At 42.3% G+C, this 71492-nt stretch overlaps 7 protein-coding genes and 1 pseudogene across 8 annotated transcripts in view; 7 read left to right on the top strand and 1 right to left on the bottom strand.

Annotated features, from left to right (window-relative positions):
• The window catches only part of LOC9268318 (sister chromatid cohesion protein PDS5 homolog A), a 14159-nt gene extending 9345 nt beyond the window's left edge, over nt 1–4814 (bottom strand). For both annotated transcript variants that reach the window (XM_015788163.3, XM_026026055.2), the window contains exons 1-5: nt 4532–4814; nt 1701–1904; nt 1404–1585; nt 526–652; nt 166–384 (exon numbers count right to left, since the gene is read on the bottom strand). In XM_015788163.3, coding sequence (XP_015643649.1) covers nt 166–384; nt 526–652; nt 1404–1585; nt 1701–1904; nt 4532–4624 — 825 coding nt within the window. In that variant the 5' untranslated portion in view covers nt 4625–4814. The remainder of the gene's footprint in view (nt 1–165; nt 385–525; nt 653–1403; nt 1586–1700; nt 1905–4531) is intronic.
• A 13837-nt stretch (nt 4815–18651) lies between these two features.
• Nucleotides 18652–21325, top strand: LOC9270755 (protein NOI4). Its single transcript, XM_015788423.3, has 3 exons — nt 18652–18795; nt 20683–20874; nt 21010–21325. The coding sequence occupies exons 1-3, from the start codon at nt 18790–18792 to the stop codon at nt 21052–21054; spliced, it is 243 nt and encodes an 80-aa protein (XP_015643909.1). The 5' UTR covers nt 18652–18789; the 3' UTR covers nt 21055–21325.
• A 914-nt stretch (nt 21326–22239) lies between these two features.
• LOC4340777 (putative disease resistance RPP13-like protein 3) lies at nt 22240–24539 on the top strand. The gene is given in 3 exon segments (XM_015788421.3): nt 22240–22437; nt 23628–24364; nt 24367–24539. Coding segments are annotated over 3 exon segments (891 nt in total). The 5' UTR covers nt 22240–22318; the 3' UTR covers nt 24402–24539.
• Nucleotides 24540–28299: 3760 nt separating this feature from the next.
• LOC107281440 (disease resistance protein PIK6-NP-like) lies at nt 28300–40082 on the top strand. The gene is made up of 6 exons (XM_015788327.3): nt 28300–28549; nt 33914–36867; nt 36996–37186; nt 37369–37419; nt 39219–39377; nt 39484–40082. The coding sequence occupies exons 1-2, from the start codon at nt 28434–28436 to the stop codon at nt 34095–34097; spliced, it is 300 nt and encodes a 99-aa protein (XP_015643813.1). The 5' UTR covers nt 28300–28433; the 3' UTR covers nt 34098–36867; nt 36996–37186; nt 37369–37419; nt 39219–39377; nt 39484–40082.
• A 3359-nt stretch (nt 40083–43441) lies between these two features.
• Nucleotides 43442–44191, top strand: LOC136356976 (disease resistance protein Pik-2-like; annotated as a pseudogene).
• A 361-nt stretch (nt 44192–44552) lies between these two features.
• On the top strand, nt 44553–46193 carry LOC112939341 (disease resistance protein RPM1-like). Its single transcript, XM_026026348.2, has 2 exons — nt 44553–45668; nt 45785–46193. The coding sequence occupies exons 1-2, from the start codon at nt 44607–44609 to the stop codon at nt 45884–45886; spliced, it is 1164 nt and encodes a 387-aa protein (XP_025882133.1). The 5' UTR covers nt 44553–44606; the 3' UTR covers nt 45887–46193.
• Nucleotides 46194–56615: 10422 nt separating this feature from the next.
• LOC4340779 (disease resistance protein RPM1-like) lies at nt 56616–59051 on the top strand. Its single transcript, XM_066311229.1, has 4 exons — nt 56616–57268; nt 57398–57578; nt 58424–58560; nt 58654–59051. The coding sequence occupies exons 1-2, from the start codon at nt 56631–56633 to the stop codon at nt 57435–57437; spliced, it is 678 nt and encodes a 225-aa protein (XP_066167326.1). The 5' UTR covers nt 56616–56630; the 3' UTR covers nt 57438–57578; nt 58424–58560; nt 58654–59051.
• An 8419-nt stretch (nt 59052–67470) lies between these two features.
• On the top strand, nt 67471–71428 carry LOC107281202 (disease resistance protein PIK6-NP-like). Its single transcript, XM_015786573.3, is given in 3 exon segments — nt 67471–67686; nt 71126–71252; nt 71254–71428. Coding segments are annotated over 3 exon segments (300 nt in total). The 5' UTR covers nt 67471–67570; the 3' UTR covers nt 71311–71428.
• The last annotated feature ends 64 nt before the right edge of the window (nt 71429–71492 follow it).

The following is a 71492-nucleotide window of genomic DNA, read 5'->3' on the forward strand; positions in this document are numbered from 1 at the left end:
CAATTACAAACTCTAATTAACAAAGACAAACCAAAATTTGGTCACTTAAATTAAGATATATGGATTTTTTTTCCGGAAGATGGAAGATTATTTTCTGTTCCCCAGGCAATAATTATTTCATATTGCACAGTATTGCTTTAAGTATATAAGTAAGGTTCTACATACCAGCAGTTCCCCAGTTATATAAGGTACCACCACTTTAAGAACCTTTGGAGCACACTGGTACAAATCAAATATGACTTCGTGATGGTCAATGCTATTATTGGTAGAAGTACCATCCCCATCCAAGGATGATGTCAGAATCTTCCTTATGTATGGTTCAAGTTTTCCTGCAGAGTGCTCTATAACATGGCGAGCAAGCTTGCGTGCAGGCAAAGAAACACCCTAGAGATTAAAAAAAAAAATTGCACATTAAGACTTATTGAAGGAATAAGTAAAGGAAAAGGACAAAATAATAGAGAAGCAGTTTCTCTAACAAATCACAGAATAGGTCCAAAAAAAGCTTTAAAAATGGAAGGCACTCACAGTTTTTTTCCGGCCTAAAGTTGATAGAAGTACATTGAGAAGGCTTTCCTCTATATCCTCGCTTTCATCTATAATTAGGGCCATTACTGATTGCATTGAATTTACAATATTTGGCTCATGATTGTCACTGCATCAATTCAAAACACAATGAGTAAAATATTTAAGCTATCAACTAGCAGCAATATTGCGTGTATGTCACTTGGTAGCATTAATAGTCTTATAGTCAATAATTTCTGGTTGTGTGCTTCTGATTTAGTACAATAGAATGAAATATTTTACATGTCAAATAACTTGGCTCCATGAAACAGCATACTATAACTACACTCGTGATGGAATGAGGAGAGATGGTTGATGCGGTGTTCTAAGTTGAGGTTGTTAGCATATATGGGCTTCCTAAACTGCAAGAGTTCAAAGAAATCAATGTTTAAAACATATAGAGCAGCACCCCATATATCAAAACTGCATGTTAACCTGCATGAGTGTAAATGTGGGCATCCACTCATTAACTTCTCTTTGGAAATTGAAGGGTCGATAGCTGTATCATGACTTCTCAAAAAATGCCTTAATACTGATCAAATAGGTATGTCATTCAAATGCCAGTAAATATGGTCCTCTAGATTTGAATTTACAAACAAGTCCTTTACGCAGTGCATATATTGAAAATGAGTAAGTACACATCTTAGTCCTCAAACAGAAGTTAAAACAGCACTTCGTGAACTCATACTTGAATTCTATTGAACATTTTTTTAAAAATAATTAGAAACAAGCATGATAAAATAAGTCATGTGCAACAATGAACAAAATGTGGAAACTAGTCCATGTGCGGTGAAGTATATAAAACCAACAACATTACATCCAAATGGATACAGAAGTATTACCTGATAATTTCTAAAAAAGATCGGAACATGTCTGCAATTAGATCATTGCATTCAAGGTCTAACATGACAACACATGCTCGGTATCTCGCAACTGTTTCCAGAATAGCAACTCTCCTGCCAAAGGATTTACCATTAACATCATTGAGTCCACTAAATGTATCCACAATCAGATGAAACATGTCCTGCAAATGAAATTAACAATAATCCTCAAATGTTGAATAAATATAGTAAACCGAGTCAAATATAATTAGTATATTGCTTTCTGGAAGGATGCTTGATGATAAATGATAATAATACCCTTAAGACATCATCACTGTATGGAGCTTCAGGAGCAGTTATTCTTGTAATTTCACAGAAGCATGTTGCCAATAGTACTTTGACATCTTCATCGTGGTGTTTCAAGAATTCATCTCTGGCAACAGCCTTTAGACATGGTTGGATAGTTTCCATCACTGAGGGACCTGGTGACTGCTCTACTCCATGTAGGCATTCTGCAGCTTGCTGCAGTACGATCAGCATTAATAGCATATCCAGAGCTTACTTAAGCAAGGAGGAAGCATTTCAAGCATACAGTTAGTATTGCTACAGATGCAAGCCAGTCAGGCTGTCCAACCAAATGACCATATTAATTCTTTTGTTTGACAAATTAGTATACACAATCAGGCATGTATACAACAAAAATGATATCCTTTAAATGTCAAGTGAACCATCAATGAGTTGGACCAATTAATAGGCAATCAAATATAGTCGGTACTGTACTACTGCTATTACTCCCTGTGACCCGTTCTAGGAACAGTACTACATAGCAGATAACCATATTCTTAAGAATCAACTTTCTTCAGTCATTAATACCAACAAAATTTCAGTGCCCCTTATAAAAAAAAGTGTATTTTTTAGATTTTTAACCAAGCTTAAAGCCTATCTGCTTCAGCTAAACAAACCAAAATGGCTGATTACTAAGGGGGAAGTTTCACATGCAAACTACTTGTTTCTGGAGTACAATAGTTGCAGTCGAATGAATCCAGGTAACAGTGTAACACCTAAGCAAGTTCAAAAGATATGATCCCTCCTAACTATTTCAAATCGGGCGCTAGCTGAAAGGTTCCATACCAAGGCAAAGAGAACAAGGAAAGAACAATGACCTGATTCACTCTAAACAATAGCAGAACCACAGTAAACACAAGAGCAATTCAGATGAACTGGCATTACGGATTCCAAACCTAAAAATAGGTGTGCCTAAACCTACCAAAATGGCCTAGTTAATATATAGGTGTCAATCAAATCACCCAAGTGCATTTCCACAAGTATCATTACTGCCTAAAAATTTCATTTACAGATAAAGTAGCTGATGATCCTTCAATAAAGATAGTGGCTGTCTCTAACTGCAAACTCGATAATCCGATCTACATCACAATATCCAATAGCATAGAGTTATTGGCACCAGCACATACAATACATTGGTCAAAAATTTAAACTAGGGTACAATGTTGGCCAACTGCCATTTTTCCTAGCTGATTAGAACAAAACAGAAGTAATCTAAGAGCATACAGTTAGAAAAGCACTCAATGTTACCCCCACAACAGACAAGTGTCGGGATACAAAGAGTCCACCAGTTTCAGATTTTGGGATCTAAAAAGTAGGATTCGAATGAGAACCTACCAAGTAACTTTATTCTAAGAACATTGCTGAGAAATAATACCATGTGACCATAGAAATCAATGTACTGCTAGCCGACAAAATTGCCATATAAACATTATCATAGGTCTAGAAGTGCTTTTTGCATTTCCGCTTAACTACTGAACACCAATCCACTACAATGTTAAGCTTTAATATACTAAGATCCCAAAACCCTAACGATAAGCGATTAAGCACACAAAACAAGCCAAAAATACACATGGGTCCCACCACTGCACAATTGAGCACCCAAAACCTTAACATAGTTAAAGTTCACTATGTTCTTAGTCCCTATAGAAAATCTAATCAGCCAAAAGAAGCAAAGAAACACCTAGAAGGAAATCACTAATTACAACAGAAACACAGCTTCCGAACCATTAACTCCGAATTACCCAACGCATTTTTTATTTTGGGAAGCCCACAACTATCATTCAAGCTAAACCATCAACTCCAGCAGCAAAACCCTAATTTGAAAAACACCTACCTTCTAAAATCTTGTACCTTAAATTGGCTGAATAAGCAAGATTCATTATATTAACTCAAATGAGCTGGTGTCTGAATAGTTCAGACCATAAAATTTTTTGACAAGATAAACAAATTAAATTTATTCTAAAAAAATTATCTATAAAATTATGAAGACAGAAATGTGGTATCAACAGGACATAAAATACTTATAGATATGAAGGCAAAACTCTAATATGTAATATGTCCTAGGTCTATAAGTTTCCACATGAACATGAAATTAATTTACTTAAAAGTCAGCTCACTGACCAAAAATCAGATTTTTCTCTTCTTCAGTACAAAATGTCAATCCACCACAGAACCAACCTACAAAAGTGAAGAACTTGCAATAGTAAAACCGCAACAGCACGCCACGAAACTAGCGTCTTTCACCACTAAAACCCCATAAACCCTAATCTGGCACGACAAAACTGAACCTCCCTAATCCAGCACGACAAAAAGCTCCAAATCGCAGCATTGCAATTCATCACCCAAAACCTCTAACACGCCAAGCTCCAGCAGAAAATGCCTTGCCTCCCGAGTAGTCCCACCAAACACAGAACGGGAACAATACTACAAGCAAAACGCACCACGTACACCGCCAATTCCAGCAGAAACGCGGCCTCCCAAATCTCACCCAAAAAAACAAACCTTCGTCTCCTAATTACCCGGCACCTGCACATAAACCGTGCCTTGGACACCCTCCCGAGTCCCAAACAGCTAATTTCAAGCTAAAGCAACCAAATTCCATCACCAAAAACCCTAATTCGAACCCAAAACCCCACCACAATCCCCCACCGCCCTAAACCCTAAACCTGCCGAATTCGCCCACAGATCCACCCAAAACCCGCAACCTCACACCCCCCTCCCCTCCTCCACAACGCCAAAGCAAAAGCAACCAACCAACCCAACCCAAGCACCGAACCTCCCAAAGAGCAGTAACAAGTCCTCACCTCGAGCAGCTTGGCGAGGTCGTCGGCCGGGTCCGGCGGCGCCGCCTCCAGCTTCTCCCCGAGCTCCTTCAGCTGCTCCTCCGCTGCCCCCATCCCCGGGCCAGATCGGCCGCCAATTCACGCACCTCCCTCTCTCTCTCTCTCTCTCCCTCTCTCTCTCTCTCTCTCGCTGGGGTTTCTAATCTGAGAGGAGGAGGAGCGCCTTGTCTTTTTGGCTCTCGCTGTTTCGAAAATTGGTGAGGAGGAGAGAGGCGGAGAGCTCGTGAACGGAATGCCCCAGTTCGGGATCGGGTTTGGGTCTCTCTCTCTCTCTCTTCTCTCTCTCCTGCTGCTACCGTTTGGAAGTCATCATGCGTCGGGCACGGCGCCGCGTGTTCCGCGGGTTGTTCTCCGGGGGTTGTGGCTGACGCGTGGGGCCAGGAGGAGGGGCGGGCCCGCGTGTCGGTGGGGGGAACGGTGAGGGGGTTCTCGGGTGGGTTTAGGAGTTTTTTTAGGACAGCGTTTTTTGTTTTTTATTTTGGTTTGGTTTGGGCCTGCGGGGTGGGATACTGGGATGGGAGAGAGATGCGTGCGACGATGGGGCGGTGGATTCGGGGTTAAACTGAAGTGCCGGAGTGCAGTTTGCGTTTAGGGAAATCCGGTGATCTACGGTGTGTGAGTGCTGAGTACAGTACTACTAGTTTTTTCCCTCCACTTTGTATTACGGTGTTCAAAAATAGTTGTTTTTTTTTTGCCAATTATGTCCTTCTTAGAAATGTTAATTCGCGCACGTGTTATTTATCACATGGATTCTAATAAACCTAGGGTTTATCGGGACATGTACGAGCAGCGTCACTGCGGCCCAAGTGGTCGAGCCTCGAAAGGATCGAGGTTCCACAGTGGACGTGGGATAGAGGGGGCAACTAGCGGAAGAGAGAAGTGGGAGTGTGCTTAGAGGGATGGTCTGAGAAGCGCCCGACCGACGATCAATGGTGGTGACGGTGAGGCAGGGGGTGGCGCCCACTAGCCATGGGTTGGGAGAGGGCGGTGGAGTGGGGTCGGCGGTGGGAGAAACAAGTGTCAACCAGTTAGGTTGGGTGCGCGCGGAGGACAGCAGCAAGCAGGTATTACTCTGTCAAAAAAAAAGACAAACTCTAGCTATGAATATGGACACGTATGTGTCTAGATTCGTAATTAGGATTTGACCTTTTTTAACGGAGGAGATAGGCTACAACAATGGTGTGCAAATGCGGGAGATAGGAGTGGCATCTTAGAGGAGATTTAGTGGGAGAGGATAAGGCGGAGAGGGAAATGAGCCGTGGGCCAGCAATGGGGTGGGTCGTGTATGCATATTAGCCTTCCCCTGTCTCATTGGTTAATGTATGAGTTATAAGCCAAGAAAAACAAATGAAGCAAAACGATATTCTATTCTAAAATAATAAAATGTTCTTAGCTGTCCAGAAGCTAAAGCTAAAAACAATAGAAAAACCAACATCAAATCTAAATACCCTCTTGAGCGGTTGTCGGTTTTCACAATAATAGGCTTGAAACAAGGAAAACTTTGGATATTTTTCTGAAAATTAAAAATTATGTTTGAATTTCTTGAATTTGGTGGTATATATGCTAAGCGGTTCCTTAGTTGTTAACTTCCTTGAGATGGCCCATAATTACTATAATCAAATGGTTATGTCGACTTTTGGAACCTTGTTTCACAAAGATTAACATAATTGAATGATTTTTACAAATATGCATGTGCCAGTTGGAGAAACCCGAGACTACTAGTGTGGAAGTGCCTACTGGCATCTTTTTTTAAAAAAAAATTTGAGGTTTCAAGTAAAAAATTTTCTTGGTTCATGTAGAAAGTTAGGATTTTAATTTGAAGTTGTAGAGTTTTGAGTTGAAAGTTAGTGGACCTCCCATAAAACTATCTATATATTTCAATTTAAAGTTTGACTCTAATGTAGAAAGATTCGAGACTTGGGTTGAAAGTTCAAGGCCACAAGTAAAAAAGTTTGAAAATCTGAGTAAGAAGTATGAAATCTAGGTCGAAGTTTATTTCATGAGTTGAAAGTTTCTTTTATTTTTTTTCCAAGGCTATGTGTGGAGACCTCTAAAGAGAAGGGCATGCCATACGGCGCATGGTACCCATATGGGAAAACTTCGAAATACAATAACCACCAACTATTTTGCTTAATATGTGATCGCTCTGATTTATAAATGATTAATCAAATACAAACCAAATGGAGAAGTTGATTAGGAGCTCTTACCCCACATAACTTGCCCAAGTCACATGTTCCAAATTGCAATCCATGCAGAAACCTTTTAAAGCACCACATCACTTGCACTTGTGTTTACTTAGGTAACCAACTATTCGATGTTGATTGTGTATGGAAGTTTTTGTTTTTATAGTATAATGTTTTATGTCTAGAATTTCTGGCACTAGGCAGTTGCCAACCGAATATTATACACCAGTGTTGTGAATATTGTTTAAAAAAGCATATATCATGAAAAGGAGGGTTATCGTACTTGGTTCCTAGTAATATTGAAATTGGTCAGACATCTAGGGTTTTTAAGCTATCAATATAGTAAATTGCACAAGTGATATACGAACTTGTAAGGTTAGTGCAATCTAGTATAAAACTTGCAAAATACTTGTTCATGTGCATGACTTGAGTAGTACATGCAAACAAAGGCAAAAACGTCACACTATGTCTAATCTTGCTGATGTGGATGTTGATTAGGATGCTGCACTCACACGCGACAAGAGCGCTAGGCATGTTATGTTTGGAAGTAGCCGTATATACTGGATTACTTGGTTTCTATTTTGTTTTCCTTTTCTAACCAGCATCCTTCTTTCGTTTATAAACAACGCCTTTCTCAACACAATTAATGTGCCTTTGGGTGGACTAACATGTATAAACCCATGTGGCATCCTAATCAGCATCCAAGTTAGCAAAATTAACGTACTAGGCCTGTAGGCCATTTTGACCTTGGTTCGTAGTAACTACGCAAGTTCGTACACAAGTTAGCTACAAGATTCACACACGTCTCAATTTCATATACTACAAATACAATTTAGTAAGAAAAAAAACTATTGTATCTAGAAAAGTTATGTATTTAAAACACAGCATGGTGTGATTCCTAATTATCGATACATGCATGGAGACTTGTCATATTTAGAATCTTTATCATTACAATAGTAAAATACAGGGACTTCTCAAGATGAACTTATCCACAAAAGACTTCTCTCCATTTATTTATTTCCTACGAAAGAGTTACCAGATTGCTCGTTGCATAATGGCTCATCTGATGCAGAATCCCAGAATGAGGTTGTAAATTAGAACTATTGTCTCTGATTTCAAGTATAGATAATTTTAGAGGTGTGCACAAGAGTTGATGACCTTTATCCTACAGCTATATTATACATTGAAAAATGATGTCTCATTTATATATAGGAGAGATGCCATTTGTGCCGTTTCACACAATCAAATATTTTTCTCTTTATGGCTCCAAAGGAGAAATGCACCACTGCCTTTATATTAGAGATGGCAACAGTTAATTCACCGTCGGGGGTCATCTCCGCGTCCCCGTCACCGTGGTGATAAAATTTCACCGTCCCTGCCCCCGTCAACCACGACGGCGCTATATTTTCAACAGCCCTGATCACCACGCGGTGAACTTTTGCCCCGTGGTTACCCCGTCCCTGGTTAAAGAAACACAAATCAAATCAGCACTTGAGTAGTTAAACACAAATCAGCACTTGAGCAGTTAAACAAAAATCAAATCAGCGCTGGCGGCAAGCTTCGGGCAGCTCCCGGTGGCGCGGCGATGGCTGCAGGCTCCCGGCTGCACGACGACAACTCCCGCACCCGCGTCGACCGCTGCAGGCGCCAGGTAGCGCGACGCTCCTGGCGGCGTGTCGATAGAGGGGGCGGGACAGTAGCGGCGCGCGCGAGAGGAGGCGACGGCGCACAAGGTGGCTGGCGGTGGTGGAGTGGTGGTGGACAGCGGTGCGCCGTGCGCCTGGTGGTGGTGGTTGTGTGGGCGACCGCGTGTGGCTGCAACGGAGAGCTGCTAGAGGAGAGGCGCTCGACTCGATCTGGAGGAGTTTGACCAAAGACTAGGGTTAGCTTTTATATATACCTGTTAATTGGGCATTAGTATTATGGGCCAAAACGTCTAAAAAGTCTAGATTTAGTCATCTATACAATAAAGTCGGGTCACCGCGGGGGGCGGGGACGGTGAATGGTGCACCGTCCCCACCCCCGTCATCCCCAATGGTGCTAACTTTGGAACTATTTTATTCACCATTGTGGATAGATATTAACCATCCCAGTCACCTAAAAGGTGAATTCACCGCGGGAAAACGGTGAACGGGGCCCCATTGCCATCTCTTCTTTATATGTACATGAAAGCTAGGGTTGGAGCATATTGCTCATGCCCAAATCCAAAGATACAAAGCCTATCCAAAATGGCTCCATATTCCTCTGCATTCTCCATCCATCTCTCTAAATTTAGCTCCATATTTTTTTAATGACCCATGACTCTGTTTTCACCTAAATTGGCTAAATACTTGTCTTACTTTTAGTTATTTATGAATACAATATGTTAATTACTCTTAATTATTATTTTTATAAATTAGTTGCTCTTAATGTATATATATCCAACTACTATAAGATAGGGAGTGAGTTTGGATCCCAAGATTTAAAAAGGAAGAGGGGGGGATGGACACAGAGTAGGATAATATAGGGAGTGGGTTAGGGATATGGATAGAGGGGGATTTTTGGGTGTTTCTCTTAAAGAGAAAAGTCTATATTTAGTTATGCAACTATGGCTTTGGTATGTGTCTAAGGCTCTGTTCATTTCTGGAAGTTCCCAACCTCCACCTCCCATTTCCCGCCGCATGCTTTTTAAACTGTTAAACGATGTATTTTTAAAAAATATTCAGGAAAGTTGTTTTAAAAAAATCATATTAATTCATAAGTTTTTTTATCTAATACTTACTTAACAATGCGTTAATTACCGTTTTGTTTTCCGTGCGTGGAGGATTAGTTCCAACCCACCTTGAAGAACATAGCCTAAGGCGGAGTTTGTTTCAGCTTTTAGGCTGAAATTTTGTGATGCTACGTGAAATTTTGACGAGATAAGTCATTAGCACGTGACTAATCGAATCTTAATTATTACAAAATTAAAAATATATATTTATACATAATAATTTTGTTAAATGAAACGTACCGTTTAGCGGTTGGGATGCGTGCTCATAGAGAACCATGAAGTAGCTATTCCAAAACATTGCTTAGAACGCACCCTAAAAAAGACCATGGCTTTGGTCCACTTTTGATTTCTAAATCATAAACTCATTTACTTTTGGTCCATGAACTCTCAAAACCGTTCGCATTTCACCCCATAAGTTCAAACCAGGATTGTTTTCAATGATGTAACGTCAACATGGAGTTGACCAGGGTGATGATGATAAAATAAACAATAGCAAAATAAAGAAAAAAAAATACTGTGACCTACATATGTCAAACTTGCTTCCTTTCCTTCTCTCTCCATAATCCTATATATGTTATTTACTTTAAATTGCTACCTAAAATGACACATGATGCCATGTCCTTAAAAACCCTACCGTGATTATGTCAAGGTTTGAAATATGAGGCGGTTATAAGAGTTGAGGGGCTAACAGTTACAGGGTTTCATAGTTAAGTGAACTTTTTTTCTTCTTAAAAAACATAACAGAGAGTGCAAAACAGAATAGGAAGTGTGATATAGAGGTGGATTGTATTGCCTCTACTAAACGAATCTGGAATTTTACATTGTAGACCTTTTAAAAACTTATGTTACAAATTGATGGCTAGAAAAATTTATTTCTAGAATGAGCCCTTTTTGCGGCACCAACGCCATTATTACTATGGTCCAACATGATGGCACCAATGACATCATTGCCATCTCCCTTGCCCCTTAAATGGAAGCTAAGGGCTAGTTTGGTTCGTGGCCTTAATTGACCTTGCCAATATTTGTCAATTTCAATAGTGTTTAGTGTCTATTTGGTTAGAAGCCAAATTTTGACATGCCTAAAGAAATAGACCATTTCAATAGTGAAATTAGGCTGTTTTGCTTCAATCCAAACACAACTTTATCTTGCCAAGATTAGCCATGCCAAAACTTACCAAAATTTGACATTGACAAAAATTGGTAAGGTCAATTTAGGTCACAAAGCAAACCAGCCCTAAGTCTCGGATGTGAAGGGGTTACGTTCAGAACCTATTTGTAAAAAAATTCCAAAATACTAAAATATAAATTATGTTTCTTACATATAGGTGTTTAATGTTAAATGTAACCGAGGACCTATTTATAATTTTTTTATAAACTATTCATTCTTTTGAATTTCTTTTATAAATAGGTTCTCGACGCAAGTGTTATTACTGTTGACGCCCTTCATATTAGTGATTTAGCTTTTACGGTGAAGAGGTACAAGGACAATTATGCTAGCCCCGCGAAAATGATCCATTTCTAGAATAAGTTTTTTCAAAAATCTATTTGTAAAATAATTTTTCGAAAATAACAAAAGTAAAAACTGCTAAACGAAGAGTTCCTGCATTTCAAACAATAATAAACTATTAGGAAAAACACGTGATCCGGTGACAACACTAGTTTACTCCTCTGTGCACGTGGGTCCAGGCACCGGTTACCGTTTGGTGTTGTCCTGTTCCGGTTCCTCGGTGTCCAGTAGTTCCACTGGGTGGTTGGATGGTCCGCTGAGCGCTTGGGGCCCACGCGTAGCCTTGTTCTCTGGATAAGAAAACTGCACTTCCATTTCTCGTGAAAATGTCTACTGGTAGAACAGAGTATGGGCCGGCCCACTAACTTAGCCTAAGTAACATACCTCAATGGGCTCTCATAGCCCAATACCCCACTGCTGATTTTTTTTCTTAGGGCATGTTTAAAATGCTGGCAAAATAAACCTTTCGAAAAAAAAATTAAGTCCATAACATTGTCAAGTTTTGATAGGGTAAGTTTTTTTTGGGATGTGTTTAATTTGGTGCCCACATATAGGGGTGGAAAAAAAAAGCTCGAAGCTCGTGACTCGAATTGTCTCGTTTCAGGCTCAGCTTGGATCGACTCGAGTTCGGAGTCTTAACGAGTCGAGCCGAGACAGCTGTTTTGCTCGTTAAGCTAACGAGCTGATCCCGAGCCAGCTCGCGAGTCACTTTGTAGGCTTGTTAAACTCTTATAGCCCAAGAATCCTACAGGCCATAGCCCAATCAGGTGGTCGAACCCAGTAAAAACTCCCTCCCCGACTCCCTGTCTTCTCTAAACCCTATCCTATCCGCCGCCTCCACCGAATCGCAGGCTCGCAGGCGGCGACTCGCAACCACCACCAACACCAAGCAGGCTGTTGTCGTCGCCTTCTCCTTGTGCCGTCGGAGCGCGCCCACCGGCTGCTCCTCCCGCAGCCGCAGGGCCACGCTGACGACGCCGCTCCTCCCGCAGCCGTAGCACCACGCCGACCACGCCACTCCTCCCACAGCTGCAAGGCCACTCGCTACCTCCTAGTCCCTAGAGGCTTGAACCCTGCTGGTCTGCTTCATGGATCAGGAGCGCCGGTTGGCAAGCATGGAATCCAAGAACCGTAGCAAGGGGAAGAAATTGTCAGGAGCTTCTCCCTCTAGTTTGACTCCAGCCGGCAGCCACCTCGCCTCTGTTCAGAAGCCACCAAGACAGAGACCTAAAGCAAATCCACCAACCTCACATCAAGCAAGTGTCGCATCAATATTTTTCACAATTTGTAGCAATTTTTTTTCCTAATTTTGTCACTGATTGAACCATTCAACTTGTGATGCACAATCTGTAGTAAGTGTTCTATAGGTTTGTTTTCTTATTCTGTGGTGCACTGATGATGGACATAGTTATATATTGAATTGGATTATACAAGGACCCAATGGAGGGTTCATTCAGTTAACGAGCTAAACAAGCTCAATGAGCCAGCTCGAGCAAGCTCGCTGAGTTGAGTCGAGTTAGCATTTCAGCTCTTTAAGCCTAACGAGCCGAGCCGAGCCGAGATGGCTTTTTAAGGTAGCGAGCCAAACCGAGCGAGTCGAGCTGCCTCGATATCCACCCCTACCCACATATAGGCCATCAAAGTTTGGCAACATTTGGAGGCTATGATATTTTATTGTGACGTTGCTAAATTCCTGTGATCATTACCAACGTTTGTTTACAAACTAAATGTATTAATATATCATTTTTCTAAAAAAAATGTTACGATTTTAAATGTCATCAATATGAATAAAGCCCTTAATCTCTCATCCTACTGGCTGCCGTGGCACCTAATAGCACATGGCATGTCCACGTTGGCAACGAGCGCGCCACGTAAGTATGTGATGCTGCGAAAAGGACAAGGCCAGACAGAGTCACAGAGCTAGCTGCGTCCAGCTAAGCCTCGTGCACGTACCGATTCCAATGCCTTCTCCTGGAGGTAAGTATTTTTGTTCCACTTGATTATATTTCTTTGGTAGATGACGTGGACGCTGCCACCTGGATGCTCTGGAATCCAGCGAAGTCAGCAGTCAAATTAACAGGTATTTTACAATTTTTTTTCTGAATTATTGTGGTCGTGTTGCATCGGTAAGAGTAACACCAAGCTTAACTTTCCTTGATCGATGCTGCTTTTACTCAAACCTGGAAGAGATAGTAATATTTTAATTAATCAGTGAGAAAAGAAAAACTGATGTGAACGGGACAATTTGCACGATGGGGGAATAATAATATTATTTGGGTTGGGTTTTGTTAAATACTCCTACTTGCTTTGTCTTTTTTCTCGACCACATGACCAAATCGAGCTGTCACAACTCGCACGTCCATAAATTAAGAATATTATGCTAATGCAGTTGACATTCGACGGCAACTAGCAAGACGGAGTAGCTCACCAAATACTATTGCTATATATCTAATTCAACCAGCTTGGATAAATGGTGAGCTGAATGCTTGCTCAAACACTCAGACTCACCAACCATATTATCATGTGGCTGTCTATCCAGATTGTCAAGATTTTGGTCATGTGATATATGATATCTCTATAATGCATGCATGCCTTTTTAATGAATAGTTCAATTTCTTACTTTTGCAGGCCAATTTGTTGTTTGTGAGTGGTCAATCTAAAATTAAATCTAAGATAACTTTGATAGGATGGATGAGTAGATTTTTTTTTAACTAAAATGTGAAATTGATGTCAAATTTGCATGATAAGTTGCCGTTCCAACGAATAGCACTAGTAAAACACAATATTTCGTGAATGCATGATGTTTGAAAATGATGAAGGTAAAGATTAAGTTGACGCACGTAAAACAAGAAAGTCATTAGTGTATAATTAATTAAGTTTTAATTATTATAAATTTGATAAATGGATATATATGATATTTTAAAGTAAGTTCTATAATATAAAGTTTTTGCACGGAATGTACATATAGTAGTTTTGATAAGTGCTAATGATAACCGAGCTAAACTCTATAATCCTAATCATAGAACAGTTCGTTTAGTGTGCATGAGTAGAGTAGGAACTCATGTGCTATTCAGCCAGTTTAGTCCTACCACGTTCGTTTGGAGAACAAAGGAGTGAGTTTGTTTCGTTTTCCGCGCGTACGCTTCCCGAGTTATTGAACGGTGCGTTTTTTGCAAAAATTTTCTATAGGAAAATTACTTTAAAAAATCATATTAATCTATTTTTGAAGTTTAAAATAGTTAATACTCAATTAATCATGCGCTAATAGCTCACATCGTTTTACGTATCTTCCCAATCTTCTCCTCACTCACAAATAAAAAACCAAAACATGAAGTTAGTATACCTCAACTAATTAGGTTCCTGATAGTGAAACCCATCCATCCAGATTTAAGTTTTAAAATTAGCACGGGTGCTTGTATTTACGAGTAGTTATTCTACCAACCAAGTTGTAGACTTGATACAGTCGAGTTCTAGACTTCGCATATCTTAAGATATGTCGGATTAGTCTTCGAAAGTACTTATAGAGGTAGGGTGTCTTAGACATATATCCGTCTAGTCTTTGAAAATGTTTATAGGGATGGAGTGCGTATATGTGTACATTCATAAGAGTGATAGTACGCGTGTTTATATCAGCTGCGACTGTACTATATTTTAAAAAAACTAATGCATCCTCATCTAACGAACTAAACCTACCAGAGAGGGGAGGAGGAATGGTAGGAACACTAAAAACCGAAAACTTTTAGTGGAATTAAAAGTTACCTTCGAAGCTGATGGAGATCGGTCTGACCGGCTTGATTGCCCTAGTTTGACCGCGCCTTGTTGCCAATCTAACCGGTGTAGATCGAGGTCTGACCGCCCTTCGCGCCATCGACGCTTGTTGCCGCCATATAACTGCCGGTGTGACCGAGCAGTTGCCTCTGGTCTGATCGCTGGTGATCTGTCGGTGTGATCGCTGCATCTGAGCAAAACACAAATTAAAAGATGTCTTGAAAGTTCGTAGATTGAATTTTATTGCTTATATTCGTGTTACAAAGTACAACAACAACACTTCTCTCACAGAATTCGACTAAACTCGAAACCTTAACTTTTCTCTAAATTAAACTCTCCCAAAATCGATATAAGGATATCTCAACTCCCTCTCTATTTATACCCAAGACAAGCAGCCTAAAGTCACGAATCTAATTTGTACAAGAAGTTCTAATTCACTAGAAAACCTTCCCGTACAAGAAACAAACTTATCTCATCATAATTCGAATTTCAATCCTCCCAAATTTAGACTCCTTCCAAGTTTGACTCCGCTTTTCATACGCACACAATCTCCCATTGAAACGGTCAATTAGGCCTAAGGGGGGGGTGAATGGGCTAATTTAAAAACTTAAGTAAATGCAGAAGCATGGTTTTTCAGAAATTCTGAAAATGCTTTACGAAAATTCTGAAAATCACATAATATGCACAAGTGAAAGTAAATTCTAGATCTAGCTACATACAACAATGAAATACAAGCACAAACAACAACTAGACTTATAACGGTACAAACAAGCAAAGCTAGAGGAGGGAGAGAGGTATATCACCGAGGTTGTTGCAATAAGAGTTGTTCCTGAAGTTTGAATCCTTAAGGGGATTATACTTTCCGTTGAGGAGCTCACAACGAGCCGGGTCTTTGCTAACCCTTTTCTCAAGGGGTTGCCCAAAGCACTCCTCCTTCCACTAGTGGTATCTAGGGGTGAAAACGATCGGAATCGTTAGCATCTCTTCGGAAACGATGCTCGATCGGCCGGTTAGTCCTCACATATACTCAAACGAAAATGTTAGTCCTCTCTAATCATATTGTTATTAATCACTAAAATCATTAGGGGCCTAGATGCACTTTCACCCATTTTATGCGACAAAGAATCATCATAAAACAATGTGCATTGTTCTTTAGACTAAGCATCCCGTACGATATTCTGATTGTCCAGACATCATCTTCTCCCAAGTTGACTCTCGATCCATCACCGACAACGCTCTCCTGAGGCATCAAGACACACTTACACAGGAATCAAAACAAGAAACCATATCCGAGCACAAGTTTTTTCCTAACTTGACTCGACATTAGCAAACAACAATATTACACACATATAGAAATAATCTAGAAGTCATAATTATGAGATAAACATGAGTATCCAAATAAACAACTCAAAACCGACCCTAATCAGGATCCAGCCAGTCTGCCCGCACATACCACACCGGTCTGACCGGCCTTACCGGTACAGTCTGATCGACTTCACACAAAAAAAACACTTCACCAATAATCACCAAATACTAAATTAATTATCTATCATGCCAATTATTCATCACAAATTAATAATAAAAGCACACTTTGATTTCACACAATTAGTTAACTGACAGTCATATCGATATATAGCCAAATATCGGCAATAATTGTACAAGCTCCCTACATCTATTCTCTTAGGTTCTCCTAGATCGATCACACTGGTCTACTCCTTCCATCCCATAAAATACAAACGTTATCCCAAATGTGAGACACCATAATACTGCAAATCTGGAGAGGCGTGATTAATAATTTCTCATCAGCCATAGGGGTAATAATAATCCAAGGCTGTGTTTAGTTCCACGTAAAAATTGAAAGTTTAAAGAAATTGGAACGATGTGACGAAAAAGTTGGAAGTTTGTTTGTGTAAAAAAGTTCAATGTGACGAAAAAGTTAAATGTTTGAAGAAAAAAGTTTGACTAAACAGGGCCAAGTCATGGTGATGGTAAGTCAGCCCCTAAGCTTTCACTTTGACCTATTCTACTCTCACACTGACGTTGACATTGTATCACAGGGCACCACCCATTCCCTCTCCTTAATTTTTGTTTGACTATAGTAACCATATCAATCAAATAGGTGTGAAAGCTAACCTAGATTATTTCTGATCACACTGATCACATTCTCACTAGCTATTCTACACTTTCTACCTTCACATAGGACGACAAGTGTACCAACCTACTGATAAATTTTCAAGCCTCATTTTTCTTATAAGTTATGGCCAAAATTAAAATTTTAAAAATTAGTTTTAAATTATTTTGATGTTGTTTCATCACCTTTTTCTAGCTTTAGCTAAAATGATATAATGATAGAGAAAAATAAAAGTCATAACCTAAAAATAATTTTTAGCTCGTTTTTTATAGCTTATTAGCAGCAGACTATTCAACTCGACCCTCCGTGTTTTCTCATATAAGCCCATACCATGGCTACGTTTGAAACTACAACTCTACAAGTTCTCATATTTTATTTTCTTATTTTTCACAAGTACGTTTTTGAAACTGTAAAACGACGTGTGTTTCTAAAATTTTCTATAGAAAAATTACTTTAAAACATCATATAAATTTATTTTAATTTTTTTAACTAATACTACCTCTGTCCTAGAAAGACTGCAGTTTTGCACTATTCATATCCAACGTTTGACCGTCCGTTTTATTTGAAAGTTTTTTATAATTAGTATTTTTATTGATATTAAATGATAAATTATGAATAATATTTTATGTGTGACTATTTTTTAATTTTTTTAATAAATTTTCAAACAAGACGGACGTGGTTAGTATTTTTATTGTTATTAGATGATAAATTATGAATAATACTTTATGTGTGACTATTTTTTTTAAATTTGTTTTATAAATTTTCAAATAAGACAGACAGACAAACGTTGGACACCAAAATTCATAACTACAGTCAAAATGGGACGGAGGTAGTAATTAATTAACCTTTTTTAAGAAGAAATGAGAAGTTCGAACACAACCCGCACACCCAAACCAAGGGGGTGTTTAGATTGAGGGGTGTAAAGTTTTGGCGTGTCACATCGGATATTATATATGATGTTGTATAGGGTGTTCGGACACTAATAAAAAAAATCGACTTATTAAGCCTAATTAATCCGTCATTAGCATATGTTTACTGTAGCACAACATTATCAAATCATGTAGCAATTAGGCTTAAAAGATTCGTCTCGCAAATTAGTAACAATCTATATAATTAGCTATTTTTTAGCCTATATTTAATATATTATACAGATGTCCAAACGTTCGACACGACGGGATCTAAAATTTTCGGGTGGGCTCATCGAAAGCAAACAAAACGAACCCCCGCACACGAACGGTCACACGCTGATCTTTTCTCCAAACCCAAAAAAGAAAAGAAAATCAGAAAAAGTCCCGCCACTACCTCTACTACTGCCGGCCCTACCCCCACAGATTCCAGGCGCCAGCTAAGCACACACCGACGTGCACCCCTCCCCTCCCGCATGCGTTTCCACTCTGTCTCCGCTCCACACCCGAGCCCGGTCAAACCCAACCCCGCCGCGCCGTCACTCCGCACCCGACTCACTGGCCCCCACCACCGACCACCGCCGCTGCCCTGTGGGCCCCGCCCCCACCCGCCGACGCGTGGGCCCCCACACGCCGCCGGCCGCGGCGGGTCACATGCGCGTCGTCCAAACTCCGAGGCGCGCACGAAAAAGAGAGAGACAAAAAAAAAAGAAAAGAGAAATTCTTTTTAGGCGCTCTAGGTATAAAAATCTACTCCTACTCATCAACTACTTTTCCACTTCGATTCCTCTCCCCTTCCCCCTCCTCTTCCTCCCTCTCCTCTCCTCTCCTCTCCGCCGCTGCCGCTGCTGCTGCGTGCTCCTCTCATCCCCGTCTCTTCCCCCTCCGCGCGCGCCGCCCACTCGCTGGGAGGAGGAGGAAGAGGAGACCTTCCCCGGAATTCGTGCTCGCCGGATCGGGCTCGCCGCAATCCATGTCGGTGAGTGGTGCTGTTGATGTGTTTCTTTTTTCTACTGATTTTAGAGTTGGTGATTGGTTGCGCTGTCTAGATCGAGCTGACCCGCCTGCGTGTTGGATTGTATTGATTAGAGGAAGGGAGGCTGATTAGCACGAGGTGTGGGGAAAAATTAGTTGTAAAAAAAAAATTGGAGGGGTTAATAGATGGGCGTTTGTTAAGTGACGTAAGGCGAAAGTGATGTTATGCTGTTCTGGGTTAGTAAGGTTCTTGGCAATCAGTTTTGGTCAAATCTTACTGGTTCATAGGTGTTTTGGTCGAATTTCAGCTTCAGATGAAGTTTGTCCCTCGTTTCCAGGATTGTTGGCGGTCAGTTCTTCATCGTTAGGCTTTTAATTGGTTGAACAGGAAATTGGGGTCATGATAGAATGCGAAGTTTCTGAAAACATAAGTAGAGAACAAAAGTAGGAGAATTTTGTCAATTAGGTACGATGGAAGGTCACCGTCAGCTTGTTCAACTACTGTTAGGTTCAAACTTTGATCGTGCTTGAGATTTCTTTGCTAAAATAAGGGGATATGTGGCAAAGGGAGAATAAACCATGATATGATTTTTGTTACTGACTATAGTGGCTGTAAATGAGAACTTGTGGAATCACAGAAAGTTCCAAAAAACAATGCAGAAATTGTATCCTTTTTTGTGCTTTGCCTAGTCCATTTTCTGACTTCTGAGATGAGGTCCCCGCATCACATAGAACTGCAATTGCAATTCAATGCATTCATGCAACAAACAGACAGACTACTGTCCTATAACATGAGTTATGACTTACGAGTAGCCTTGCATATTGTACATGCATAAGCCAAAGCTGCTTGTTTATTGTAAACCAGATGCTCTGTACCATAAAAACCATAATCCATTAAGTTTTCTTGTTTACTTTGTTGAACATTATACTAGATACCTATGGTGTTGACTGTTACATAACATTCTGTTCACCATTTGGCAATTTTCCCCCCTTAGTGACATTCATTCTTTTGAGATTTCAGTCATGCCTTCCACATGACAAAATGTTCCATTCAACTATGATGTTTGGAATTGGGAAACGGTACACATACTTAATGTTTCTTTTACTAATTCTGATTGAAAGAATGCAACACATCTTTTAATCCACATGTACATACATCAATCAATGCTTTGGAGAGAGTGCATCATGGATCAATCATATTGATGGTTTATTAGTAAACATTTCACAGCAATTATTTGTGCACATGGCCCTCATACAATTTTTGTTGGGCATTCAACCCTTGTTTTGAGGTGTTAAATAAATTATTTTTTATTATGTTGTCAAATTGCCTGACCTTTGTATTGGTGGTTGGGCATCTAGCTGTGCACTGTCAATAACTCCTGGCGGTGCTCCTCTTTTTCCTGGCTGTTGAACTTCCAATCTGACCATTCATTATGTTCATATCTTGTACACATGTGGTGAGATGTCAATTGCTGTCCATTGTATGTTACTATATTTTACTTAGCATTGTTCAACTGTAATAGACAGTGATATATCATACATGTCAAATGAAACCAACACAGACAAAGCATATGCTGTGTTGTCATCTTCTTATTTCTTGTACTGTTCTGTTCTGTCTTGAAGGTTAGCTGTGTTAGTCATGGCCCACTATGGATTCTCAAAAGGCATCCTTTATGTTCATTAGTTTCATCTTTTTCTATTTTCCAATTTTATTAGATGGCTATACTCGACTTTGTTCACACATAATCTCTAATTATCAATCGTCTGGTCATGCTTGGCAGGCCTCAATCAAATGCCAGCCCACCCACGGGAAATGGGCCAGGATTGAGGCCTGCTGAACAAGGTGTAGAGGTAGATACACCCTTTAATGTGGATCATGGTTCCTTTCTAGGAGGAAGCAGGTCGTCCCTTGCCCAAGTTTGGTGAATGGGATGTCAACGACCCAGCGTCCGCTGATGGATTCACAGTGATATTCAACAAAGCCAGAGATGAGAAAAAGGGTGGGAATGGGCAAGATACTGATTCACCCTGCAAAGAAACTAGGACTGAGAGGGTGGAATCATATGCCCCCAAGACAAACTCGGTATGTCTATTACATTACTCACGCTTATTATAATATCAGAATTTCAATTTCTCCCTGATTAATATAACGATATTCCTTTTCTCTTGAACTACATAACTAGCTAGATGTCATTAATCTCATTGTTTTCATGTGCAGAAGAAATGGTTTTGCTGCGTGACATCCAGTCCTACACAATCTTGATGAAAACGAGTTCCATGGGTTGCAAAATTACTATCCTTTAATTTTGCTATATACATACTATCCATAAGACCTTTTAGAGATGCCCAGACTCTACTGCGGTGCTAGATTGGGCATCTCTTAAAACTTTGAGGTGTGTGTATGTATGTGTGAGGGTTATCAGATGCACATTCGGATAAATGAACTTCTGATTGTAATTCTAGCCTTCCGTCCTGTGACATTCTGTGATGTAGTCGTTATTCAGTGATATAATGAATCTCACCTATTGATATAACTGCACACTGTTTCTCTTGCTTTCCGAGGAAACAAACACTGTTTTACCAAAGTTGGCTGTGCTCCAAAAGAGGATTAAATTCCATATGATTCTCATATTGCAATTGCAATTTTGATTCTCTCACCTACTAATATGCGATTTTGGAATTTTCCTCACGTGCCAAATTTGCATATTGCAATTTTGATAAAGGATACAAGCACAGTATAGCTCAATCTCCTTGGCGATGGAAGTTTTCTTAATATTGTAGGCACCACATTTCTAGCTGATAATGCAACTATCGTGGAGATCATAAAGAGGAGGAATTTTGTGGAAGAAGGACCTGGAGGTTGGGAGTCTTCGGCCTCTACTCAGTCAAATACAAGAAAATATTCCTCAAAACTTAATGCATGTGATGTAGATTCAAAAAGAGGTGAATCAACTAGCTGATAAGTTAGCAAAGGATGTGAGATCGCGACAGCTAAATCCTTCAGGTTTATGATTGTCAAAATATCTTGAGTCTTGCTCATCCTAGAAACCTTTGTTATGTTAGAGATTTGAAGAACCATTTCAGAGCAACGAATTGTATTACAACTTTACAAGTCATGTGCTCTGTTTCTGAAATGGAAATAAAACTGATGAGTTCTAAAAAAAAAAAGATCCATACATTCATGCCTGTACACGGACAGCAAATCTACATGTCAGAGTGGATATCGCCAAATTGGTTTCAGAATTTCATCATTGTGCTCATGCCCAATATTTTTTAATTTTCGGTGAGGAACAGATGAGCATCTTTCGTGCTAGCTGCAGACTCGGGTGCACTAGGAATTTCACTGGTTTATTTCACACGATTTATTTCAGTTCCACTGAAATTTGTTTGGAATTCATTTGGTTCGAGAAGAGGCGTGAGATACGAGACTTTGGGAGAGGGAAAGGGCAGTTCAATACCTGATACTTTTGCTCACTTGGAGCTTGACCGGAGAGAGGGGAGGGAGAGTAGTGAGGGGGGAGCAGTCGATGGCGGCGGAGACGGTGGTGAGCATGGCGATGTCGGTGCTGGGCAGCGCCGTCGGGAAGGCCGCCTCCGCCGCCGCCGACGAGGCCACCCTCCTGCTCGGCATCCAGAAGGAGATCTGGTATGTGTGCGCACGCTTCTGTAACTCCATACCACATCGGTGACTCTCCATGGCCCCTCCGCGGCGGCGTGTCGGCGACCTCGGCTTCCATGGCCGCCGCCGCCGCCGCCTCACAGCCCTTTTTGGTCTTTTGGTGATTCCAACGGATTCAGGATCAAAAATGAAACAATCCGGAGAGCCTATTCACGCTTCGCATTTCACTACCCCAAACTTGTGGATTGTGACCATGCAAACCAAAATTCCTTCAGTTTCATACTTTCATATGCTCAAATTTCCGTTGTTTTCATAGAAACAAGGTTATTTATCCCACTTACATCTTGCAAAAACCAAAGTACAGTTACTCTTATCGATTTTCATCTATACACATGCTAGACGAATGCATTGTAGTCCAATTCAAATTTCTGATATATTAGTTACTAACCAAGATGCTCCCATGCCATGAGCGCAAGTTCCATTGACAAGGAAAAACACTTTTTTATGATTTGAGCAAGTTCCACGCTGGCGTCCTCGTTGGCACACCACGTAAGCTAAAGTGGCAAAAAAAAAAGAATTTTTCTCTCTACAGTGAGTCAGTGACAAAAACTTAAGTGCAAAATTAAAATGGGTATTTGGATAATCGCCAAATCTAAAAGTGGCAAATAGTTAAATTCCCCTTTTATATTTCTCTCTTCAGTGGCAAAAACTTAAGTGCAAAACTATAATGGGTATTTGGATAATCGCCAAATCTAACAGTGGCAAAAAGTTAAATTCCCCTTTTATATTAGTCCTTGAGGAGCTACGGCAATGTTTGCTAGCACCGGACAAGATCATCCAATAAAAACTTAGAGATTATACATAACAGTGTCACTGTTACTAGCAAAATTTTCCATCCTATTGCATGGTTAGTACATTTTTTTTTGTGAGAAATATATGGTCAATGCCATTTGCAATATACCTCCAGGCTCTAGTCAATATAAGACTACATACATATGCGATCTACATTTTGTACTAGGTCTCTACCAAAAGAAGGGGTTTGTACCCTTCTGTTCTCTTAAATTAATGAGACGATTTGTAGGATCTTTCTTTTTCAAGGGATTGTGGGAGTTCTGACTCTCATGGCTAACGAGGCGCTCTGAATACTAGTAGTTTATTTCCATCCATCTATTTATTTATTTTAATAAATTTTATTGCTTTTGAATTTATATTTGTAGGTACATCAAGGACGAGCTGAAAACTATTCAGGCATTCTTAAGAGCTGCTGAAGTAACAAAGAAGAAAGATGACTTGCTAAAGGTATGGGCAGAGCAAGTACGAGATCTGTCATATAACATTGAAGATTGCCTAGACGAATTCAAGGTTCATGTTGAGAGCCAAAGCTTGGCAAAGCAACTAATGAAGCTTGGTGAACGCCATCGAATTGCTGTACAGATTCGCAACTTAAAATCAAGAATTGAAGAAGTGAGCAACAGGAATACACGCTACAGCTTAATCAAGCCCATTTCCTCTATAACCACAGAGGATGAGAGGGATTCCTACCTAGAAGATGCTCGCAATCAATCAGGTAGCAACACTGACGAGTCAGAACTTGTGGGCTTTGCCAAGACTAAAGATGAGTTGCTTAAACTGATAGATGTCAATACTAATGACGGTCCAGCTAAAGTGATATGTGTGGTTGGTATGGGTGGATTAGGCAAGACTACCCTTGCAAGGAAGGCATATGAAAACAAGGAACACATGAAGAACTTCTCGTGTTGTGCTTGGATCACTGTGTCTCAGTCATTTGACAGGAAAGAAATTCTGAAACAAATGATCAGGCAACTTCTGGGTGCTGATTCATTAGACAAACTCTTGAAAGAATTTAGTGAGAAGTTGCTCGTGCAAGTCCAGCATCTCGCTGATCACTTGGTTGAAGGGCTAAAGGAGAAAAGGTACTTTGTTGTCCTTGATGACCTATGGACCATAGATGCATGGAATTGGATTCATGATATTGCTTTTCCGAAGATTAACAACAGAGGTAGTCGCATAATAATAAAAACGCGAGATGCTGGCTTAGCTGGAAGGTGTACCTCTGAATCACTTATTTACCACCTTGAACCGTTACATATAGATGATGCTATACACTTGCTACTAGCAAAGACAAACATAAGACTTGAAGACATGGAAAATGATGAGGACTTGGGCAGCATAGTTACAAAATTGGTAAAAAGGTGTGGTTATTTACCGCTGGCTATACTCACAATAGGAGGCATTCTTGCTACTAAGAAGATAATGGAGTGGGGAAAATTTTACAGAGAACTTCCTTCAGAGCTTGAGAGCAATCCAAGCCTAGAAGCCATGAGGAGGATGGTGACCCTAAGCTACAATCACTTACCATCTCATCTTAAACCATGCTTTCTTTACCTAAGTATTTTCCCTGAAGATTTTGAAATTCAAAGAGGGCGCCTGGTAGATAGATGGATAGCAGAGGGTTTTGTCAGAGCCACAGATGGGGTGAACATTGAGGATGTTGGAAATAGTCACTTTAATGAGCTTATCAACAGAAGTCTGATTCAGCCCTCAAAAGTTAGTACAGATGGAGTTGTTAAGAGATGTCGAATCCATGATATCATGCGTGATATCATAGTTTCAATTTCTAGAGAGGAAAATTTTGTGCTGTTGACTAGGGAGAAGATCACTGTTGTAGCGGAGGAGAGCATCCGCCATCTAGCATTTCATGGGAGCAAATGCTCAAAGATATGCTTGGAGTGGAACCATCTGCGCTCAGTAACTTTGTTTGGCGACAGACCTGTGGGGCGAACACCTGCACTTTGTTCACCACAATTTAGGATGCTGAGAGTGTTGGATCTGGAAGATGCAAAATTCAAATTCACACAAAATGATATCAGGAATATAGGGTTGTTGCGCCACATGAAATATTTGAATTTTGCAAGAGCCTCAACTATTTATACACTTCCAAGGTCCATAGGAAAATTGCAGTGCTTGCAAATTTTGAACATGAGGGAGGCAAATATCTCAGCACTAACAACTGAGGTGACTAAACTCCAGAATCTCCGTAGCCTCCGATGCAGCAGGAGGTCTGGTTCTGGTTACTTTAGCATAATAGATAATCCCAAGGAATGCTTGATGATCACCATGTGCTTACCGATGGTTTTCTTAACTTCAATAAATTTCAGTGACCGTGTGAAGTTAATTCCTGAGATATGCATGTCATGTTCTACCCGTTGGTCTGATACAAAGGGTGTGAGGGTGCCAAGAGGAATTGACAACCTAAAAGAGTTACAGATTCTAGAAGTCGTGGACATCAACAGAACTAGTAGGAAGGCGATTGAAGAGCTGGGGGAGCTAATTCAGTTAAGAAAATTAAGCGTGACAACAAAAGGCGCCACAAATAAGAAGTATCAGATATTTTGTGCAGCGATTGAGAAGCTCTCTTCTCTGCAATCTCTCCGTGTGGATGCTGAGGGATTCTCAGATACTGGAACACTTGAGTGGCTCAATTCGATTGCATGTCCTCCTCCATTCTTGAAGAGACTCAAGTTGAATGGATCTCTTGCAGATACACCAAACTGGTTTGGGAACCTTAAGCAGCTGGTGAAGATGTGCTTATCCAGATGTGGGCTAAAAGATGGTAAAACTATGGAGATACTTGGGGCACTGCCCAACCTTATGGTTCTTCGTCTTTATCGCAACGCATATGCTGACGAGAAAATGACATTCAGAAGGGGAACATTCCCAAATCTCAGGTGTCTTGATATTTACTTGCTGAAGCAACTTAGAGAGATAAGATTTGAGGAGGGCACCTCGCCAACGATGGAAAGTATAGAAATTTATGGTTGCAGGTTGGAATCAGGGATTATTGGTATCAAGCACCTTCCAAGACTTAAGATTATTTCGCTTGAATATGATGGTAAAGTCGCGAAGCTTGATGTGCTGCAAGAGGAAGTGAATACACACCCCAATCATACTGAATTGCAAATGGCAGAGGATCGAAGTCATCATGACCTAGGAGGTATATAAGGATCTAATATAGTATGTGAGCAATGAAAATCGCATATTGAGCTTGCCATTGACAGATCATGGTCCTGACCAGGCCTTGCATCTGATGGCGATGATGCCCATGACAATCCAGCGTTGCGCTATCAAACATCATGTTGACAACAAAGAGTTCAGTCTTGCACTTGAGAACCTACCCAGTTATTATGTAACGACACGTTTATATGCATTGAGATGAAAAATAGACTTAAATAACCATATAATGCAAGACCCAAAGAGAAGAGAAATACAATATAGACTTATTTTCCAGCCATTTGAACACAGCCCACAATGAGGGATGAAAAATATACTTATTCTGTGGAGAAGTACGATGGGCTATCGTGCCTTTGGGTCGGCCCGAGTCGTATTAGCCGTGCCTGGGCCGTGTGTGCAGCATGTTGGTCGGGCCGTGCCGGCCCGACTAACCTTGGCCCAGGTACGATTGGGCTTGGGCCGTGCCATGCCGGGCAGCCCATTTGGCTAACTATACTACACTATATGGTACTCCCTCCGTTTCATATTATAAATCATTTGTCTTTTTTCATAGTCAAACTTATTTAAATTTGATCAAGTTTATAACAAAATATAGTAATATTTTCAACACAAAACAAATATTGTATCAAAATATATTCAATGTTAAATCTAATGAAACTAATTTGGTGTCGTGAATGTTGCTAATTTTTTCTATAAATTTGGTTAAACATAAATAATTTTAACTATAAAAAAGTCAAATGACTTGTAATATAAAATGGAAGGAGTAGTAGCTACTCGTCTGTTAAAAAAAAAGTTTCCTCCTAACATAAGAGCAAATTGGCTCGACACAATTCACCTGCTATTTATCTGTCTTTCGCCTTGTAAGGTAGTGGTGCGGGACTGCAGGTGCAGCATGCGTACACAATTGATCTGTTTTTACTTCTTGCAATGAGATAAGATGGAGAACGTTGTGTCAGTCACTACATCTTAAACTGCCTGATGCTCATCCAAAATGAGAAAGATGTTCCAAATTACACATTGTGCATTCCGATATGAATGATTTCTCACTCTATATATACTCTAGATGTTCAGATTTTTACTAAGAATTGAGTTGGTTAGTTGAATGGAGATATTTTTCTAGTTCGGTGCTTTAGATATGTTTTGCTTTTGCCTAATGACTATTTTTTTTGTTTTATTAATCTATGCTATACTACTTACGGTTATAGATGAATATAGTTCTTGTTTATTATAGCTCTTCTGAAAAGTGCAGTGTACAACTAGTTGTGTTATTGTTAACTGATAAAACATAGAAATGTTGATTTAATGAGCTACATTGATCTCTTCTTCGTTGATATGAGAAGCTTGGTTTGAGTTGTTTTTATATTCTAATAAATATTTGTTACTGGAATCGCTCCATTTTCGTATTTGAAAATATTTGATTATGTTTTTTATGTGGGGTTTCTGATTCCAATTAAAAAAATGAAAATAAAAATGGTATGATGGTTTCCGTTCGTTTTCGAGCCGTTTCATCCCTAATTGCACATGCATGCGCGGAACAATGGATCTCACTAATCAAGTCGCACGCAGTTCTTTATATCTTGTTGATTATGGCTTGTGAAGCATAGATTCACCGAATTAATTGGGATGCTAAATTAGTCACATGCATACCCAAGCTTGCATATGACGTTATGTAGATAGAGATGGCCAATATAATGCGCTGGAAAGTCCAAAGTGAGGATGCAAAACATCTTATAGTGGGTAGTGGAGCCATGCAAGGACCTGGTCTAAAGCGCACCTAAACCGTAATGTGGACTTTAAAGTTAGGGGGAATATGATTCTCTTCATGTGCACCTAAACCGTAATATGCAGTGAAACGAACGCTATGATATGATGATAAGCTTAATTCCTCTCTCTGCTCAGACTGTTCAGTGCAAAAGCTACCAACGAGCTTGTCTCCTTGTGCGGTCGTGAGCTTGCTTGTGCTAAGCTTGAAGGGAGAGTCGAACGAATCCATGGCGGAGACGGTGCTGAGCATGGCGAGGTCGCTGGTGGGCAGTGCCATCAGCAAGGCCGCCTCTGCCGCTGCCAATGAGACGAGCCTCCTGCTCGGCGTCGAGAAGGACATCTGGTACGTACTGCACTGCTCTCGTTTATCCTAGCAAGTTCTTAGGCTCTTAATCTCGAAATTGAGGAACACCATGAAACACTAAAAGAGAGCTCGAAGACTAGGAAAGAAAACTAGAAGACTAAGCTTTGAAAGTCTTCTAAATCCAAGCATCTCGACATTGATCATCCTTGTGCAACATCATCCCTTCCTATTGCTTCACCAGAATCGGTGTCCCTTGTGGAGATCTCTGTCGTAGCGTCAAGGGGAGAATCCGAGAAGCAGAACTAGTCCGCGCTGCCTTCGCTACGCCATCTCCGCCATAGAGGATCTCATCCACGAAACATCCACCATCCAAACGGGAAACTGTTTTAAACACTCGGGTGGATGTTCACCCGTTTCTTGCATATCATCTAAATGGTTATGAAAAATTTTCAAAAAAAAAACATGATAGGTTAATATATAATATATCATCTCACAAATATGCAAGTTCAAATTCAACTTTTATAAGTTGTAAGTATAACAGGACGTTCATCTCACAAATATGCAAGTTTAAATTTAACTTTTACAAGTTGTAAGTGTAACAGTACGTCCATCGGATAGATTAATATCCATCTCCCCATCCAAACCCGTTGTTGCACCATCTGTCGAATCCGGCTGTGGACGCTCGGAGGCAAGAGCTAGCTCACCCGTCCCACACACACACCCAACGACGTCACAAGCGCCTCCGAACAACGCCAACTGATAACTTGGCAGCTCCTACGTGCCGACGTCGCGGTACTTGCCGGCGCTCCTAGCGCACGCACCGTCGAACCACACCGTCACCGACCAACTACCCACCGCCGCCGACTTCTGCCTCATCTGCCATCGTGGCCCTAGCCCAAGTTATCATCGTGGCAATTGCCGAGGCTCCTAAGTGTGCCACGGCCGAGGCAAAGTTCTAACTGAATCAGAGTATCAGACAGCCACCACCGACGCTACTTCTGCTTCATCTGCCATCGCCGTACTAGTTCAAGTTGTCGCTGTGGCAATCATGGGCCCTCCTAGCGTGCCACCCAACCGGACAGCCACGACATCCCCCATCACTGTTGTTATTGCCGCGCCCTGACCCCTATCGTCGTCGCTCTTAGCGCGTCGACGAGCCGACCAGCCACTGTCGTGCAGATGAAAAAAAAAACACATATTGGCCTGAGAGATCTGCTTAGTTCCAGTGCAGGTCCAACATGCTGTGAGATGCGGGCGTGCTAGTCAGTTTGATCTTGCAACTGACAAGATATATAAACAGCAGATAAAACAGCCGATCGACTAACAAGCCGATGGAGTAATTCCAGCCGATAGCCGATATTAGCCGATGCCGATTCTAGCCGATGTCGATAGGGTTTTGAACTATCGGCTATATGTCTAATGTAGGCAATGATATAAAGACAATTGGCTGATGATAATAAAATATAAAAATATAATCCAATAGAAACCAATCGGCTAATAATAAATATTGATCCGATGGTTAAAGCATACATCGGCTAAAAGTCCGATGTCATAAAATCCAATCGATTTAGATAAACAGTGAAACCTTTTTTGCAATCGGCTAAATCCAACTTGTATGTAATCTTCGTAAGCCGATGAACGTCCAGATAACTTATCGGCTAGCACCTCGATAAAACACTAGCATGAACCTATCGGCTTAACAAGATTTATATTATCAACAACAATCTAGTAGGTCGGACCTAACCGATGCAACACGGATTAGATATGATAATCTAATACTCGATGAGCCAATAGATCTGTCTAATGTGATGGATATAACAAATCTATTTATAACAGCATTGCGATTGTAGAGATATATCGGCTAAGACAGAATATCAGACCTAACTAAACCGATGCGTCTCTAAACACAATGCAATTAATTAGAGATATAATTGAGATATCAGCTAGGCAAATATATCAACCAAACTGGAGCGATCCAAGAGATCGGAGCAATGCAGCCTTGAACAACACCAATGTAGCCGATGGATTCACCAGGGCCGACGGAACGTAGGACTTACCCCTTCGCTGAAGATCGGGCTGAACCAATGCAGCCCCGCGTCAGGTGCCAAATTCCGCCGGTTGATAAGTAAAACCTCAGAAAAGAGGATGACGATGCGCCGAGAGTAGTATTGATCGAGAGATAAATTGCAATGACCCTGGATGTACATATTTGTACCCATGGGTAGATATTAGTTCTTGTAGGACAAGAAAGAAACTTTCCTAAAGATAAAATGAAAACATAAAGTCTTTATTGGATACTAAATACACTTTCCTAAAGATAAAAGGAAACTAAACCCTGCCTAATTAATAGATAAACTGCCATGTCGTATCCTCCTTGAACTCGGACTCTTTTAGATAAGCTACCTTTAACTAATCTTTACCCGAATCCATCAAGAATACAAATGTTGGCATTGATAGTTTCCATCGGTCAATTCTAGGACTTTGAAGCCGATACTGACTCTAAGCCGATGATTACTTTGTGCTTACCAAATTTTGTTGTTAACATGTCGCAACCACCATCACCGGCCAGCCACCCTGATCATTGTTGTTGACTCAGCATTCGCCAGGCTGAGCAGTCCACATACATGCCGCCATCTCCATGGCACTGTCGTTGCCGCCCCTTTCTCCTAGAGCCGCCGCAGCGCTCTTCGACACACCTACTGCATCGTCGAGCAGTCGTGCTACCACCTCCTCCATCGACCATAGCCGCCTCTTCTGCTGCACCGGATCCACCCACACCAACCACCAGATACAGTCAAGCCCTCATTCCCGGATCCCATATCCATCCATGCCACTACTGTGCTGCCCAGTCCAAGGAATGGAGCGAAGGAGGAAGCCCCGCCGCTGCCCTCCCGGCGGCCACATGCACTCCAGTGCCTTGCTCCGACGGCAGCGAGGTTGGAAAATGGGTGGCAGCGGCTAGGGTTTATCTGGGGAGAAGGAAAAGGAGAGGGAGGGGGGGGGGTCCACTTCCAGCTTAATTAGCCTAGATCTTATTGACAAATCAGTTGCTGGGTGCACAGACATGTTATTCTTTTTGCATGACCAATCTTGAACACTTAGGTATGTTAGTTGAGTGGACACTGGTCTATCTGAAACATCTCTTCACATGGAGGCTGCGAATGAGTTTTCTTTTTGAGAGACCAAAGTTTCGTTGTATGTTAAGTGATAAAGCCTTGGTAAGAAATGCTACCACAAACGAACTAATAACTCCAAACGTAAAGTGGAGGAACCCGTATGGGTGACTCGAGTGGCGACAAACTCTAGCACCTCCACCTCCTTGGATGGGCTGCGGCGGTGCTTTCAGCATCCCAGTCTCCTTGGAGGCATCATCTAGAATTAAGGTCTTGTTATTGCTTAGCATGCCTTAGGGCACGTCCAGTGTTTAGTTCGACTAAAACTTCCATGAAAGCCAAACAAAAGTTCTGTTTGACCACCACAGTGTAAAAATCGATTGTGGGACCCATGCAAAAAAATCACAATCTCAGCTGCCTATGCTCTCCTCCTGGACCTGATAGCCGTGCACAACAAATATTTTTTTAAACTGGATGTGTTCGGCTTCTCTTTAAAGATCGTTTTTTCCTCTGACACTTACCAACCGGCTTTCACAGTGTGGTCAGTTCTTTTTTTTTTTACGCAAAGTTTGATTTTAGTCAGACACGGGAGGATCTGTTAAGCAGGCTTAGAAATTTCGGACCCCTCCAATACAATATTATTTTAGCCAAAATTTTCTAATTTTTTAATTTTTCATGAATTTTGGTAATATTTGTTCTAATTTAACTAAATTTTGTTCAAAATTTCGGTCTATCAGTGACCTCCGATCAAATCAGTTAAACCGAGAAAATAAACCATGCTCTTAAGAGAGTTTGGTATGGTTCAATATCAAAACTTATAGTCTTGCAATTTTTTCTACCCTTTATCTTTTTCCCTGACTATTTAGTATGGATCGTTTAAAAAAAAGAAAGCCCATTGGTGACCAAGGGCTTGTTTGATTCAAGACCATCCCTAGCCTTACCAACCTTTTGGCAATGGCAAAAATTGGTTGTTGCCAAAAATATTGGCACAAATTGGCTAAGCCTATGATTGGTTTCTACCAAAGTTGAATTTTGGCATTCAATCAAGCCAAATAATTTGGCAATAACATTTTCTTATCTATGGATATAACATATGGCAAATATTTTGGCATTACCATTTTCTTTTTGCCAAACATGTTATTCCTTTTGAATGACCAATCTTGACACCTTATGTATGTTAGTAGTGGAATCGACACTATTCTATCTAAAACATCTCTTTACATAGAGGCCGCTAATAATTTTTCTTTGAGATAACCAAATTTTCCTTACAAGTTAAGCAACAAAGACCATTGGTAAGATATGCTACGACAAATGAACTAATAACTCCAAACGTAAAGCGGAGGATCCCGCATTTCCCACGTGGGTGACTCGAGCGGTGACAAACCCTAGTACCTCCACCCCCTTGGGTGGGTTGTGGTGGCACTTTCGGCACCGTATTTTCCTTGGACGGATCATTTAGAAAGTCCTATTATTGCCTAGTATGCCTTGACAGTTTAGGCAACACTCTTGGATGGTGGTGTCCTTTGCCCTGGTGATCTAGTAGCCCATGGATGTTTAGTTATTTGGACATGGTGTTGGATGGTGCGCTCGTGGGCCTGTTGTAGGTCTGGTGCCAACCAGTCATGCTTAGAAATAGCCGGATAGGTGCACAGTGCTAGTTCTTTACTTGGTGGTTTGTGCAGCGCTATCGACATGTGGTGGTGTGCTTTTTCTTTGTCCGGATAATAATCTCATAGGGCTATACTCTTGTTATTTTGCTGCTATATTATTATGATAACTTGGTATGGTTCGTTTTTTCTTTTTTTGGAAAAACACCTAGTTGATCAAGGGCTTGTTTGGTTCAAGTGCATTCCTAATCTTACCTTTTCTTTTTTTTTTTTGCAATGGCAAGAATTGTTCATTGCAAAAAAAAAAAAGAGATAAAAATTGGCTAGGCTTACGTTTTGGTTCTTACCAAAGTTGTACTTTGAGACCAAATATATGGCAAAATTTTGGCATAACCTTTTTTTTTTTGCTTGGTTGAGCTTGGTACAAACCAAACAGTCACAAAATAGACTGTCATGAATCACGCCTACTAAATTCCTTTGAACCGAACTAGAATATATTTGCTCTTAAAAGATTTCTTGATTTCAATTGGTACCATTTACTAGTAGAAACTTAAATTTAAATTTTAAAAACAAAATCATAATATTGTTGTTATGGAAATTTTAGTCATTTTAGTACTTTTGTAATATATGAGTTGGGTTATACTTGAGATATCCTAAATTGCTTTAAGATGAACAATTGCTAGGTATATCAAAGATGAGCTAAAAACAATGCAGGCATTCCTTAGAGCTGCTGAAGTTATGAAAAAGAAAGATGAACTATTAAAGGTTTGGGCAGAGCAAATACGTGACCTGTCGTATGACATTGAAGATTCCCTGATGAATTTAAAGTCCATATTGAAAGCCAAACCCTATTTCGTCAGTTGGTGAAACTTAGAGAGCGCCACCGGATCGCTATCCGTATCCACAACCTCAAATCAAGAGTTGAAGAAGTGAGTAGCAGGAACACACGCTACAATTTAGTCGAGCCTATTTCCTCCGGCACAGAGGATGACATGGATTCCTATGCAGAAGACATTCGCAATCAATCAGCTCGAAATGTGGATGAAGCTGAGCTTGTTGGGTTTTCTGACTCCAAGAAAAGGCTGCTTGAAATGATCGATACCAATGCTAATGATGGTCCGGCCAAGGTAATCTGTGTTGTTGGGATGGGTGGTTTAGGCAAGACAGCTCTTTCGAGGAAGATCTTTGAAAGCGAAGAAGACATTAGGAAGAACTTCCCTTGCAATGCTTGGATTACAGTGTCACAATCATTTCACAGGATTGAGCTACTTAAAGATATGATACGCCAACTTCTTGGCCCCAGTTCTCTGGATCAACTCTTGCAAGAATTGCAAGGGAAGGTGGTGGTGCAAGTACATCATCTTTCTGAGTACCTGATAGAAGAGCTCAAGGAGAAGAGGTACTTTGTTGTTCTAGATGATCTATGGATTTTACATGATTGGAATTGGATAAATGAAATTGCATTTCCTAAGAACAATAAGAAGGGCAGTCGAATAGTAATAACCACTCGGAATGTTGATCTTGCGGAGAAGTGTGCCACAGCCTCACTGGTGTACCACCTTGATTTCTTGCAGATGAACGATGCCATAACATTGCTACTGAGAAAAACAAATAAAAATCATGAAGACATGGAATCAAATAAAAATATGCAAAAGATGGTTGAACGAATTGTAAATAAATGTGGTCGTCTACCATTAGCAATACTTACAATAGGAGCTGTGCTTGCAACTAAACAGGTGTCAGAATGGGAGAAATTCTATGAACACCTTCCTTCAGAACTAGAAATAAACCCAAGCCTGGAAGCTTTGAGGAGAATGGTGACCCTAGGTTACAACCACCTACCATCCCATCTGAAACCATGCTTTTTGTATCTAAGTATCTTTCCTGAGGATTTTGAAATCAAAAGGAATCGTCTAGTAGGTAGATGGATAGCAGAAGGGTTTGTTAGACCAAAGGTTGGGATGACGACTAAGGATGTCGGAGAAAGTTACTTTAATGAGCTAATCAACCGAAGTATGATTCAACGATCAAGAGTGGGCATAGCAGGAAAAATTAAGACTTGTCGAATTCATGATATCATCCGTGATATCACAGTTTCAATCTCGAGACAGGAAAATTTTGTATTGTTACCAATGGGAGATGGCTCTGATTTAGTTCAGGAAAACACTCGCCACATAGCATTCCATGGGAGTATGTCCTGCAAAACAGGATTGGATTGGAGCATTATTCGATCATTAGCTATTTTTGGTGACAGACCCAAGAGTCTAGCACATGCAGTTTGTCCAGATCAATTGAGGATGTTACGGGTCTTGGATCTTGAAGATGTGACATTCTTAATCACTCAAAAAGATTTCGACCATATTGCATTGTTGTGCCACTTGAAATACTTGAGTATTGGATATTCGTCATCCATATATTCACTTCCCAGATCCATTGGTAAACTACAGGGCCTACAAACTTTGAACATGCCGAGCACATACATTGCAGCACTACCAAGTGAGATCAGTAAACTCCAATGTCTGCATACTCTTCGTTGTATAGGACAGTTTCATTATGACAACTTTAGTCTAAACCACCCAATGAAGTGCATAACTAACACAATATGCCTGCCTAAAGTATTCACACCTTTAGTTAGTCGCGATGATCGTGCAAAACAAATTGCTGAATTGCACATGGCCACCAAAAGTTGCTGGTCTGAATCATTCGGTGTGAAGGTACCCAAAGGAATAGGTAAGTTGCGAGACTTACAGGTTCTAGAGTATGTAGATATCAGGCGGACCAGTAGTAGAGCAATCAAAGAGCTGGGGCAGTTAAGCAAGCTGAGGAAATTAGGTGTGACAACAAACGGGTCGACAAAGGAAAAATGTAAGATACTTTATGCAGCCATTGAGAAGCTCTCTTCCCTCCAATCTCTCCATGTGGATGCTGTGTTATTCTCAGGTATTATTGGAACACTTGAGTGCCTAGATTCTATTTCATCTCCTCCTCCCCTACTAAGGACACTCAGGTTGAATGGAAGTCTTGAAGAGATGCCTAACTGGATTGAGCAGCTCACTCACCTGAAGAAGTTCGACTTACGGAGGAGTAAACTAAAGGAAGGTAAAACCATGCTGATACTTGGGGCATTGCCCAACCTCATGGTCCTTTATCTTTATCGGAATGCTTACCTTGGGGAGAAGCTAGTATTCAAAACGGGAGCATTCCCAAATCTTAGAACACTTTGTATTTACGAATTGGATCAGCTAAGAGAGATCAGATTTGAGGACGGCAGCTCACCCCTGTTGGAAAAGATAGAAATAGGCAAGTGCAGGTTGGAATCTGGGATTATTGGTATCATTCACCTTCCAAAGCTCAAGGAGATTCCAATTACATACGGAAGTAAAGTGGCTGGGCTTGGTCAGCTGGAGGGAGAAGTGAACACACACCCAAATCGCCCCGTGCTGCTAATGTACAGTGACCGAAGGTATCACGACCTGGGGGCTGAAGCCGAAGGATCTTCTATAGAAGTGCAAACAGCAGATCCTGTTCCTGATGCCGAAGGATCAGTCACTGTAGCAGTGGAAGCAACGGATCCCCTTCCCGAGCAGGAGGGAGAGAGCTCGCAGTCGCAGGTGATCACGTTGACGACGAATGATAGGTCAGTCACTCCCTACATGGCAGCTTAATTAACTTGTTTCTAATTCTCTTCTTGTTCAGTATTAGCCATCAGGTGAGGGCGATGATTTCAACTCACTTTTCATCTCTCTCGTTTTCTTAACCTGACAGCGAAGAGATAGGCACAGCTCAAGCTGGCTGACGATCTCCTCCCCCATCAGCGTCGTCATCAGCGAACAGATAGGGCAGGGCTTCCCTGCTTCTGCGTGCACCTCACTGCTCTGACTCGGAGGGACATGATGATCAATGAGGCTTCCAGTTCCCAAATGTGCGCCTAACACACTCAGTCATTCCCATCCCAGGTATGAATTGATCGATCTGATTTATTCCTTGCCGTGAGGTGCAAATGTTTGATGCTTACTTTGATCAGGGTATTCTGTTTCGGGCTGTGATATGCACAATTACTCTCAATTCGTGTTTTGATGCTGAGTTTTTATTTCTCTTCTTACCCGTGCACTCTTCATTTCCATTTCATTCATAACAGAAAACAATTTGATTGCATTGTGGAAGGGAATATAAGATCAGAAATCAGATGGTTAGTTGTGGTTTTCTTATTTCGTTTGCTATGAGCACCAATCGTTTTGCTAGAATGTCTTTTTTTTGAACGACTCGCACGAGACGGTGCGATGTTCTATTGATAGAGCAGGAAAAGAATTACAAGACTACAACCCTGGAGGGTCATAACCAGGAAAAAGAAAAAATATACCACCACCCACACACCGGCAGCGCCAACACACACGACAGGAGAAGGTTAGCACCGGACCGGCCGCCGCTAGACCAACAAAGGAGCACAGACGAGATTGCACGAATCCACGGCTGACGCACCGATGCTCCACCACCACTCAAACTCTGCCGACATGTGGGGCCCCTGCACCGACGCCCCCCGCCGGCCAGCCTTTGCGCGCCGAAGACCGCGCCACACCCACCGGTAGCTCCACCACGCACCGAGGTCACCTCTTCCACCGCCGGCCGCGCCTCTCGCGCCAAGCCGGCCTCCTCCACCGGACGCGCCTCTCGCGCCAATCCGGCCTCCCTCCATCGGCTGCGCCTCTCGCGCCAAGCCGGCCTCCATCTCTGCCGCCGGCGCCTCTCGCGCCGAGCCGGCCTCCGCTGCCATCGGCTGCGCACTCTGCGACAAGCCGTTCTCTGACCCCTCCTCCAAACGATGCTGCGCCGGTCCGATGTAGCCGTCTGCCACGCCCTCGGCAAGCCGTCCGAGGCCGCCATGCCTCCTCCCACCACCGTCACGGTCACCATCACCTCACCGTCGCCGCCGTCACCTCACAACCGACTCCTTCCCCGCCTCCACTGCCGATGTCGCCGCCGCCTCCTCAGTCACGGCCGTCGCAAGCCGGCCGTCGTCGCCGCTGCCACTGTCACCAACCACCGACGCCAGCAGCCGCCATCGCAAAACCGCCGCCACCTCCAACGCAGCCGCCCCGATGTCGTCGCCATGCGGGGGGGGGGGGGGGGGGGGCAAATAGGCCTTCAGCACGCTAGATCCGCCCCACGGGGGGCCAAAATGGCCTGCAGCGCCTGATCCGGCCGCCGTCGCCAGCCTCGCCGCCAGAGCCACCCGCCGTCGTCAGCCTCGCCGCCACCTCCATCCCCGCCGCCATCTCCATCCCCGCCGCCGGCGCCCCCTCACCATCCCCGACGCCGTCGTCGCCTTCCCCGCCGCCAGCCGCCACCAACTACCGCCGCCACCTCGCCATCTTCAATCCCCGCCGCCACCACCACCAACTGCCGCCACCACCTTAGGCCGACCCTCCGCCGGCGGCCTCCCCACCAGATCCGGCCGCGGCGGCCCGGATCTGGGTGGCCTTCGCTGTCTCGCGCAGCCCCCCACCGCCGACGGGAGAGGCAGACGAAGGCGACGAAGCCCCGCCGCCGCCGTCCTTGCGGCCGCTCGGGCGGCGGCGAGGCGGCAGAGGGAGGAAGGGGGGAGCGGCAACGCCGGCTGTTTTCGCCTCCCGTGTCGCCCGTGAGGGAGGGCGACGCGGGGGCCTCGATGAGTTTTTTTGCTAGAATGTCTGAAAGATCTTGTGTACATATGGTGGACTGAACAATTGAACATTACTAGTTATCATATTTTATATTGTTGCTAACCGATCACATAGTCCAGTACTCCAGTAGTAAGATTTTTGTTAAGTTTATTGTTACTGAATATATTGTTTGGCCTGCAGTTGTTATTTCTCTCAAAAAAAAAATAATTTGTTAGTCTCAAATACAAAAAGAATGACAGATCAAACAAGTTGTTTCACTCTACTAGTTTCAAATTGATCATCTCTGTTTGTTCTTCATTCATTTTCTCTCTGTAAGAGAGTTTGATAGGGTGGAGATGCGGTCATGTGGATGATCAAATGGACTACATCAGACGCATCACACTGCTGCCCAACCTTTACGCACTGTTGACAAATGGAGTGCAGGTCCTAAACCAGGCCAGAAGTTTGTTCAGTGTTCTTGTTCCAAAATAAACATTCTGGATGGCAGGTTAATTTATTATAACATTCACTCTTATAGCTTTCTTAGTCAAAACTACAAATAAGGTCTCCTAAAAAATGCATCGACGTTGATATCTGTGTTTTCTGCCATGCAGAATGACTTGCTCTCAATGGTTGAAGCTGCAACCTTCCAGGCTCATTTCTGGCTGAATCCAAATTGGTCGCTTGGAGGCTGGAGCTGCATGACATCAGAGATCACAATGCCACTTTTTGTTGCCATGGGTGAGCGTACATGGATCATGCCGCTAAGCCTTTACTCCGAGCTAGCAGAAAACTGGCTGGCTGTAGATCGAGTTCGCCATCGCCCTCAACTTTGTCGATGTGATGGTGATCATGGATAGATGTATGTCACAGCGCAAAGCGGAGACTCCAATGTTAGCAACCGTACTGTAAATGTGGAGGGGAAAATTTCTCAAGGGGACAACCATGGAACAGAGGAGATGGAGCAAAGTAGTTGCTCTTGCTATCATTTCAGATCTCAGGCTGATCTCTAGCTCTGATAGGAGTACTAATTAGTATGTGTGTGTATTTAATCATTGATGGTACGTTTTAAGAGTTGAACCAGATATTGCTTGATCATTACATGACGATATGTAAAAAATGGTATTGACAAGGAGACGCAGGAACAGGGTGGTTCATTGCTCTGTTTAATCTTAATCTTGGAGAGCTAGGATGGAAAACTGAGTTGGTGGTTTTATCTCTACTACTTTTGATGTTGTCCAAAACAAATTTGTTTCTACTCATGTACGTATGTAAAAACACAAATTTTAGTGATTACAGAACTTATTTTTCTCTTTAATCAGATTATTTATCAGTGGGATTTTTCTTTCTCTAGTAGTACTGTATAAAAATACTTTTTTATCGTCAATCCTCCTAAAATTCCTATTTATAAACTCATTTTTCTTCAGTTTTTTTTCTGTATTTTGATTCTCTTTCCTCTACGTGACTACACATTTTGAATTGAACATGCTCTGTATCTGCTCGGAATACTTATTATTCAGCCAACTTAAATGCATGAGATTTGCTCCGGTCCACCAAAAATTACCTCGAGGTACTAGTACCTCATGGTACCAAATCGTTTCCGATCGTGAAACGATTTGGTACCGTCAGTTACCGTACCTAGAGATCTAAATGCATAGGGGCATTTGGAATGTGCACTTAACAGTTGTTTGAACACTTCCAAGGAATTTCTCCTCAGTTGTCGGACGACTCATTCATTTTCATCGCTTCCAACAATTATCAACTGTGTCTCTTCCTCTCCCCCTAGATCCGGCCCTACCACCGCCAAAGCTGACCGGCGTCTGCGCGGCGGCTAGGACATCGGCGACGGGGAGGTGGGAGGCGGAGGCACGGCGATGGTGGCCAGAGGCAGCCGGGCTCGTGCGCTGACCGTCTGGGTTGGTGACGGCTAGAGGTGGTCGGGAGGACGGCGGGTAGCGGCTATGCGTCGGCGACGGAGGACCTTCGAACGGCGGTGGGGGCAGTAGCGGAGGACGGCGTCGGCCCAGGACGACAACGGCTCCCATCGGTGCCGGTGGCCCTAGGGGCTGCGGCGGAGGACGACGGTTGTTCACGTCGGCGGCCGTGGCCCTAAGGGCATTGGCGGCTTCCGTCGGCCGGCGGCCCAGGATGGCAGCGGTTCTCATTGGTGCCGGTGGCCCTAGGGGCTGCGGCGGAGGACAACGGCAGCTCCCGTCGGCACCGGTGGCCCTAGGGGTAGCAGCGGAGGACGGTGGCGGTTCCCGTCGGTGTTGGCGGCCTGGGATGGCGGCAGTCTGAGTACTATGGATAATGGAGGCCTAGAAATCTGGCAAAGTGGAAGCTAACCCCATCGGTTCGTATCTGGTTGGCTAGTTCTAACTAAACGATGAACAACGACGGTTGAAAGTGTGCTAAATGGCAGCACGTAGAGTCAACTCACCTGAAACGGATAAAGATGGCACCAACGGAGGTTTGCATCGACGGCGCACTAGGGGCAATGACGAATAGACAACTTCCACTCGTCAAACCTGGTTGTTTCATAAGAATATGGTGGGAAGCAGAGAAGCTGGGATGTGTCGAGGTCGTTTGGTTTTCTTTTCTTTTTTGATTGTGTGTTCTCCTCGTTGTTGAGGTGTGAGTATAAGTGCTCTTGTATCCTTTTGGCTGTGTATATCCTTCATAATATAGAGGCCAGATTAATGAAAATCCATTATCTAAAAAAAAAATTGTCAGACGGCTAATTAAACCTAAGAATTCCATGTGCAAGGACTTGTACTAGTGTTCCCAAATCTTAGAACACTTTGGCTTTACAAATTGGATCAACTAAGAGAAATCAGATTTGAGGACGGCAGCTCACCCCAGTTGGAAAAGATAGAAATCTCTTGGTGCAGGTTAGAATTAGGGATTATTGGTATCATTCACCTTCCAAGGCTCAAGGAAATTTCACTTGAATACAGAAGTAAAGTGGCTAGGTTTGCTCAGCTTGAGGGAGAAGTGTGCGCACATCCAAAGCATCCAGTGCTGCAAATGATGGAGGATCGAAGCTATCGCGACCTAGGAGGTGATGCCGAAGTATCTGCTGTACAAGTGCAAGCAGGATCCCCTCCCTGAGCAAGAGGGAGAGAGCACGCAGGTGATCACGTTGACGACAAACTACAGGTCAGTCACTCCCTACATGGCAGCTTAATTAGCTAGTTTTCTCTTCTTATTCAGTATTAGCCGTCAGGTGATATCGATGATTTCAACTCACCCTTTCACCTCTCTTGTTTTCTTAACCTAACAGTGAACAGATAGGCACAGCTCAAGCTGGTTTGATCAAGTCATCATCTCCTCCTCCATTGGCATCTCGGGTCGTCCCTGGCTCCCTGCTTCTGTGGCTCCGAGCAGGGGTGCTGATCTAAGGAGGCATCCACTTTTTTCAATTGCGTCTCAGGTATGAATTGTTCGATCTGATCTTTTCTCGTGATATGTTACTGTTCCAGCATGAGTATTTCAACCAGCGGCTTAGAATTTTTCGTTTGATCAGGTTTTTTCCCTTTCTTACCTGGGCACTATACTTTTGGTTTTCTTATTTCATTTTTGCTGTGCACACCAGTTGTTTGCTAGAATGTCTGAAAGAGCTTGTGTTCATGGTTAGCTCAACATTATGTGTTAGTCATATTTTATATCGTTGCTGACCTATCACATAGCGCAGGAGTTTTTTTGCTATGTTTATTGTTGCTTGCTGTTGATTTTCCTTTTTGTAAAGAATATTAGCTTTTTAGATAACGAAAAGAATACTACGTATCCTGCAAAAAGGATTGATTTGGTCGTCACTGGCTAGTAGGGGTGAAAACGGTACGGAAACTTTCCGGATTCCGGACCTATTTTGGAAACGGAATCTGTCGGTCAGAATTTTTTTGGAATTTTTCGGAAACGGAAACGAATTCGGAAATATTTTCTCGGAAACGGAATCGGAAATGATAAGGGCAGTTTCCATCGGAACTCGGAATCGGTCGGAAACTTTCTGGAAATTTTCTCGGAATTTCCGGAAATTTTGTGACTGAAATAGTGAATACCATGGTATTTGGCTGTTATTTTTTTTAAAGTATTTGTTATGCAAATCTGAAGTTACATAAGAATATTTTTTTCCTGCATTAGGATTTATCAACATCAGTAATCTCTTAAACATAGATAATTTATTTCATAGATTGTGTTCTGTGATTGAGACTTAAAAAATAGACTTATATGATTGTGTTTTATGATGAATTGTTGACCGTTGAGACTTGAGAATTGGATTTATCAGTTTGAGAGGTTTTTTATTCCGATAAATTTTGTTACCATATTCGTGCCGATTCGTTTTCGCTCCGTTTTCGGTTTCGATAATATTTGATTCCGTTTTCGTATCCGGAGTTTCCGATTCCGATTGCGAAAAAAATATGAAAACGAAAACGATAACGGTGGTTTTTGTCCGTTTCCATACCGCCGTTTTCACCCTTACTGGCTAGTACAAAACAATTTGGATTGTCGGAGTTGCTGGTCTTGGGAAACTACTCTTCAAAGGTGGTTTACAAAACTCTGATGTTAGTACCAAGTCCTTGCAGGGAGAGATATAGAAGAGTGGGAAATTTTGTATGCTCAACTTCCATCAGAACTTGGATGCAACCCAAGCCTTGCAGCAATGAAGAAGGTGGTAGCCCTTAGTTACAATTACTTGCCTTCTCATGTTAAGCCTTGCTTTCTATACCTTTGCATCTTTCCTGAGGATTTTGATGTCCAAAGGAAGCGCCTAGTTCATAGATGGATTGCAGAGGGATTTGTTAGAGCTAAGGGTGGAGTGAGAATTGTTGATGTGACAGAGAAATATTTTAATGAGTTGATTGACTGAAGTATGATTCAAGCATCTAGAGTGAACATAGACAAAGGTACTATTAAGAGCTGCCGAGTCCATGATATCATGCATGATGTAATGATATCAATATTGGAAGAAAATTTTGTATATTTGATGAGGGATGATGGAACTAGTGTAGTGGAGGAAAAATATTCGCCATGTAGCGTACCATGACAGCAAGTGTTCTATTATAGGCATGGACTGGAGCCATGTACGGTCGTTAACTTTGTTTGGCGATGAGAGACCCAAAGAGCTCTCACCTCCATTCTGTTCTCCCCAATTGAAAATGCTAAGGGTGCTGGATCTACTAGATATTATATTTGGACTAGCAAAAAGATATGGATAAAATATGGTTGTTGGGTCACTTGAAATATGCCAATATTAGGTGTTCCAATGAATGCTCAAGCATTTATGCACTTCCTACGGCCCGTTTGGTTGGAGGGAGTTTTTAGTAGGGATTGAGAGTTTAGAGGGATGAGGCTATTAAGTGTTTTGTTTGGTTGGGAGACATAGGAATTTTGGTGGGATGGGGATGGGGAATTGAGAAAGGAACTCCCTCCTTTTCAATACCTGGGTAGGGACAGGTAATTGGGAGGGAATTCCTCCTCTACTTTATCTAAGCAAATCACAGCCATCCATTTTTATTAATGACCTAATCTCCAACTAAACTCCCTATCAATTCCATCAGCTCTACCAAACAAGATATTGGGATTAAAAATCAAATTCCCATCTTGATCTCGTCATAAATTCCCTCGTGTAAATTCCCAATCCCCTTCCCTCGAGTTACCAAACAAGCCGTAGTTCGATAAGAAAATTACAAGAGTTACACATTGGACATATCTGACACTTATATTACAACGCTACCAAATGAGATTAGTAAATTGCAGTCTATGTGTCCTCCGTGGTAGAAGACAAGGATCCTACTATGACCTTGATACATATAATCGTAAGGAACGTGTACTTATTTTATCATGTATTCCTTTGATTATGGCTTTAAGTGATTCTGATAACCATAGAAGACTAATTACCGATCTACACACGGGTTGTTCAAGTCATTGGCATAGAATTAAAGATGGTGTAAGGGTACCAAGAGGAATCAAGAATTTGAAGAGATTGAAAGTACTAGAGATAGTGGATATCGCGGTAACTGACAGCAAAGCAATTCAAGAGTTGGGGGAACTTAACCAGCTAAGAAAACTAAGTGTCATGACAAAAGGGTCAAACAAGAAAAAGTGCAAAATACTTTGTGCAGCCATCGAAAAGCTCACTTCCTTCAAATCTCTCTATGTGGATGGTGATCATGGATACTCACTTGATGGAACACTTGAGTGTCTTGATTCTATTTCCCATCCTCCTTCCCTCAAGAGCCTTAGATTGAAGGGGTGTATTAAGGAGACACCCAACTGGTTTAGGGAGCTCAAACACTTGGTGAAGATTTACTTATATAAAAGTCACCTAAATGGAGATACCATGGAGATACTCGGGGAACTACATAATCTCATGGATCTTCACTTTCGTTGGTATGCATACGTTGGGGAGAAGCTAGTGTTCATTGAGGGAGCATTCCAAAATCTCCGGAAGCTTGTTGTTGAAACTGAGGATAAACTAAGAGAGGTGAGGTTTGAGGAGGGCACCTCACCCCAGATGGAATGGATAGAAATCTGTCATTGCGAACTGATATCAGGGATTGTTGGTGTCAAGCACCTTCCAAGGCTCAAGGAGATAGGACTCAAATCTGCTAAAGTGGCAAGGCTTGGTCAGCTGGAGGGTGAAGTGGACACACACCCCAATCGGCCCATATTGCGCCTGTCTGAGAAGCGAAGCTATCACGACTTGGGGGAAACCCATGTATCTGTTGTTGAGGTGGAAGTGGCGGATGAGCCCCTTCTCACCAGCAGCCTGTGGACGTTGACGATCGAACAACAACCAGTCAGTCCTGCATTATGACATTCATGCAGCTACTTGTTTTGTTTTTCTCTTCTGTTCAGCACTAGCTTAGCTTATCTCATTTTCTTACTTTTTTCGTTCTTCCTTGTTGTCTCTAGCAAAACCCAATAGTTAGCGAAGAATGCTCGATGGTGCCGATCTCGCCTCTAGATGGTGATGATGATCAGTTCTCCGTTGTGAGCTCTCCTGGCTGCCTGTAGTGCTGATCCCGGAGTCCCCTGCTGCATTTTCCACCTCCCGTGCCTGAGGTCAGTTCAGTATCTGCCCTGAGTCACCATGCCGGTATTTGTTTGTTTCTATATGATTTGATTAGTAGGATGCTTTTTGTTTTTGAAATTTTGTATCATGATTGGTTGGAGCGTGTGATTAGGTTTCTTACAGGTGCAGCAGAGGTCGTATTTTGTTTTAATGTGCACACCAGATGTTCGTCCAAATGTCTTGTCAAAATTTTTTTATCTTTTGATTTGTCAAGTATTTATGATTCGCAATATGAAACATCGTTGGTCAGGATCTGTGCTGCACGTATCGATGCAATGTAATGATCCAAGTTACGGTTCCGTTTGTTCGTTATCTTCTTATCAATTTAGGCCCTGTTTTTTTTTCAGCTTGGGATTTTTATAATCTAGATTATTGAGTCAGATTACTATAAACTAGACTGTTATAATATGTAGTAGAATAAACGGTTAGTTGTTTCTTTCCTAGATTATTAGAGCCTAGAATATTAGGTTTGCAAGTCTAAAGAGGGAGTGGGGTGGCATGGTGGGTAATTTTTCACCCAATAATCTAGAAAAAGCTCACCTAAATGAGCTTATCAGATTAGAGTAAGCTGGGCTCCAGATTATAATAAGCTACTTCAATAAGTTGTCTGTTTCTTTCAGCTTACTCCCAATAAACTGGATTATAATAATCCCAATCTGAAAGAAACAGGGCCTTAGTGTTCCGTACCAGATTTTCAAAAAGGAACTAATATTTCTTACCAACCATTTCTGATGTAATCTCTCTATCCACTGTCATACCGTGTTACCTGTAGACTGTAGTCTGTAGACATAAAAAAAGTACCTTTTTGGTCTCTGAAACATTTACCTGTATCGACTGGTCTCCAATATATCCTTTTGTTTTCATTCAATTTGAAACGGCCTTCTTTTTGCCAATCCATTAAAGAACTGGTTTGCGAATGTTTAGTTTGAGAGTAGCTTGACCAAATGGGCCTTAAGCCTGATTGCAGTGGATTTTACTTGCTCAGGGTAAAACCAAATTAAAGGATCATGTTCATTCTCAGGAATCTCTAGCATGGAATGAGAACAAAAATCATAACAATGGTCAAGGTAACAAGACTGAACCAACCACCATGGCGCTAATCATCGATCTGAAATAACATCGGAACTTGAAAGCTTCAGAACGTCCATCGTCTATTCGTCAGTGCGTGCAAACTCTGAAGTCTGAACCGCGAAGTAGTCATCAAGGTCGTAGTCTCGTAGATATGATGTTCGTTACCAATACCTGTTTCTAATCGATTCCTTTATGTTTTTCCGTTCATTTTCTCTCAGTTTTATGGAACACTATTCAGCTGGGGACGAGATGTGGAATACTCAACGGAGTACATTAGACGCATGAATGCATGCATTTGATGCATAGAATACGGGTCTTGGAGGGATACGCGTAGGCTACGATAGCATAAATTAAAATTTTCTACCGCGTAAACCAAGAACCATACAAATATTGGATCATAGATCGTTACCACTTGACGCGCTGCGCAGCGGAAGAAAATGCTAAAAAGGCGAAGGAACCCTCGCGATGTAGCGCGCGTCGATGTTGAAGAAGTAGTCGATCGCACCGGCTCGACCTTCTCCTCCTCATGCGTTCTCCTCGCCGTACTCCCACGCTGATCAGTATCGCAAAGCAGTGGCGCCTCTACCGGTATCCACACGTATAGGGACGGAACGCCATATGCAGATGTGCTAGCACCCGCGCGCGGCTAGGGTTTTGCTCGGGGAAAGGAGTGGCGGCTAGGGTTTGTCACGTGATGCAATGCCTCCGCCGGTCACACCCCTCACGAATATATAGGATCTATGACTCGGTTCTCCAAGGCCCGTGGGACTCCTATTCGGATCCCTATCCGAATTAAGCTCATATTGGATCTCCATCCAATCCCCTTATTCCGGCTCATTAAGTGTGCGGCCCTGTAGGTTCATGCACACTCGACTGTAACCCGAAAACTCTTTTTCGGTCCACGTGTCAACAGCGGCCCCTAACAGAACGTATTGACTGACCGGGCATACACAAAGATCATATCGGTTGAACCTCTAGTGTATACTTGTATGAACCTCTTTGCCTCACGATATCGATTAAGCTCAAGGCTAGATATGTGCCATCCTCTAATAGCTCAATCATTCACTCGAACCTGTGATAGATTACATAACTCGTGACTGTCCTCAACCACCTTTGGCATGGCCATGCATTTCCATAATCTATAACATCGAGGGACCCAGAGATATCTCTCTATAGGAGGGGCAAATCCCATCTTGATTATTCATATCTCACTACACGTTTCATAGCATACCCGAAAATTACTTTTATAACTACCCAATTACGGAGTAGCGTTTAGCAGTCCCTAAGTAAGCTACTACACATGTTGGAAACCATGATAATATCAGGTCTATGGATTCAACACCAACACTAAATGAGATCACTGATGACACAACACATATGGCTCTTGCAGTGTCTCATATTGGGTCTATCCAACAATATGTTTCCCAACATGTGTCCACATTATTAATTTGGTATCTCTATACCATGATCCATAAGACATGATCATCAATTAATACATGTGCTGATCATTAAACATATTTGTTCCACATATGATATTTGATCAGGGATCTTTTAGAAATAGCAACATACAACATAAAGAGTCTCATAAAAGAATCACATATTCAGTAACCAATAATGAGTTATCTATTTTAAGGAACAATGTCGGATAAATATGTAAACATAATATATGATACAATCATCTCTATTATTGCCTCTAGGACATATCACCAACAGGTCTGCAATGCAGTGATGATGACACCTGTGCAAAATATTTCAGTCAGGGAACTCAGGATCACTAAAAGATGTCGATGTTGCCTCTCTGGAATGTATGACATCTCACTTCTCAGGAAGGATTGGAGCCGGTGCCGCCATCAGAAATCACAACGGCCAGATTTCTGTGTCATTGAGATGCTATATGTATCGGAAGACTTCAGATAAAAAAATATCTTCTCATCTCCAGGTTACTGAACAACGGAGAGTCATTCTACTCCTATATGCTACTTTTAACTTTCACTAGCTAGTCTGTATGATTGATTTGTTTCCTTTTTTTTTTTGCACTTACATTTGTTAATGTATATGTGTGTATATATTAGGATAGAGGGCCCATTTTGGACATGTATATGTGTACTGTTGAACTAATGTTGACCAGAATATCTGAAATTCCCCAACATTATGAATTGCGCTGGATCTAGATCACCACGAGAAGCTAAGCCGGTTGTGTTGGCGGGATTGGTCGCTTCAAAAACTAGATGATACCCCGCGCGTTGCTGCGGGATTTTGTAGGTAGAAATGGAGAGCTACACGTGGAGGCATAAGAGATAAATGTAATAGTAGCCATCGGAAATGGTAATTTTTTTCAAACAAACAACTATTTCTGTAGGATGAAATCTATAAACTGGAGTAGCAACATCCGTGAAGGTTAAGATAGCATTTCTCAGATATAGTAATAGCAACGCAAGAGATACTAATTTTGATTATTGGTATTGACCTTCTCTTCAGTTAGACTGCATTTGAGGTAATCCATTTTTTATGTAAGAAATGTTAGAAGCATATGAGGGTCAGAGATAGCTTCAGTTTGTTGAGGTTATAGAAGAATCCATTTGAGCAACTGCATCCATGTTCACTTGTGAAGAACAGACAAATGAAAAATGAGCAGCATCTCGTTTGAAAGTTTGAGGATTCCTGAAGGGAAGAGCAATAAATGGCAAAGTATAGACAATACGACGATGCAAAAGAAGCTAGAAGCAGTTTGCATGACAACAAAGAATGCAGACGGTTAACATGACAACAGAGAATGCAAGGTACCAGGAAGGCAGGAATAGAGTAATAGAGAAAATAATGTAATAGGAGTAACATTTATTAATTGGTGATTAATGATAACCTGCTGGTTGGTTCTCGTTGAATATCCATGTGTTGGAATAAGAATAAAGCTGTTGAGAATAGGAGAAATGAAAGGGAGTTGTCATAAGGAGAAACATAATGGTGTATGTGATACTTATAGAGGTTGAGTAGTAATGTGGTACCGAATCGTGGAGAATAGTGAAAATAATATCTGATTTATTGTTGACTGCTTATTGAATTAGCATTGAACAGTACAATCAGAGTAGCTAATTGAATCGTGGAGGGTGTGGCCCTTTGGCTAACTTTTTATGCACGTTTATGCATTTTTATTAATTTATTGGATCAACATAGTGCAACCCCTATCTATCCCTTTACCATAAAGTAAATTCAAAGAAGAAAACAATGTTTATCTTCTCATGTTAAGTGTTGTTAGAATGTCTGAATCAGAACCCATCTTAATTTTCTCTGTTTCTTAGGATATCAATCATGTCTTAGAGCTGAAAGTTTGTATCAACAGAAACACAATAACTTGTAGTATTTTGGGCTAAAAGATCCATAAAACTGAAGATAAATAGTCAGATGGCCTTGATGAATAACCCAATGTTTGACAAACTGTTCAATTTTGCTATTACAAATAGCATTCTTTATACTCTAGCCAGAAAAAAAAAATGAAAAATGGATATAAAGTAGGATCATCATATACCAAAGAAGAATCAGGATAGATATATCAAAAATTAGGGATCGATGTGTATGAAAAATAGCTAGACAGTGTTGTTATGGAAGGAATAACTTGTACCTCTTGCGAAGCAAGTGTCGCAGTATGGGCATATAATAATATATAGAAATCAAGTTACCATGAATGAATATGGGGCAATTATGATTACCCAATGTATATACAGATTGCTCCAGCTGTTGCTTTGGATGGGAATGTCATGGGGACTAATCTCAGCGGTAGCCCATAGTTGCTGATGCAACAATAGTAAGCAATCTGCTAATGGAAAACAATCTGCATCCGGAATTCATAAGGTATATACTGCGTGATGTAAAATTGGTATACATACCAATGATCCTCATACCATGAATTGTCTCCTTTAGTGAAGTGTATATACTAAATTTCGCATAACATATTTTCGTATAAATTATTAGCTGAGTTTCATACAACACTAAGGCTGCATTCGGGAGTGAGGTTTGGAAATCCTCACTCCCGGGCACGTAAAACGGAGCAGCGATTAGGGCGTGATTAATTAGGTTTTTGCTAATTTTTTTTTTCAAAAAAGGATTAATTTGAATTTTTTAAGCAACTTTCGTATATAAACTGGAATACCATAAGATTGACAAAATTAAAGGCGGTACACTGGAATACAAGCTCCATAACTAAGAGAGTGTTTAGATCCAAGAGTGTAAAGTTTTGACGTGTCACATCGGATATTATATAGGGTGTCGTATGGGGTGTTTGGACACTAATAAAAAACTAATTACAGAATCCGTCTGTAAACCGCGAGAGGAATTTATTAAGCCTAATTAATTCGTCATTAGCAAATATTTACTGTGGCACCACATTGTTAAATCATGAAGCAATTAGGCTTAAAAGATTCGTCTCGTCAATTAGTCGCAATATGTCCAATTAATTATTTTTTTACATATATTTAATACTTTATATAGGTGTTCAAACGTTCGATGTGATATGGTGTAAAATTTTGAAATGGGATCTAAACATGCCCTAAAATAATTCTTGAGCACAAAAATCCTCAACAATTTAAACCTGCAATATTTAAGGTATTACAAACAATACTATGGTATCATATACAGCGAAAGGTCATCGTGGCCAGATGGGCCGACCTGGCCAGCTTCAACTATCAGCAAAGGTAAGGAAATAAGAGCCGTCGGAACTACAGATCTGCAGCAGATGAGAGAGAAGAGCAGCTGGCTACAGATCTGTAGCCAGCTGCAGAACGGACTCCAAGACATAATGTGTGTATGACAGATGGGACCATATATTAATAGTATAGTAAATAACTATTGTATAAATTGGCTATTAGATTGGCTATAGATTAATTGGAGCTAGTAATGGGCTGTACTATTAAACTTGCTCTAATGATAATCCTCTCTGCTTGAATTGTTCAGTGTAAAAGCTAGCTACAAATTCTGATTGCAGAGCCAGAAGAGCCAGTCGCATTGTCCTATCTCCTTTGCGGTTGTGAGCTGCTTGCTGTTCTGAGCGTGAACCGTGAAGGGAGATCTAGTCGAGGAGAGTCGATGGCGGAGACGGTGCTGAGCATGGCGAGGTCGCTGGTGGGGAGCGCCATCAGCAAGGCCGCCTCCGCCGCTGCCGACGATACCAGCCTCCTGCTCGGCGTCGAGAAAGACATCTGGTACGTAATATGTACTGTGGCTCTCGTTTATTCTGTACTAGCTTACTGATCAGCATTTATTGTATCGACATCCTTCTTAGCCTCGATTTTGTTGGCCATCAATCCTGATCGGAACAAATCACTAAGTCAAGCAAATCAATTGATGAGTGCACAAACTTTTTTTTTTTGCATGACCAATCTTGAGTTCTTGAGGGGCGAAACAGACGCACCCGACCGCAGTCACCCTCTCCCTCCTCCCACAGTCCCACTCCTCCCCTCCGCCTTGCCGCTACCCGAGCGACCGCCGGAAAGCCAAGTGGCTGCAAGGACGGTGGCGGTGGGGCATGCTCTCTCTCTCTCGGCGCTGCAAAGGAGGGGGCACCGTCGCATCTAGGATGGCAAAGGCGTCTCCACGCCAGTCAGATCCGGTGAGTGGCTGGCAGAAAACGAGGCGGAATAGCGGAGAGCCGAGCCAGTGCTTGGTGTGGCTAGCAACATGGGAGGCTAGCGATGCGGTAGCAAGCAGTGGTGGTAACTACAAATCTATAGCTCCCTTGCCAGATCTGACGACCCCGCAACCGGATCTGGCGATGGCCCAACGGTGTCGGAGGCTACGCATCCGAGAATGTTTTGGTAAGGCGACGGCACAGTCGTGCGACGACCGGTAATCCATGGGGGTGAGGACGCAACAAGGTGCAACCAAGGAAGCACCGTGACATGCCGAGGAGGATGCGGCGGCTCGCCATGAGTGGATCTGGAAGCGACAGATGTAGCTAGATTTGGTGGGCGGGGTCGCAGCAGCAACATGTGCCGCCGATGCGATGTGGCAGTGGCTGCTTGAGATGCCAGATGGGGCCCATGTGATGGAGGCCAGAGGAGCAGCCAGTGGGCCGACGGGGAGGATGCAAGGTGTGGTGGGCTGCAGCGACGGCTCGGTGCGAGCAAGAGCGACGTCTGTGCATGCTGGGACATCCTAGCGGGGCGGCGTGATGGTAGGAGGTCGGCAGACAAAATAGCGTGCCACGGAAGGTGGGGCCATGGCTGGTCGGCGGTGGGGCATCGGCGCAGCGAACCCACAGGCTAGCGGAGGCTGTTGGGGTGGTGGAACGCAGGGGTGGTGATGACAGGGAAGGGTGAAAATCTAGCTCGGTGTTTCGTCGGGCCGGCAACGATGACACCTTCAAGCGCCGTCTTCCCCCTTTGGGGCGTTGTCGAGCTATGACCCTCTCCCTCCTCACAGGACTCTCCAGATGAAAACCTAGTCCATTTAGATGGGTCATGGCGGCAACCTTGGCATCATGATCTTCTTGGAGGCATTGTCCAGGAGGTCTTGTTTCCTCACCTTGCAATGCCCCGATCATTTTTGTCTTTGGGATTCTTTCAGTCGTTGTCATCGGGTTACCGTGAGGGACAAGTGGATTGTCTTGTCTCTCTCGCCCTCTCACTCCTCAACCCTTCTACGTGATAATGATTGGGAGCCCGTTGATGACCTTCTATTTGGATCTAGTGCTCGGTGGGGCCTTTGCAACCTAGTGTAGGACTAGCGGTGATCGGTCACGCATAGAGGCGGTCGGTTCGGTGCTAGTGCTTCTCTTGGGGTATGTAAGGAGTCGCTAGAATGTGGTGGTGTGCTTTTTATTTTTCCTTTCCCTGATTATAACCTTCTAGGGCTGTAATTTTGTTTTTTTTTCTTGCTATATTAATATGAAACTTCACACTGCCTTGTGCGGCTCGTTTAAAAAAAAAACTTGAGTTCTTGACACTATAAGTATGTTAGTAGTGGAGTCGACATTAGTTTATCTAAAACATCTCTTCATATATATGAAGGCCACTAATGATTTTTCTTTCCTAGGGAACCAAAGTTCCGCGGTATGTTAATCCACAAATCCCCTTGTAAGATATCCTATGGCAAATGAACTAAAGGCATGTACAATGATAATAATTAATAGGAGAATCTTAACATTTCTAATTAGTTCTAATTAGGAATATTAACTGATATGGAAGAGAGAGAGAGAGAAAGAGGAGAGATAGAACATTGTTGTTACGGTTAACAATGGCTCAGCAACTACTTGCCTCTTTAAAATGGAAACTTGGTTGCGAGGGTGAAAAAAAGGAAAGAATATTAGTAAAGAATATATTTTTTGTTTAGTAGTTAAAATATTTGTTGTCTCAATTGTTTAAGGGCACACTCTAAATAATTTTGTGTTATCTAAGAGTCCATACCATGCAGAGGACCCGCGTTTTCCACGTGGACAACCAGAGCAGTAACAAACCCTAGCGCCTCCACCCCCTTAGATGGGCTGTGGCGGCGCTTTCGGCATTGCGTTTTCTTTGGAAGTATCATTTAGAAAATCCTATTATTGCCTAGCCTGCCTTAAGGAAGTTCAGGCGACACCCTTGGATGGCGATGTCCGAGAGCCCGTGGATGTTTAGTTGTTTAGACATGGTGTTGGACGGTCGAATGGTGGGCCTGTTGTAGGTATGGTGGCATCTGGCAACCAGTCATGCTTAGCAATAGATTCCTATGCAGAAGACATTCGCAATCAATCAGCTCGAAATGTGGATGAAGCTGAGCTTGTTGGGTTTTCTGACTCCAAGAAAAGGCTGCTTGAAATGATCGATACCAATGCTAATGATGGTCCGGCCAAGGTAATCTGTGTTGTTGGGATGGGTGGTTTAGGCAAGACAGCTCTTTCGAGGAAGATCTTTGAAAGCGAAGAAGACATTAGGAAGAACTTCCCTTGCAATGCTTGGATTACAGTGTCACAATCATTTCACAGGATTGAGCTACTTAAAGATATGATACGCCAACTTCTTGGCCCCAGTTCTCTGGATCAACTCTTGCAAGAATTGCAAGGGAAGGTGGTGGTGCAAGTACATCATCTTTCTGAGTACCTGATAGAAGAGCTCAAGGAGAAGAGGTACTTTGTTGTTCTAGATGATCTATGGATTTTACATGATTGGAATTGGATAAATGAAATTGCATTTCCTAAGAACAATAAGAAGGGCAGTCAAATAGTAATAACCACTCGGAATGTTGATCTTGCGGAGAAGTGTGCCACAGCCTCACTGGTGTACCACCTTGATTTCTTGCAGATGAACGATGCCATAACATTGCTACTGAGAAAAACAAATAAAAATCATGAAGACATGGAATCAAATAAAAATATGCAAAAGATGGTTGAACGAATTGTAAATAAATGTGGTCGTCTACCATTAGCAATACTTACAATAGGAGCTGTGCTTGCAACTAAACAGGTGTCAGAATGGGAGAAATTCTATGAACACCTTCCTTCAGAACTAGAAATAAACCCAAGCCTGGAAGCTTTGAGGAGAATGGTGACCCTAGGTTACAACCACCTACCATCCCATCTGAAACCATGCTTTTTGTATCTAAGTATCTTTCCTGAGGATTTTGAAATCAAAAGGAATCGTCTAGTAGGTAGATGGATAGCAGAAGGGTTTGTTAGACCAAAGGTTGGGATGACGACTAAGGATGTCGGAGAAAGTTACTTTAATGAGCTAATCAACCGAAGTATGATTCAACGATCAAGAGTGGGCATAGCAGGAAAAATTAAGACTTGTCGAATTCATGATATCATCCGTGATATCACAGTTTCAATCTCGAGACAGGAAAATTTTGTATTGTTACCAATGGGAGATGGCTCTGATTTAGTTCAGGAAAACACTCGCCACATAGCATTCCATGGGAGTATGTCCTGCAAAACTGGATTGGATTGGAGCATTATTCGATCATTAGCTATTTTTGGTGACAGACCCAAGAGTCTAGCACATGCAGTTTGTCCAGATCAATTGAGGATGTTACGGGTCTTGGATCTTGAAGATGTGACATTCTTAATCACTCAAAAAGATTTCGACCGTATTGCATTGTTGTGCCACTTGAAATACTTGAGTATTGGATATTTGTCATCCATATATTCACTTCCCAGATCCATTGGTAAACTACAGGGCCTACAAACTTTGAACATGCCGAGCACATACATTGCAGCACTACCAAGTGAGATCAGTAAACTCCAATGTCTGCATACTCTTCGTTGTAGTAGAAAGTTTGTTTCTGACAACTTTAGTCTAGACCACCCAATGAAGTGCATAACTAACACAATATGCCTGCCTAAAGTATTCACACCTTTAGTTAGTCGCGATGATCGTGCAATACAAATTGCTGAATTGCACATGGCCACCAAAAGTTGCTGGTATAAATCATTCGGTGTGAAGGTACCCAAAGGAATAGGTAAGTTGCGAGACTTACAGGTTCTAGAGTATGTAGATATCAGGCGGACCAGTAGTAGAGCAATCAAAGAGCTGGGGCAGTTAAGCAAGCTGAGGAAATTAGGTGTGATGACAAATGGCTCGACAAAGGAAAAATGTAAGATACTTTGTGCAGCCATTGAGAAGCTCTCTTCCCTCCAATATCTCTATGTGAATGCTGCAGGATACTTTGTGCCTAGATTCTATTTCCTCTCCTCCTCCCCTACTGAGGACACTCGTGTTGTATGGAAGTCTTGAAGAGATGCCTAACTGGATTGAGCAGCTCACTCACCTGAAGAAGATCTACTTATTGAGGAGCAAACTAAAGGAAGGTAAAACCATGCTGATACTTGGGGCATTGCCCAACCTCATGGTCCTTGATCTTTATCGGAAAGCTTACCTTGGGGAGAAGCTAGTATTCAAAACAGGAGCATTCCCAAATCTTAGAACACTTTCGATTTACGATTTGGATCAGCTAAGAGAGATTAGATTTGAGGACGGCAGCTCGCCCCAGTTGGAAAAGATAGAAATCAGATTCTGCAGGTTGGAATCAGGGATTATTGGTATTATCCACCTTCCAAGGCTCAAGGAGATTTCACTTGGATACGAAAGTAAAGTGGCTGGGCTTGCTCAGCTGGAGGGAGAAGTGCGCACACACCCAAATCACCCCGTGCTGCGAATGAGGGAGGACCGAAGTGATCACGACCTTGCTTGTGACGCCGAAGGATCCCCTGTTGAAGTGGAAGCAACGGATCCCCTCCCAGAGCAGGAGGGAGAGAGCTCGCAGGTGATCACGTTGACGTCGAACAACAGGTCAGTCACTCCCTACATGGCAGCTTAATTAACTTGTTTCAAATTATCTTTTTGTTCAGTATTAGCGATCGGGTGATATCGATGATTTCAACTCACCCTTTCATCTCTCTGGTTTTCTTAACCTAACAGCGAAGAGATAAGCACAGCTCAAGCTGGTTTTATCAAGTGATGATCTCCTCCTCCATTGGCATCTCCGGTCGTCCCTGCTTCTGCGGCTGCGCACACCTCGCTGTTCCGAGGAGGGGTGCTGATCTAAGGAGGCTTCCACTTTCTTCAATTGCGTCTCACGCTCTCGATTCTTCCCTCTCGGGTATGAATTGTTTCAATCTGACCTTTTCTCGTGATATGCTACTGGTTCCAGCATGAGCATTTGAACCAGCAGCTTAGAATTATCGTTTGATCAGGTGTTTTTTTTATCCATTCTTACCTGGGAACTCTACTTTTCCAACTCATTCAGAACAGAAACCATGTTTATTACACTATAGAGGGGAACACGAGTTGTGGTTTTGTTATTTCCTTTTTGGTGTGCACACCAGGTGTTTGCTAGAATGTCTGAAAGAGCTTGTGTATACTTGGTTGGCTCAACATTATGTGTTAGGTCATATTTTATATAGTTGCTGACCTATCACATATTGCAGGAGTAAAATTTTTGCTATGTTTATTGTTCCTTGCTGTTGATTTTCCTTTTCGTAAAGAATATTAGCTTTTTAGATAACGAAAGGAATATTATGTATCCTGCAAAAAGGTTTGATTTGGTGGTCACTGGCTAGTAGAAAAGCAACGAGAGATCAGACAAAACAAAGTTATGGCTACAATAGCTCATTGCAATTTATTTGCTGAACATGTGAAAAATTAATAATTGTCGCATGTCATGTTGCTTTGGCATTCTGCCTGCAGGTGGTTAGTTGTTTCATATCCATTGTCTTGTCTACCTTTTCCTACTAAACTAGCTAGGAGTAGAAAAAGTAATTGTTGGTTCCAAGTTCAAAAGATAGGCAGATGTTAGCTAAGGAACTTGCAGTTCTTGATCTCCTTCAGAGCTTCTCACCTCACATATATGGATCTCTGTTTATCCTAAAGCAACATTTTTTTAATCTGCTAGTTTCAAATTGATCATCTTTGTTATTCTTCATTTATTTTATTTTTCTCCCTAAGAGAGTTTGCTAGGGTGGAGATGTGGACAATCGAATGCAGCTATGCTGTTCAAACCACTGTCAAAAGATGCAGGACAGGATGGGCAGATGCTTGTTCAGTGTTCTTGTTCAAATGAAACCTATACTATTCTGGAAGAGGTTGGTTAATTTACTTTGTACATAACCCTTACCTTGTTAATTATCCTCTTGCAAAATGCATGGATTGGTGAAATCATGTTTTTTGTCACGCAGAATTGTTTTCTGAAGCTCAAAGTTGAAGCTGCAATCTTCACTGTTTCTGGCAGAACCAAATTGGTGGCTTGGTGCTGCATACCTGCAGAGAACGCAACGGCCACTGCTTGTAGCCTTGAGGATGCTACATTATTGATCATCTTACTAAGGCCCCCGATCAAACTTTGAATGTAATTAGATCTGCCCAGGTTCTCAAAATTTCTTGGCTCCGCCGCTGCTTGAATCGATATGTCATATGCTGCAAATTAAGTGAATTGGAGATGTACATGCGCTCGCTATATTGTAATTGTGGGGTAGCAACTTTATCTCGGGTACAACCATGGAACAAGGGTGATGAATCAAACTATTTGCTGTCATTTGAAGAGCTCCAGCAGACATATTTCATGAAATTGTACTAATTCTTATTTGTGTACAATTGATTATCTCATTACATCTTGCATTCTGTTAGACATATGTATTTCCATACATTGTTTACACCTGCTATGACTGATTGAGGATATGGCAAAGCTTAAAAGATGATGTTAACATGGTCACATGGAGATGAAGGAACATGCATATACAGGGCACTCCATTTTCTGTTTTCTCTCAATCTTATGTAGAGTTAATATATGGACAGTAGCAGTAGTTACATCTTTCTGTCAACTAGGCATACTACCCACGTGTTGCTCCTGGTCTTTTCGGCATGGTCTATATTAAGATGTAAACTTATTTATTAAATCAATTCAATCGTGTCGCATTGGTTCATTTATTTACACTTGTTATGATATGATCCCTGTTGTAAAATATAAGAACTTTTACGATTCTAACACTATTTATAATATTTATATGAGCAATTTTACAGTACTTAAGGAGGTACCATGAGGTTTAAAAATTTAGTACCTCCTAGTACTTAGGTATCAAGAGGTACCAAATATAAAATAGAAAAAGTGGTAGCTCATCAGATACTATAAAATTGCTCAGATTACAATAGTACTTGTCTCACTAGTTATTTTCTATTCAGTTCTTTTGTCTTACCCCCACATACCTTTCCACACTCATCCATTTCTCTGGTGAATAACTAAAAATGTTTATATTTCAGAGCGGAGGTAGCAAGAAAATACAAATAACTAGAGTAAAGGCTGTTGAATAGTCTCACATTAGTTGTGAAAGGGCAAATGGCACAATATATAAGTGGGGTAGCCCCACACCTTATTACCTAGCTTTTGTGTGGGAAAAGACCTTTTACGATCTTACAATTGGTATCAGAGGCTGGCTAATTCAACATCTTTGACCCAAGGGCACTACTAGAAAAAGGGTTTTCGCTGTCGGCCAGAGGTGCTGCCAGCAACAAAAGGCCAGAGAAAATAATACACTTTCACTAATGGTCGATCGACCTCCAGCGAAAATCAATTTTCGTTGGTGGAGGCTCATTTTCACTGGCAGTGGGGCGGCCACCAGCAAAAAGTTGGTTTCACTGGTGTTGGTATTTCTTACGACCACAGATAAATCCGCAAGCGCACGGAATACCGCAGTAGCACTTCACATTCGGGTGACCCCAAAAGGATATCGAACTCAGGGTACGTGTATAATCTACCTAAGACTAAGACAATCTAAGGACAACAACTGATGGTAGGCAGGCTAGACTAGAGAGGACTTTCTATGTGTTAATTATCTACGCTAAGCAAAGGTAATTTCCTATCTGTTGCTTCAGGCACCAACCCCTGCTGATCTGCCAGCGTGGTTCCGGCTATAGCTCTATGATGTATCCGAACGTTGAGGATTACTAAGACGGGATTCAGGGCTGTCACCACCTGCTATCTACCTCTGACAAATCCGTGGGATACAGAACAAACAAAGGTAATCTCTAACCTAGACACCACGTCTAAGTTATTAATTACTACTCTAATACTTGCGTAGGAACTTCCTTTAATATCCAGAGTCTTAGTACTAGAGCACTTAGTATGAATACTAAACAATAAACCCGCAAAGATAGAAATCTATCTTACTTAGACTAAGTAATTAAATAACATAAGAAAGGAACACGAATGCTTACTTTATAGAAGAAGTTCTCCGAACCCGGAGTAGAGTGTACCGACAGCTCCGGTACTCCTCCAGAATTCCTCCTAGAAGGCTACACTCGTCAAGAAAGAAGTTGGAGAGAGCGCCAAACTTCCGGGCACACCTCCAGAGCTTCCCCTCACTCTCTACCTTATTCTAATGTACACAAGATAGAATAGAGCCTCTTGCAATTCAGCTCAAAGGTGTGTGTTGTGAATGAGAGTGAGGAGCACTATTTATAGCCTCCATATGACGGTTACAGGTATGGGAAATGACCAAACTACCCTCTAACCATCATTGGGATGAAATCAAGACCGTCCAGGTGAAATATGGCGATCAACGGCCTCCAGATGGGTTCGGCCGAACCCAGGACGGCTCCGTTCAACCCGGTTTTCCTCATGGACACTAATTTTGAGGCCCTCAGCCCATTGGCATGGTGGATTGGGCCATTTGGAGGTGTTTAATTGACTTATGGGGCCTCCAATCCGTGTAAACGTGTCCTGAATGAGCGGAGGTGCATTTTATCGCATGACGGATGTGTTTTCTCTTTAAAATATCTGCATTCACATATTTCACCAACGCTAGTGGAAATGATACTATGTTTTATTTCATTATATGCAGGTATGGACGGTCAAATGTTATGATTTAAGGACCGTCAACAGCTGGCAACAAGTAATGAGACCCGCCAGTGAAAATAATTTTGGAGAAAACAAATATAAAAATCAGATGTGGGAACTGTCGACGGCATGATCAGTTGGTGAGGGTCAACAGCGTAGTGTTGTTGGTGTCGCCGCCACCCTCTCCCCCACCATCCGGTAGTTTCCGCTGTCATCCTTCACCACCGTGTTGTCATTGTTATTCTCGTTCTTGCTGTTGTCCCTATAGTGGCCCTCATCGGGGGACGTGAGCAACGAGGTGGATTGTGAGAGGGAGGCGAGCGTGAACGCTTCGAGCAGCGAGGCGGACCACGAGAGGGCAGGGACAGCATGGCCATTGCCAGATCCACTGCCACCACCCCTCATCTTCGACACCATGTAAGCGGACCCGGTGGTCCTAAGCGTTGCCGCCGCCGCCGGATCTACCACCTCCACCGCCACCACGCCTCTCCTTCGCCACCACCAGATCCATCCCCTCCACTATCACCGCTTGTCTCCTTCGACGCTGTGAAGGAAGATCTGCCAAGGGGAAGTCACTGTTGTCGTTGTTTTCTGCTTGTGGCCGATGGCGAGGTCGAGGTCACTGCTACCGACACCGAACCGCAACCCTAGCCGCTGGATCCATCCACTACACCGTCGCCGCCCGTCTCCTTCCCCGCCGCCGGATGCTCGCATCGCGACCCACCGCTGCTGGATCCGAGCCCTCGTGACCCGCTGTTGCCGGATCCATGCCCCCTCCCCTCTGGCCAAATCTAGGAGAGGGAGGGGAGGGTTGTGTCGCCGTCGCCACTCCCTGTAGTGCGGCCACCTAGTCGTCGAGGCCGTGCGCGTTCTGCACTGGACCACGCCGCTGCCTCTCCTGCGCGCTGCCGCCGAGCTCTGCCACGCAATGCCACCTGGCCAAGCCGTGTCGCTGCTGAGATAGCCGAGAAATCGAGAGAGAGAGAGAGAGAGGAGATAGATAGATTGAGAGAGAAGTTGTGCCGCTGCTGAGATACCGAGAGAGAGAGAAGATATCGCTGAGAGGGAACCGAGAAAAAAAAAGAGGAAGTGAAAATTTGACTTCCGCGCATGCTCCCACGATTTTTGCTGGCGGTGGCTTAGGTGGGCAGCTAGTGAAAATTGATTTTTGCTGGCAGTGGCTTAGGTGGGCCTCTAGCGAAAAGGGTGCAGCTTCGCTGGCCGGCCGCCAGCAAAAATACCTGTTGGTACCGGATTCCAAAAATTTGTGCACCGTTACCCACAAGACAAGATCCTTTATTTCTAACCATTTCTTAACCCGGCCGCCAGCAAAGATCCATTTTCGCTGGCAGTCCTTTGCCCCACACCCCTCGTTACATTTTCTCTGGCGGTGTTCGTGTATGGTCGCCAGAGAAAAAAGATAGGTGGACGCCATGAAAAATTGATTTTGTAGTAGTAGAGACAGTGTGTGAAAGCCTGATGGACCGTGGGTGCCTGTGCGGCCTGTCTACGTGAGGGACTGTGGGGTATGGCAAAGGGGCGGTAAACGGCTGAGGGACTGTTGACGGCTGTTAAGTACAAAATTCTTGCCGTCAATACCTGCATAAAACCATAAAAGTAAAACAACCAACATAGTAGTATGATTTATTTCTAACTATTTTCACGAGTGTTGGTGTATATTCGTATGCAAGTAATCAACCACCAAAGTTGGGAGAGAATGATCGTGAAGAATGCAAATATACTTTGGGATGATGGACCCACATGGTTTTGAACTATAACATATAAAATGTGCAATCATTTTGAGCTAAAACATGGTGTGCCATAAAGTGGGGCCCACATGTCAGCATCCTGAGGAAGGACTAGGACAGCAGAGCCGGTCAGGGTATCTAGCCCAATTGTATGATGGTTGTACTCCTCATCCCAATGACGGTTGTGGCCGTTTCTACCGGTGGAAACCGTCATAAAGAGGACACTTGTCAAGAGGAGAGTGAAGATTCCATTTAGATGCTTAGCATCTTCACATTCCCAAGGCATCTTTCCACACTATAAATAACCCTCTCCTCTCCCTTATTCACACACACCAAAGCGTGAGCTGAATTACAAGATTAGGGAGAGAGTAAGGTAGAAGAAATCGGACGAATTCCGGAGTTGTCGGTAATCTCCTCTTACTTTTGTATCTTGTTAATTACTCTGCTTTAATAGAAATATCATTCTGAGTAATTAAGATTTTCTTAATGAGAATTACTTCTTGGTTAGTTCCTAATTAGCATACATGATCATTGTTCACTGTAGTCTATTAAATTATAGTTATTGATTTAGTGTTTGATCGGCACTAGAGTAGTTATTAATTGCGTAGACGCGGTGTCTGTGTAATTAATTTCCTGTTGTTGTTGTGTATCCCATAGTACGTTTGAGGTGGGTGTAGAGGTGCTGATAGCCCTCAAGAGCACTTAAGTCCTCCCTGTCCAGGTACATAGTAGAGCGATATCCGGGAACAGCGGGTTGCCAGTACCTGAAGTATTGCGTTAGATTAAAATTAAACTTTCCCTAGACATTGTTTGTCATTAGGATGTCCTCTGTCTTCTGCCCACATTAGCTTTGTGTCCTTGGATGAACCTGACGAGGAGTTAAACTCACACGTTCAATGCGGAAATCGATACACTGGAATACTCCCGGGTGAAGTGCTACATCGGTATCTTCCGTGTGCTTGCCAATTCTATCTGTGACGTTAAGAAATACCAATAGGGACAACAAGGTGTGAAGGGGGAAATTATTGAATTGTCCCACATTGGTTATTAAATGGCAAATGACCTAATATATAAATGGGGGAGCCTCTCACCTTATTGGTTAGCTTTTGGAGTGGGAAAACCCTTTAAGATCTTACAAAGGCATGCAATATTTATGTGGCATAAAAAACAATTTTCTTTTCCTTTTTATCATTTTTATTATAACATGTGGCTGATTTGATACATGATATGAAAGTTTGGCCATTAATTGTTCTATATAGTTAATGCTAGTACCTACTCCCTCCGTTGCAGAATACAAACATTTTTGGTTGGATATGTGTATTAAGAAATTATGTAGATTTAAATTAGGAATATTATGATTAGTTGAACAGAGAAGGTATGTGAGAAAATTGAATGGTAGAGGATTGTGATTGGTCGGAAAGATAATATTGGTGGAGAAGTTGTTATATTTTAGGACAAATCTTAAATACTAGAAATTGTTATATTTTGGGACGAAGGGAGTAAAATATACCGACCTACCACTACGAATCTGAATGGAAGGTTACTAGAGTTTATTCAGATTGATTGTACTAGGTTGTATCTATTCTATTACTAGGTTGCTATATTTTAGGATAGAGAGAGTATGAAATGACTTGTTGAACTAATAGTGGTGTTAAGAGCCTCTTTGGGGAGCTTCTAGCAGTTATAATTTCTCCCATAATATATAGATTTCCATACAGTGTAGATTCTTACCTACATTCTAAGAAGCTAGGAAACCTAGGTTTCCAGACACTTAGAAGCTGGCTACCAAGTGGTGCTTCTCAGGATCTGAAGCTCCCGAAACAATAGCTTTCTCGACCCAATGGCTTCTAACAGTATGTGTGGCGGTGGCAATTTCCCAAAACCCCATGACCTCTCGCGCATGGAAATCAGTCACATTGACGAGCAAGCTCATCTCTTTAAGTCTCAGTTCGTTTGGGCTCATTATCTTAAAGAACCATTCCAACTTAACTGGGCTCCTTAATCTTAATGAAATAAAAGCTTAGCTTGGCTTGACTCGCGAGCTGATTTGTTAAGCTTTTGTTAGGCTTGTTAACATATTTATATATCCTTTATAATTTTAAATTTACCATTTTATCATATTAACATAGTAGTAACACTAAATATAAATAGCTTGGATAAAATTGAAAGACTAAATAATACAAAGTATATGTAGTTATGATGATCTCTTGTACTAACAAGCTAAATGAGCAATCTGTGAGCTGCCTCATTAAGCTCACAAGCTAAAAGCCTATCTCCGCTTGACTCATAATGATTACAAGTAATCTAAAAAAAAATAATTACAAGTTCGAACAAAACTCACTACAAACCAATCCAAACCACAATCTTTGAGCTTTCTTTCCGTCCCTAGCAGTGACGCTTGTGTTGAGACGAATCAACATGACACTATAGGTCACACCCCTTCCTGGCACCACCTAATAGTGACACCAGAGGGAGTGCACCGTAGGAGATCAGTGTGAACCTACTCCCACGGAACCGCTATGCTGGTACCAGAAAGCTAGGCGGCAGCCGGCGGGCATGGCGGCGCTGCGGAAAACGCGGAGGCGAGCGAATAGCGATGACGTCGCCCCCTGGTGTGTCACGCAAGTTACCGCATCAAGCACCTGCGCGTAGAATCTCATTAGTGAATCGGACTTTCTCGTTAGCGGAAAGAATCAAATTGCTCCCTACGGGTGCACATGATTTACGTGGGTGTGAAATGGGAAAGGGCGTTGCAAAAGTCCGTGCAATATAAGGATTGACGGATGACAAAAACAATAGTTATGTTTTAAGTAGGTAAAGATAAATATAGACAGATGCTCCGGGGCCATTACTGCCGGTAAACCCAAGCCAAAATTGGAAATTTTTCTACCAAAAGATCTTATTAGTGTCGGTTCTAATAACGAACCTGCACTGCTGATAAGTGCCTTATCAGTGCCCTTTTTTTTTACAAACCAACACTGATAAGACCCGTCATATTAAAACCATTTTATTTGTTGAATTGGCACTGATACTGCCAGTTCTTGCTCCTAGGAGCGCGCACGGGCTCAAGTGAACGAGTGACCTCTACCAGTACCAGTTTTTGTCTAACTCGCACTTAAGGATCGTGTTCAATCCCGAGATCTTTTAATTGTTTACACCTAGAGGCATCCGCCACCTTTTGGTCGTCGCCGCCACCTCCATTGTCCTTGTTATAAAATCAGACCCGGTAGCACATCGAGAAATAAACACAGAAGAAACGTCACAGGAGATCCAAACACGATATCGCCGCTGAACCAAGATATTAGTAGAGGTCCTGAACCGGCTTTCCTCCGTCTGAATCGGCAGTCGTAGCCACTGAATCAGCTTTCTGTTCCTGAAAACCATCAACGAAGGAGGGGCAGATCGATCCCCTTTCTCCCATCCTCGCTCCTCGCGCTCACACGGCACTCCTCAGCACCCGCCACTGCTGCCGCCAACACAGGAGCCGCCGCGCATCACTGCTCCTCTGTGCCCCTGAGGACGTCACCGCCGGTGGCCACTTCCGCCGCCGCCTCCTTGCCTCCTGAACGCTGCCGGTGAGAGTGCCGCCGCTGTGGGCTTCCCGCCGGTCGAGGACGCCGATGCCCACGAGTCGCTCCAACGCAGAGGAAGTCGCCGCCCTGCTGTCGGAACCCGCCGCTCCACCACCTGGAGCCGGCGCCGCCAAGTCGTCCGCCGCCTGCACCGCTGTTTGATCCGCTCGACGCCAAAACCATAGTCGCCAGCCGTTAATAGTTCGGCAAATTTAGGAGGAAGTTTGAGGCTCTTGTGTCGCTCTCACGCGGGTGGCTCGGGGGCAGAACCGCCGCTGGAAACCGCGCGGCCGGCCCGGAAGGTAGCGGCGGGGAAAATGTGCCGGCGGTGGAGTTTTCTTCTCGGCGTGGGAGGAGAAACAGCGCGCGTACGGCGGGAGGCGGCGGCTGGCGGGGCGGATCCGCCTCCGGCAACATTCGCCATGCATCTTCATTTGTCTCCGCTTGATGCTGACCGAAGGGGTCCCTGACCTACCATCAACACAAATGATTGTTTTGTATTCGTGCCATGCATGACCCGGTCCAGTACTGCCTGCACGCGGAGAGTGCAACGAACCTCACTACCCACCTAATAGGACTAGTAAACGAGAAGTCAAGGTATTTTATTGTTGCTCATGGCTTTGTGGACCGAATTGGGATATTGGATTGGTCAGGTACCTGAGTGAGTACTACGCTGTTAATATAGATTGACATGAAATGGAAAACAGAGTCCTCGGCGTCTAAACCCACCTAACCCATGATAGACTGCTGGTAATTTAATTTCAAATGTCAGGGGAATATGATTGTCTGCATGATGCGCGAGTGATATAAACTCCATGATAAGCATCCTCTCTGCTCAGACCTCAGAGAGCTCACTGCAAAAGCTACCATTTCTGATTCGATCTGGTCGCCAAGTTCTCTCCCCTGTGCAGTCTTTGGCGAAGGTGAAGAATCCATTCAATCGATGGCGGAGACGGTGCTGAGCATGGCGAGGTCGCTGGTGGGCAGTGCCATCAGCAAGGCCACCTCTGCGGCGGCCCATGAGGCGAGCCTCCTACTCGGCGTCCAGAAGGACATCTGGTGCGTACTGCACGAAAACCTCACCCGTAGTTTCCATCTTCGCTTCCGTTTTATTGATTGCCAGTTTCAACCAAAATATGTCAGGCAAAACTATTGCTGAAATGCGCAAATATATCAGGGACTTAATATATGTTTTTACTTTGCCTATGGGTGCGTTCCTTTTTCTTGAAACGGTTGCACCCCAGCTTTTAGTGGAAGCATATCTCTATCTCTACTAATATAAAAATTAAAGATATTTTTACCGGTACTTTGATACGTCATCCATGTATGAGTCTGTTTTAAGTTCGTTCGATTTTGGAAATACATATCCATATTTGAATCGGTTTTTAAGTTCGTTCCCTTTTGGAAATATAGAAGGAGTCGAATAAGAAATATCTTTGAAAAAACTCGCATGCTAACCTGAGATGATCGGACTCCTAATTGCAACTCATGATTTTCTAAAAATATATATATCCAAGCAAATTACCACAACGAATTTCACCTTAATTAAACCGTATAACAATAATAAGAAATAACCTTCATCTGTTGTAACGCATGGGCATTTTTTCTAGTAAATTATAAAGTTATCTTAGTAGTGAATGGGACACCAATAATCTTTCTAAAACATCTCTTTAAGTGGAGGACGCAAATCTTTGCCTTTAATTTAGAAAAATATTTCTTCTTGTCAGTTAAGCAAAGAAAGTCCCTCGGTGGTCGAAATTAACCGTTCCATAAATCATGTGTGCTAAATCCACTGAACTGAAGTAGAACTGTTTAAAATACGAGAAATTTTTTATGCCTTGAGAGATACCAAGACGTACCTGTTGTCGAAAGACAACTGTTTCATGTCGAAAGACGTGGTTCACTCAGTGAATTAATGGAATAGTAAAAGCAATATATTAATTGGTAAGAAATTTTTTGGGATCTCCCATTATATCATCTTAGGAGGCTATTTATAGCCTTAACACAAACTCATGCCTCCTAGGGTTTAATTTGTATAGGGGAATTTACATGGGTACCCTTATGATAGGGACTTTAGTGAGGGCACACAATATCATTTGTGTTTATGGGCTCTTACGCGAACTCCTTGGGCCGGCCCATTACTGGTGAAAGGCCTCCATGGTGTCTCCCAAGCCCTCTGCCGAAGCCACTTCTAACAAGGGCGAAACCCTCCTGCTTCACTCTACAGCCTTTGCCCGAAGTGATGGCTCGTTAGGGTGATGGGCTTGGTGGCGAACCCCTCGGTCTTCATCATCTAACTTCGTCAGCTGCTTCGCCTTATGGCTTCGCCTCATGGAATCAGCTAACCTCAAGGTTCTCGTGGTTTCAGCAGGCCCGGCCGAAGGCCCTCGTGATATGCCTCCAACAGTACCATAAATTTTCATACCTCCTAGTACCGTAGATACCAAATTTTATATTAGAAAATATATTCGGTACCTCCTCAAAGATTGAAAAATCACTCTTAAACTACACACATGTCCATAAACTTGGACCAATCAATCATGTCAGTGCGTGAACAAGTAAGATATGTACCGATATCCTAACACTACTGGGAACCCATCTTTAGTCCCAGTTTGCAACCCTCTTTAGTCCCGGTTGCAAACCGAGACGCCCAAAGCACATCTTTAGTCCCGATTGGTATTTGATTTCGAGTGGTTCCATGCCCCACATCGAGTTGCTCTCGACATCCCCAAATCCCCACATCAAATTGACATCATATATCGAATGAACATATTCAACAACAAAATCATCCATAAATTCACAAAAACATCTTAAAAAATCTACAACAAAATCATTCATCCACAAATTCTTTTCTTTATTCACTTCTCTCCTTGCTTCTCCTCGGGCAAGGCGGCTGGCAAGCCCGGTCGAGCTCCTCGTCGCCGCCTCGAGGGAGGGACAACAGCCACGTGAGTAGATAAGGACGCGGCTCTCTCCCTCCACCGTGCGCCTCTTTTTAATTTTTAGTCTCGGCTGCTATAAACAATGGGGACTAAAGTGATGATCTTTACCAATCGGGACTAAAGATCGTTGGCCGCCTATAACAATTGAACCGTGGCTAAAAATAATCTTTAGTCATGGTTGGTGTTACCAACCGGGAATATAAGATTATAAAGTGTCGCTGGGCTTTTTAACCGGGGCTAAAGGTATTTTATAGTCCCGGTTTCTATTTGAACCGGGACAAATGTGATTTTTGTCATCCGGGCAAAGATCAGTTCTCCATTAGTGTAATCTGGGCAAATTTTATTACATGACACCTGAAAATTGTGTAATTTGCTCATAGACATCGAAAAATGTGTCATGGATGAATGATATTTAAAAGATTGATAATTTGCAAGAGAATACTTTCAACTCAAATTGGAGGGATAAATTGTTAAGAAAGACATGAATGCCCCTATGACCACATGCTTCAAACATGACGTCAGAGTAAAAATTTTGAAATTATGCAACTCTAAAATTACCATCATCCCAAGTACATCACTACATACATTATATTCATGTTCACTCCAACCTCCGTTCAAAAGCTTTTGACCCTAGGGGTATTCTCGTATTTTTGAAGAATTTTTCTCTTCAAATAAGCTGAAAGCATCCTCCAGCAAATTATCAGTTTTTAAAGTGTCTTTTAGCCGTGACATGTTTTTACGATTACTACCAGCAAACTACACAAATTTTGATTGTCCTGTAGCAAAAATTTGCCCCTAATCTTTGTATAATGTAGCATTAGAGAGGTCTAAAGTGCATATGACATGGTTCGACTGTTGATGTGGCCAAGAATTTTGCCTTTAGACCCTCGTGCTATAGTACGCATTCAAGTAGACTCTCACCACTCCCAAATATTTTTGTACATCACTTAAAATACAAAATTTCTAAATGTTGAGAAATGCATATTTGCTTATTTCGGGTGGTAAGAATCGGTTTTAGAGGCAAACAGTTGTGAAGGGACCTAAGTGTAAAATTCTCGCCACCGTAGTCAGGCATGTCAGCATTTGAGTTACTAGCTGACTGCCCATGCATGCTTTGCATAGGAATTAAAAAAAAAACTATCGTGCGCTCTAAAGCCCCCCAAAAACATAATAAAAATATCCCATTGTATTCAATTTCACATTATTTTTTGTACATGTATGTGATGCTATGGAATTGGTCCCAAATGTCAGTGGTGGTGGGCAGTGACAGATTTACCATTCATCACCATTGCAGTCTTTTAAATAACCATCTACAGTTTAGACTTGAAATGATACATTAAACCAATATTAAATACCCATATGTGCTTATAAGTTTATGTACCTAAATGACACCTTCGGTTTTAAATTCAAGGACGGGTCATGTATTTTACTCAAAAACTTATGATGTCTTTAAAGTATATATTGTATGAAAATTTAGTCATTTTATTATTTTTCTAATATAAGATTCGGATTTCTACTAGAGATATCCTAAATTACTTTGAAATGAATGATTGCAGGTATATCAAAGATGAGCTGAAAACAATGCAAGCGTTCCTACGAGCTGCTGAAGTTATGAAGAAGAAAGATGAGCTCTTAAAGGTTTGGGCAGAACAGATACGTGACTTGTCCTATGACATTGAAGATTGCCTTGACGAATTCAAGGTCCATATTGAGAGCCAAAATCTGTTTTATCAGATGGTGAAGCTCAGAAAGCGCCATCTGATAGCTACCCAAATCCGTAACCTCAAATCAAGAGTTGAAGAAGTGAGTAGCAGAAACTCACGCTACAATTTAGTCAAACCTATTTCATCCAGCAATGAGGATGACATGGATTGTTACGCAGAAGACATTCGTAATCAGTCAACTAGCAATGTAGATGAAACT

This window comes from Oryza sativa, chromosome 6 (assembly GCF_034140825.1).
Source record: "Oryza sativa Japonica Group chromosome 6, ASM3414082v1".
Taxonomy (NCBI): Eukaryota; Viridiplantae; Streptophyta; class Magnoliopsida; order Poales; family Poaceae; genus Oryza; species Oryza sativa.

Bases quoted from the DNA above. Each gene is read 5' to 3' on its own strand.
- LOC9270755 (XM_015788423.3), top strand. The intron at 20,875-21,009 runs GTATGTCTATTA...TTTCATGTGCAG, and splicing joins ATGCCCCCAAGACAAACTCG to AAGAAATGGTTTTGCTGCGT.
- LOC107281440 (XM_015788327.3), top strand. From the start codon at position 28,434: ATGGCGGAGACGGTGCTGAGCATGGCGAGGTCGCTGGTGGGCAGTGCC. The intron at 28,550-33,913 runs GTACGTACTGCA...AACAATTGCTAG, and splicing joins GGCGTCGAGAAGGACATCTG to GTATATCAAAGATGAGCTAA.
- LOC112939341 (XM_026026348.2), top strand. From the start codon at position 44,607: ATGAGATTAGTAAATTGCAGTCTATGTGTCCTCCGTGGTAGAAGACAA. The intron at 45,669-45,784 runs GTCAGTCCTGCA...TGTTGTCTCTAG, and splicing joins TGACGATCGAACAACAACCA to CAAAACCCAATAGTTAGCGA.
- LOC4340779 (XM_066311229.1), top strand. From the start codon at position 56,631: ATGCTGCAGGATACTTTGTGCCTAGATTCTATTTCCTCTCCTCCTCCC. The intron at 57,269-57,397 runs GTCAGTCACTCC...TTAACCTAACAG, and splicing joins ACGTTGACGTCGAACAACAG to CGAAGAGATAAGCACAGCTC.